Source organism: Miniopterus schreibersii (genome assembly GCF_964146895.1).
Source record: "Miniopterus schreibersii genome assembly, chromosome: 8".
Classification (NCBI taxonomy): Eukaryota; Metazoa; Chordata; class Mammalia; order Chiroptera; family Miniopteridae; genus Miniopterus; species Miniopterus schreibersii.
In genome coordinates this window covers 10,921,198-10,971,959 of record NC_138109.1, presented here as the reverse complement: position 1 = coordinate 10,971,959, position 50,762 = coordinate 10,921,198, and the positions used below count along the sequence as shown (strand labels likewise).

General features: G+C 47.4%; 2 protein-coding genes across 3 annotated transcripts; one reads left to right on the top strand and one right to left on the bottom strand.

Annotated features, from left to right (window-relative positions):
• The first annotated feature begins 4,587 nt into the window (after positions 1–4,587).
• Positions 4,588–28,967, top strand: OTUD3 (OTU deubiquitinase 3). 2 transcript variants are annotated; one of them, XM_081145637.1, is made up of 8 exons: positions 4,588–4,931; positions 11,264–11,412; positions 15,082–15,194; positions 18,616–18,738; positions 20,812–20,943; positions 21,422–21,518; positions 22,722–22,906; positions 24,130–28,967. In XM_081145637.1, the coding sequence occupies exons 1-8, from the start codon at positions 4,708–4,710 to the stop codon at positions 24,304–24,306; spliced, it is 1,200 nt and encodes a 399-aa protein (XP_081001763.1). In that variant the 5' UTR covers positions 4,588–4,707; the 3' UTR covers positions 24,307–28,967. The 2 variants fall into 2 exon arrangements, with proteins under 2 accessions (XP_081001763.1, XP_081001762.1); XM_081145636.1 differs by lacking the exon at positions 22,722–22,906 and having other exon boundaries at positions 4,607–4,931.
• A 3,986-nt stretch (positions 28,968–32,953) lies between these two features.
• On the bottom strand, positions 32,954–35,892 carry PLA2G2E (phospholipase A2 group IIE; the record flags this gene model as incomplete). Its single annotated transcript, XM_081144496.1, has 4 exons — positions 32,954–33,096; positions 34,819–34,925; positions 35,068–35,206; positions 35,853–35,892. 4 exons carry the CDS (start codon positions 35,890–35,892, stop codon positions 32,954–32,956), a joined length of 429 nt encoding a protein of 142 aa, XP_081000622.1.
• Between the last annotated feature and the right edge of the window lie 14,870 nt (positions 35,893–50,762).

Sequence of the window (50,762 nt, the reverse complement as noted above, 5' to 3'; positions counted from 1 at the left end):
TAGCTCGGCTGCTTTGACCACCTTCATCTAAAATAGGACCCATCTGTGAACCAGAGAGTTCTGCATTCATAATAGGAGTTTCCTGTAAGTTAGCTCTAGGTGTCAGTAGTTGGTCAAAGTCAAAGTGTCATGAGATTTCTCCTCTAAAGGCAGAGGAAGGCGAGTTGCAGGGTTGAGATTATTGCAGCGAGAGAGTGTGATGTGGGGAGAAGTAACAGGATTTCATAAAAGGTAAGACAGCTTGCGGAAAGGTTTTGAGCGTGATGAGAGTTTAATAAAGCTTCTATTGCCTCAGGAACATAAATGGTGAGGGAAGAGCCAGTGACGATTTCTTCTGTTGATGTGGCAAGAGCTGCTGTGGCTGCAATGGCTCTCATGCAGGGAGAAAGTCCTTTGGCTACTAGGTCTAATAAGGGCTGTAATAGCCACTTCTCAGGAGAAGCAATATGCTTCTTACAAATCCAAGTTAGCCAACAGAGCCAATCCCCAAAAGAACTCTATAGGGCTTCCATATGAAGGGAAGAATAGATTTTGTTAGTCCAATAAAATTATTTTATTAATTATAGACATAATACACAGCTACCTTGCCCTCATGAAAAAGAATTACATATAGAGATAAGGCCGCATTCACTCTTTCTTCCCTCCTCACTCATATCGATTTGGGCTTTATCTTTCCAGACCACTTTTTACGTATTTAAGTGCACATATATACCTGCAGAAAACATACAGTTCTTTTGTTTCGTCTCATGTTGTTGTTTTATGTAAAGGTTACCGGAATGGCTCACTCTGCCATGTGCTGTTCCTGTTGATCACATGTCTAGGGGAGCTTCCATGTGGGTTCACGTCGACCTACCTCATTTCCCCTCCACCTCACCTCTTGAAACTGCTGCATACTATTTAACAAATGGCTGTTTCATAAGTTAAAATGCCATTTTCCTATTGATGGATATTTACATTGTTTTTAATTATTTACTTTTATACACTATCATGCCCTAAACATCCTTGGACACACCTCTGAGTGCATGTGTGCAAGATTTTGAGGATAGAAAATGAGCTGTGGTATTTCGGGGTCCCCGGGCTTCTAGAATATTACCAGAGACTGCCCAAATTGTCCTCCAAAGTGGCCAGACTAGTTTACCTCCCAACAGCAGTGTCAGAGCCCTCATTGCCCACGCCCTTTATGGGGTGTTCTTGCAATTAAAGTTGCATTTCTCCACTAAAATTCTTCTCATCACAATTTTTTCCTGATTTATACTTGTAGTTGGTAGAGCACCCAGTTAATTCACAGGCACTCCTTCACTTTGGCCTTTAGATGTGATTTATAAGCAGCATCGACTTGCACTTGAAGGGAGACACAGTCTGACACATGCCTCTGCTGAGAAGAGAAACCAGCTCATTCAGAATTCCAGGCATGGGCTGGCAGGCCAAAGGCTTATGCAGGAAAAAGGTGTTTACAAGAAGGGCAAGTGTTTGTGTGTCTGTCAGGATTTTCACATGTTCTGCATTTCCACGCTTTGTGGTGACCAACCCTTCTCCCCTGGTTTCTGAAGTTTGCAGTGTCAGTGTTTACCCCTGGGCTCCCGAACCTTCCACAGTCAGAGAAATGATTCAAAGTACTTAGTGTTTTTTTTAAAAAATATGTTTTTATTGATTTTAGAGAGAGAGAGGAAGGGAGAGAGAGAGAAACATTGATGAGATAGAAACATCAATCAGCCACCTCCTTCATGCCCCCCTACTGGGGATTGAGCCCCAAACCCAGGCACGTGCCCTGACCTGGAATCGAACTGGGGACCTCTTGGTGCGTGGGACTACACTCAATCCACTGAGCCACACTGGCCAGCTGTTTTTTTACTAGGGGCCTGGGGTTTTGCATTTTATTTAATCTTTACAATTCTTCCTCCCATTCTTATGTTATTGCAGTCATTTTGCAGAATAGAAAACTGAGGTTCAGAGGTTAGGTAACTCATCTAAGGTGAAATCAGGATGAAAAACCAGGCCTACCAGGCTCTACATCTTTATGAACTGCTTTGACGTAGAGAAAGTGAGACAATCATGATATGGGACAATAGAGATGGTAGAAAGACTGTATCAGCAACAAATATGGGAGGCATAGGAAACAGATTCATACATTATGTAGAGCTCTTTGCGGTTTATAACAAATTACATGTGTAGTATAATACAGTGGTCAAGAGCATATACTCTGGAGCAGATGGTCTGGCTTCAAATTCTGGCTCTGTCACTTGCTAGCCATGTGACTTTGGGGAAGTTACTCAACCTCTCTGTGCCTCAGTTTTCTCATCTATAAAGTAGGAATTAAAAATAATCCATATTTGATTGGGTTGTTATGATTAATAAGAGTGTCTGTGAAGCAATTAGAATAGTGCCTGGTACACAGTAAACACCATAAAAGTTTGTTATTATTACCTTTACTATGGTATTTGATCTTCATTGTTGTTACTCCCATTTTATAAGTGAGGAAAAGGAAATGAGGGAGGTTAAGCAACTAACCCAAGATCATGGAGTCAGTCAGTGATAGACCTGGACCAGAAGCTAGGTCTCTGGCATCCTGGACAGGGTTTTCCACTCCTAGCACCGCCTCCCAACTTTACTAAATACAAGCAGAGGGGTCACTGCAGGCCTTGGAATGTCTGTGCAAGAAAAGGAAGAGCCAGGCACAATTCACGCTCTTCCTTCCTGAGAATCGAAGAAGGATGTGTCGAGAAAGAATTTCAGGAACTTCAGCGCAGTGTGTAAAACATTCCACAACTCAGTCCAATTTCCTTTCATGAATTTTTACTAACATGTGAATCTACCTTTCCAATCTTCTTCTCTTCCCCTTCATCCCAGTCCCAGCCATCACCATCACCATCACCATCACCATCACCATCACCATCACCACCACCACCACCACCACCACCACCACCATCACCACCACCACCACCACCACCACCACCATCGCCACCACCACCATCACCATCACCACCACCACCATCACCACCACCACCATCACCATCATCATCACCATCACCTGTCTGAACATCTAGAGAGGCCTTCTACCTGGCATCCCACTTTTAACCCATTCTCCCCACTATAGCCAAAGACATATTTCTAACCACAAATCTTATCATGCCAGTTCCCTGATTAAAACCCTTCAGTGGCTCCCCACAGCTCTAAGGACTTGGAATAAAGCCCTTCCATGCGTCCCATGAGACTGTTCAGAGCTGAGCCTTTCTTCTTCCTCCCGCCGCCTGGCTCAAGCCTGAGCTCCTGTTGGACTGCACGTCCTTCAGTTCCTCTGATCGGCGCTCGGGGGTTGGAGACGCAAACCCTTTTCCTCGGAACTTCCTTAGCCGGGCCAAGTCCTACTCATCCTTTAAGCTTCTGCTTAGAACGCAGCTCTCCTGGGAAGCCTTTTTGCACGTTTCACTCCGCTTTTCCTTACAGCCTCCTGAACCTCCTCCTTGATAGCATTTGTCATGGAGCATTATTGTAATTGCTGTGTCCTTGCCTATATGTCCCACTAGAATCTAGGCTTCCTGAGGGCAATTGCCGTGTCTCTTTGGTTCAGCGTAACACCTGGCACCTAGCACAGGGCCTGAAATGAGGGTTATTTACACATCAAAGATAAGTACAGACACTAATCGAAACTGGGAAAGTGGAGGCTATTGCCAAAGAGGAACTTAAAAATAGAGTGAGAAAATAAGATTATTAAGGGCCGACACATCAGGAACACCTCCAGGGATGGTGACAGAGATTGCTTAGATGGCCAAGAGGAGACAGTGGCATCATGATGGGAAGAGACCCTGAAGAAAGGAGCCGGGATGAGGGAGAAGAGGGGATTGCCGATGGAGTCAGCTGCCAGAGTAGGCGGCTATGGAAGCGGGGGACCAGCTACCCTGGGATGCCGGGGACTGTCCCGGTTTTAAAACTGAAACTCCTGTGTTCCAGGAAGACCCTTACTTAGTCCAGGCAAATCTAGCTTGGCTGCCCTGGGTGGAATCGAGATACCAGAGGTGCCAGCAGCTTTGGACAAGGGCTGCCTCTCCCTTGAGCCACGAGGGAAAGTAGGGAGGCCCAGAAGGTCAGGTCACCTCAACAAGTGGATGGCCTTTGGAACCAGGGGAAAGCTCTGCTTCTCAGCTGTGTGATCTCCTTGAACTTAACCTCTCAGATTCAGTTTCCTGTAATTTGGGATAATTAAAGCACAATGAGCCGTGTGGAAACTCCTATCCCAACTGGAGGCTCGCAGCTAGAGTTAGAATTTTTAGTTTCCATTCTTTCCTCACTTTTGCCGCCGCTCTCATCTCCCACTGGTCCATCATCTGTTTCTCTCTCTCTCTTTTTTTTAATATTAAAATAATTAATCATTTTGATTTTGATTTTGACTTCACGTTTGTTCTCTGAACTCGCCGGCTCCTCACTTAAAAAGACCACTCACCGCTAGGGGGCGGAGCGGAACAAACGAGGATGGGCGCCTCTCTAGCCCTCCCAGGCGAGGTCTCTATGGCGCCTGACCATCACGCCGCGCGGAGGGGGCGGGGTTCTCTCACGTGACCCGGGTGCCGGGTGTCGGCGCAGACGCGGTGGGCGCGTCGCCGTCGCCGGGCTCCCGTCGTCCGCTCCGCTCCCCTTTCGGTGCACTTGAGTCCGCCGCCCCGCGGTCCTGCGGCTCTCCGTCCTGCCGCTGCGGGCCGCGGGGCCGAGGCCATGTCCCGAAAGCAGGCGGCCAAGAGCCGGCCGGGCAGCGGCAGCCGGAAAGCCGAGGCCGAGCGCAAGCGGGACGAGCGGGCGGCGCGCCGGGCCCTGGCCAAGGAGCGGCGGAACCGGCCGGAGCCCGGCGGCGGCGGCGGCGGCGGCGAGGAGGAGTTCGTGAGCTTCGCCAACCAGCTGCAGGCCCTGGGGCTGAAGCTGCGGGAGGTGCCGGGGGACGGGTGAGGCGGGCCCGGGAGCGCGGGAGGCGGCGCCGGGGGACGCGCCGGGCTTGGCGACCGGCGCCCGCTCTCGTCCGTCCACTCACTCAGGCGGCCGCAGTGCGCGGGGGGTCCCGCGGCGGGCGAGGCGGCGAGGGCCCTCCCCGGGGACGCTCGAGTTACCTCAGCTTCCCCTAGTTGTGACAGAGGCGGTGAGGAAGCTGTAAAGTGGTCCGGAGAGAGAATTGCGGAGCAGAGCTCCCTTAGATCGGTGTCCAGGAAGGCCTCTGAAAGGTGACATTTAAGCTGAGACCTGCGGGGATGAGATGGAGCCAGTCGCTTGAAGAGCGACAGCGGGACAGCACGTAGAGCAGGCACAGTGACAACCGGACGACTAGAGGCGTAGGTGGCCTCACTTGCTGTAACACTTGGCCTCCTTTGAGTCCTTACTTTTGGGTCCCCCCACCCCCACCCCCTTTGGGAAATTAGGTCAGCGAGGGCCTGCGTGTTGGCTGAAGGCAACTTCTCTGGTTCTCACTTCCATGGGCCTCAGTTTCGCTTCTGCGAGCAAGCTTCCTTTGGGTTTGGATTAGGTAAAATGTGGTAAATAAATGGACGAGAGGGAGAGAATGGGAGAAAGGAGGGGGAAATGGTTTCGGGAAGGGGGATGTGGAAGCAGGAGCGTGGCTGGAAGACGGAAATGGTAGGGGAGAGGGGAGAACGGTTGGGACCCGCACTGCCTGTGGACTGGCCCCGATTTACCTTTGCCGTCGTTCCTGCCCGTGCTCAGTGCTTTAGGCTCAGTGGATGGAGCTTCATTACATTGTATTTCCCCCCCACCTGGCGCAGCGCCTGGCACAGAGGCGCTCAGTACATTTTTGTTGGATGAACGAGTGATAAAAGTATAGAGGGAGACCAGCTAGACCCTCGGCAGGGCCTCTCAAAGGGGCACGTCCTCAGTGGAGTCACTCCAGTTGCAGACTTGCTTTGCTGGGTCTTGTTTTTCACCTAGTCCCTTGATTCTGCCAAAGTAAAGTTTATTAACTACTCAGGGCCTTACTTATTTTTATCAGACTCACAAGCACGAGACACTGCGTTATAAACCAGAGTACCAATTGAATACGGTGGGATTGGGGTGGCGCTGTTCCTTGCACATGGTTGGGTTGCTTGTGTCTGCTAAGCTGGGCATGGTGTTCTCAGTGTTAGGGCGCACAGGCACCTGAAATATTCAACAGAAGAAGGTTGCTTATGAGCGGAAATCACACCACAGGGAGCTGTAAATTCTTGAGGGAACTTTCCTAATGCTGTGGGCAACTTTGGGGATGCTACCTCTCCACCCCCCGCAAAAGAGAGCATGCTTCTGGCTAAGAGGAGCTGGGAGTACATGGATGACTGACACTTAAGGAGTTCTTGGCCTAGTAAAAGAAACATAGCAGTGGGTCTCAAACATTTCCGTCTTAGGACCCCTTTTCACTCTTAAAAATTACTGGGCACTCCGAAGAGCTTTCGTTTATGTGGGTTATAGCTAGCAATATTTACTATATTAGAAAGTAACAGAGAAAAATTTAAAACAAGAATCTGCAAACACATTCCATTAGCTGTCAGAGTGATAACCTCATAATGAGATCCCCTCTGGGAAACTCCACAGAGTGACAAAGGTAAATAACATCTTGGTTATGAACTAAGGGATACTCTGAAAGGGTCTCAGAGATACTTTCCCTACCCTTGCAAACTGGACGACACGTTTAGAATAGGTTATATAAATAAAGTGAAGTTTGATTACTTTTAACAGTGATTGATTACAGAGGTGCTGTTGAGAAGGAAGTGACTCCCACTCCCTGAAGTGGTCAGGGGCACCTTCTCACTCATTCAGCAGATTCTCACTGAAACTTACCCAGCGCTAGGTGCCTCTTAGAGGAGGTCACGTACAGACTGGGTCATGAAGGACCAGTAGGAATATGCCAAGAGAACATTCCAGGCAGAGGAGTAATATATGTAAAGGCACCTTTATTTTGAAGAGATCTACAAGTTTAGGATGACAGGAATGTAGGATACAAGGGTGGAAGTCAGGGCGATGAGGCTGCGGAGACCAGAGGTCAGCTTGACTGGAGCACTCATGCTTCTCACTTCCAAGGTCTTTATTCTTTGGACAGTGTTAGGTAAAACGATAATTCCTCGTATGGGCTCCATGAACTAACAAATTCTTCCCGTGGGTACCATGAGATGGACTGTGGGGTCAGCCCTTCTTAGTATTGTGGTGTGTTTGGACATGTGATAATAGGCTTTATCGCTGCAGTGGATGATGTTTCCTGTGTAGTGAGGAGCTGGCAGGTATTGAGAACTCTTTGATGAAATATAATAAAGCTATGGTAATATAAAAAATGGTTGATAGGCTTCGCTCTTCCATCTTTCCATTCTGGTCTGATTACAATATTGAGTAGCCTGAGAGAGCATCTTGCTGTGTAGGCATGCTTGTTGGTGGTATGGTATTTGTAGAACTCTGGAACCTCCAGGAGTTTGGGGTTAAATTAGCTGGTATCCTCTGAGTCTAATGTTTCCATGAGTTGAGTCAGTTTAGCATAGATTAATTAGGGAGCTATTTATGGGGTTTTGCAATGCATCATGGGCCACTTTCATATTTGTTATGTTGTCTGGAAGGTGGACCCACATAAATTGGATTTAATTTCAAAACAAGAAAGATTTTAACCTTGATGTTGTCCTTAAAAACATCACTGGCTATAGTGTGAAAAGAATCTCTTATTGGATTAGGCAGTACAGACAACATTAGCATCTCTCTGAACTATAGTTGTATCCTACTAAGTATAGCCCTAACTTACATAACTAATTAGTAGTGTTCTAAAATTAAAACATCAAAGAATCACTAATTTTAGCCATTTATCTCTGTCCCAAAACAAGTTGTTTTGTTTTTTATTTTGTTTTCATAATGGATCTTGGTGATGGAAGGGTATTTACATGTCATCTTTCCTGTTTATTAGCTACCTGCATCACCGGTACAGCAGCCTCAGCTTTTGTTTCCAGCACATTGGTTTTCAACCCTAGTGGCACAATAGAATCACCTGGGGAACTTTGGAAAAAATACAGTGCCTGGGCTTTCCCCTAGGTCAGCTACAACAGAATCTCAGGCAGTGGAACCGGTTATTGATATTTTTTTAAAAAGTCTACAGGCGATTCTTAATGTGCAGCCATAATTGAAAACCACTGATTTATTAGAGTCTAGATTCTAGACTAATGTTTCTCGAACTTTAGCATGTAACAGAGGCACCTGGAGGGCTAGTTAAAACAGTTGGAGTGATTAGATTTCTGGGCCCCAACCCCAGTGTCTGATTCAGTAGGCCTGGGATGGCTCCAGAATTTTCGAACAGGTTCTCAGGTTATGCTGATGTTGCTAGTCAGGGACCACACTTTGAGAATCAGTGGTATAGAGCAGCTCTGTCCCACAGGAAAAAAAAAAGGAAGCCATGTATATAATTTAAAATTTCCCCCCTAGCCACATTAAAAAACTAAAAAGAAACAGGTGAAACTATTTTTAATATGTATTTTAAGCCATCCTGAGTCTATACATATACATCCTGTATCCATAGAGCTGAAATAAAATTTCCTTTTATTTGCTAAAATCTATATCTCTGTACAGTTTTAGTTTTATATTATTGTACAAATATAACCTTTCACTATGACTAGTAGTTGGAGGTAGCCTTTAGCCCTGAGCCTTCCTTAGCCTAAACATCAGTAGTTGTTTATATTCTTTTATGCATTTTAAAACCACATCATTTCATCTGAACATGTCCCTTAAAATGCAGTCACCAGGATGGTACCCAGTACCCTAGGTGTGGTCTGACCTCAAAGACTAGAACAAAATCTGTCCTCGCTCCTTTCTCTGCACATGGACTACTATTACTGCAGCCCATTTTTTTTATGTCTATATTAACAGTCGTGGCCCATACTGAATTATCAAGCCCTTAAAACCCTTACATACTACTTGTGTAATTGGTTGTTTTTGTGAACTCAAATGCAAGACCTTTCCATAGACCCCTGTAGCACGGTGGTTCTTAAGTGGGGATGATTTTGTCCCTCTGGGGAACGTTTGGCAGTATATGGAGACATTTTTGATTGTCACCACTGGTGGGGAGGGAGGTGGTGGTAGAATCTAGTTGATAGAGGTCAAGGATGCTCCTAAACTTCTGCAGTTAACAGGACAGCCCCCACAGCACAGAATTATCCCCAGATGTCAATAGTGTGGGGCTTGAGAAGTCCTGCTGTAGTGTAGTGGGTGAAGGGTGGACCTAGGACAGTGGGATCTCCTGGAGGTCCTTTGGGCAGTGATTGCTTTGTTCTCTCTCATCAGCGTCCAAGTGCTCTCCCTGGGCTCCCTAAGGGAATCAGGTTGGCTGTAGTGATTGTTCACATTTCCTGTGTTATTACCTTGCAACTGTCAGAAAAGGAAGTGATTTGTCTGTGTGGTTTTTTCATTTTGACTATTTTTAGTGAGCTCAGGAAAGTTTGGTAAATGTAGAAAAAGATATTAAAATAATGTGTAATTTAACATTTACTTCTAATTCTACCCAGGAGTAACTACAGCTGACATTTTGGTGCCTGGGTTTGAGTCCTGTGTCCACCGAGTCCTAGCAGTGTGCCCTTGGGTGAGCTACCCCAGGGGGAGAGCAGCAGAACCTGGCTCAGAGCTGTGAGGACTAAGCACCTGTAGTACATGTGAAGTGTTGGCAGCAGTGCCTGGCACATTGTAAGGGGTGTTTCAGTGGGGGGTCAATGTTTTTTCTTTGCATACATTTGTGTGTAGTGTGCACGAACGTGTTTGGCCTCATGCAATGTAGTTTTATGCCTACGTTTTTGGCTTATATGGAGAACATTTGCCTGTGTTACTAAAAGTACTTAGAAAGCCTGTTACTTTCTGTAGAACACCATGAATTTTGATATATTAAATGTAAAATAACTAAATACATAATTTGGGCTAAATAACACCTTTTGAGCTAGATTAAAAAAATAGACCTAAAGGTTTAAGAAAACTTTGAGAGAAAAGCTTAAATTGAGAAGGCTTTATTCATTAGCTTACCTCCCCCCCAATTGAAAAAAGACTGCCATTGTTAGATTTTAGCAAAAACTCCTCAGTCTACTAGAGAATTACTCTGTTCCAGTCCCTTCTAGAATCTTGTCTCAGACTGATGCAAAGCTGCTTGGTTTCTAGTTTATAGAATCTGTCATCTTCAAATATTTCCTCCCTCTTTGCAAAAAATAAAGTAAAAAATAGTATAAATCCTTATACATTTGAAGAGATTCCTGCCTCTCTATACTTTGTATTGAAAATTCATTTTTCTGAGTTGATAAATAAAAACAAAAAACCTCTTTCTCCTATGCATTTGTGTCTAAAGTCCTCCTGGAAGTGATAAGTTTATATTTTGGAGTTATATCATAGGTCTTCATTTGGAAGAGTAAACAGTTTGGCGTGAAACTGGGCAACTGTTGGCTTCAGAATAGCTTCTTTCCTCAGTTTTAAGGATACCAGATTGTGTTTGTCTTGTTTCAGGCTCTGTGTATCTGGGCTTTGTGTGTATGATATAGTTTGGAATTTTAGAAGCCTTCGAGGGGTTTGAAAGTATTGGTAACTCTTTAAGTTTATTACCAGCATTTTAATTTTAGAAACAAAATAAAAATCATGTTTGAAGTTTTCGTTTGGCAGGAATAGCAACAGCTTGTGGCTCCCTGGGTGAGAGGTGAGGAGCCCAGGAGGAGGGAAAGTGTTGCGTACCCATTGCCCAAGTACCTTTCATAACTTTCTCCACTGTGTTCTTAGGACTCAAGCAGGGTGCTCAGTTCAGTTTGTATTGGAAGCTTGACACATTACTGTCTTTTGGGTGCTCTCTGTTAGGTGAATGACTAGTTAGCTGGGCAGCTATAGTGAAACTTGTTTCAGAAGAGAGGCAGTAGATATGATTTATCACTATGGAAGAGCATCTGGGAGTCAGAGCCCTTGAGAAGTGGCCTATAGTGTCTGGACCCTGTCTTCAGGCAGTTAGCGTATCACCAGCTTCACTTGTTGAAGCAGCTGAGACCCAGGGATGTGTAATGACTTTTTTGAGTCAGCAGCTAGTAAGTGGGGAATAGAGTCCTTGTTTGTGCCTCTTACGAAGGTCACATAGTTGGACATCTGCCCCAGTGCTCTCCCCTCAGTATTTGGGAAGAATCCCAGAATGTCAGAGTTGAGGCTTTCTCTTCTCTGTGTGGAGGATTTCCATGAATGGCTCAGCATGAAGCATCATTGTTTTAGATGAACTAAATTCATTTTTAGAAGGTTTTGACCAACATTTTTGTTTTAATAGCAATTGCCTGTTCAGAGCTCTTGGCGATCAGTTGGAGGGACACTCACGAAATCATCTCCAGCACCGACAAGAGACAGTGGACTACATGATAAAGCAGCGGGAAGATTTTGAACCCTTTGTAGAAGATGACATTCCCTTTGAGAAACATGGTAGGTTCACTGTGGGACACTGGATTCCCCAGGAGTAATCCATTGGTAACTAAATCCATAGCACCCCCCTCTCCTCCCCTACCAGGGATTTGGTTACATAAACTATGGCATGTATTCAACAAATCTGCTCTGCAGTAGGCGGCATGCTAGGCAGTTGGGATTCAATAGGTTTAGATGTGTATGCCCTTAATAAAAATGACGATGTTCATTGACTTAAAAAGCTCTTCATGGCTTCTAATTCAATGGGGGCCATTGAATAAAGGAGGAAGCAGGCTATAAAATACTGTGTATAGATTGATCCTATTTTTAAGAGGTGTACACACACAGAAGCACACTAGAGAAATTCTAGAAAGATACTAACATTTTATGGTTGTTTGTTCTTGGCTCCATATATTTTTCAGAAACCACTTCCTTTAAACTTCTGTAAAGGGGAGATAATAGCACCTATTACAGGCTTTTTTGGTGAAGATTAAATTGAATTATATCATTAAAATAAGTTCTTAACTGTTAGCCATCTGGGGATGATGGATCTATGCATATTTTAAATTAACTTTTGTAGAGTTTTCTGATTTTAAATGATCATGTATTACTTTTATAATCAGAAAAAATCAAAGTCATTTTAATTTCTCACTGAAAACCCAAACACAACCTGTTTTCTTCAAGGCAAATTATTTAGTGATTTTAATTAGTTCCTTAATAGGCACAAATCTAGTAAGAAAATACAGATGAACTTTTAAACTTTAATTTGACAATTTACTGAGGATGTACTGTGCTAGGTGCTGATATATTTATGTTTTACAATAACATTTTCATCACAGAGCTCACAGTCTTATCTGTCTCTTATCAGGAAAGAGATAGTATTTCCTATGTTTTAGAGTGCTAACTCTGGGAACCATGTCAGGAAAGAACAGGGAGAGAGACTGAGAAGGGAGGTGAGTTAGGAGGTGCTCTGCACTGACCAGATGAAAGAGTGAGAGGGTCCCCACCAAGGCAGCTGCTGGGAATGATGGGGGGGGGTCCAGACCAGCTGGTAGTGTAATTGACAGGATTCATTGGAGGCGGGGAGGAGGGGAGAGGGGGAGACAGAGGTGATTCTGAAGATCCGGTTTGGGGAATGGCTGGGTAGCTGTACTGTTCACAGTAGAGAGGGCTGCAGGAGGAAGTCATTTGGGAGGGGAGCTATCAGTGGTTGTCTAGCAGGTAGGCACAATTTACCAGATGGTCAGCAATTTACCTACAGTTTACCAAATTAAATGCGGGTACACGGGGCAAGTTTTATAGTTTAGCCATATAAAATGAATTGTGTCATTGATTCAATTAAAATACTTTGGGTGAAGTGAGTTTTTAGTTTGTGACTTGAAATTCCACTTTGAACATCTTGAGTGAAGGTCAGGTGGTAGATTTCGGGGTATGATGGGGCAAGGATAGGCACTTTAGATGTATAGTGGGAAAGTGTTTTCTTCAAATGTCACTGTGCATTCCTGATCACTGGTTGGTGCTTCATAAAGAATTTGTGCTTCAAAGTGAGGAGTGGCTCTGACTGCCATTGCAGAAATGGAAAGAAACCTAGAAGTCTTAACATTCTGTTTGTGTGTCAGTTGAAGACTAGGCTTATTACATCATCATTCCTATCATAGTTAGATGCTTTTAATGTCTGTCTACCCTGTTACACTGAGATTCCTGAGGGCAGGACTGTGCCTCTTCCCTAACATGGCAGTGCCTGGCACATGGTTGGCACTCCTAAGATATTTGTTGAATGAATAAATGAATGGCTCACTTAACTTTTCAGGACCTAGTTACCCTTGCATCTGGCTGTATCTTTTAGGATTATCCTTTCCTCTAGACTGTGGCTTTGGAGAACCAGCAACATCTTTTCTCCAGCTGAACAGATACCCAGATCAGAATCCTGAATGTTCTTAATGCTCCTCTCCCTCCCTCCTCATACCCAGTCATTCATTAAGTCTTGTCAGGTCTACCTCAGTATTTTTTCTCTCGCTGCTGCCACCTGTAAAATTGGGCCTCTGTGCTCATTAGCCTAGATTTCTTCAATACTCTTTCGACCGTTCTCATTACTACTTGACCCATTCAGTTTGTGTTTTGCAGCCAGAATAGTGACCTACATGTACATCTAATGTGTCTTCCCCTATCTATAAGCCCTTGGCTGCTCCCCATTGACCTCAGGATAAAGTCCAAACTCTTGAGTTCTTTGCAGTTTGTGGTTTTCTTATTTCTCTATCCTCACTTCCCTCCCTGCTGCTTTAGCATTCTAAGTTCCTACAATAGTGTATCATCCACAGACTCGTCTGTCCACCTCTCTCATCTCTCCCTCTGGAACTTCATTTCTCTTCTAGCTCCTACCTGTCATTTGGGGATTAGCTTAGTTGTCTATCTCGAGAAGCTTATCTAATGAAACACCTCACTTCCCCCTCCCCACTACCACACTGGCTTATGCCCCCTATCTGGAGTTAGCCAAGCGGCAAGGTTTTAGGGCACAGCCTTCCTCAAGACTTCCCTCACTTCTGACACCAACTGCAAGTTTGGGGTTTCCTGAAACTGCTCTCAGGTTTAATGGTTTGCTATAAGGACCCACAGAACTCACTGAAGGCTTTATACCCACAGGTATAGTTTACATGGCAAGGTTATAGATCAAAATTAGCCAAAGGGCAGAGTGGAGAGGTTCCAAATGCGAAGCCTCTCTTGTCCTCAGGATGCACCTTCCTCCTGGCGTCTGTGTGATACAGAGTATTGTCAGCCCTGAAGCTCACCTGAACTTGGTGGCCAGTTTTTAATGGTGTTTCATTGTGTGGGCATTATTGATTGGTGCCTAGCTCCCCAGCTCTCAGTTCTAGCTGACGTCACATGGCCAGAGAGTCACCTCATTAGCTTAAACTATCAGGTGTGGCTGAGGAGCCCACCGTGAATAATAGAGACATTCCTATCACTTGGGACATTTGAAGGGTTTAGCGGTTGTCTCCCAGGAGCCAGGGACAAAGGCCAGACCTTTCTTTGGGCAAGGCCAAATTCTTTACCATACATCCCTTTTCTGTAGTGCTTATGCATCAGTAGTGCCTATTTTTTGTTTGCCCCCAATTGGTTGTAAACTTCTCAAGGGAAAACTGACAGGCTATATAATGGAATAGCGAAAAGCCAGGATCTTGGAGTTGGGCTGCTTGGGATATAATCTCAGCTCTGTGTACTGGCTCTGTGACCTTGGGCACAGTAATTAATTACTCTGAGCCTCGGTTTCCTCATCTTTAAGATGGTGTGCATGATAATATCTCTCAGGATGGTTTTGAGGATTAAGTGATAATCCATGAGGAGTAAAGCAGTGCTTGACACATAGGATGCATTCATTAATGCAAATTATTATAATCACTGTTACATTTCCTCTGTCTTTTATAGAGTAAGGCTTATGGGAAACATTCAGTAAGTGTCAATTGAAGGAATAAGTAAACGAATCTTCTCTTTATGAATGATTGGTGCCCTTTTGAGTAGCAGTCTGCATATTGTTGAAGCATCTAAATTCCTAGACTCTGACAATGCTAATGGAGTTTGTTAGATGAATACCCTTGTTTCTCTCTATTTGAAGCTAAAGTACTAAAGCATGTTTGCATTTGGATCTTTCCATTAAAAAGATTTCATTTTTCTCTCTCTCCTGTTTCCATGCAGTGGCCAGTTTGGCAAAGCCTGGTACATTTGCTGGCAATGATGCAATTGTAGCCTTTGCAAGAAATCATCAATTGAATGTGGTGATTCATCAACTTAATGCCCCTTTGTGGCAGGTAGGTCACCTATTCAGGAGTTTAGCTGAAGCTTTTCTTTATAATTTAGCTTTGGGGATGTCCTAAGATGATGGGGCATGACCGGTGCTATTGAACTTTATAGGGCAACTTGGACTGTGAGCCTAACCAAAGACTGGAAGTGTGTGGTGGCTTGGGATTACCCTGTGCCAAATTCACATGGAATCTGGAGTATAATTCAGAAACTTAAATGCCAGAAACATTATTCAGCAGTCAGCTAATTGGGTAATTTGGGGGAAGAGAGCCTAATGTGGAAATACTGTTGATAATTCTGTAAAATATGTAACTGAGAATTTGAAGGATTAGTGCATACAAATTTAATTTCCAAGTATGCCTAGTCCCACATGTATGGTTGTGTCTTTTAGGTGGAGAGAAACAGACCGAATTTACTGTAATAACCATTGCTTAAAAAGATGTTCTAAACAACAAAATTTAATGGCCTGGGGTGTCAAGTTCCATTTATCCGGTCTGCTCAGCTGTATGTATGGTTCCAGTGGTTTTTCTACAGCAGATAATACTGTACAATAGATGTTCAGTTTGTGCTGTAGGATGGCAGAGCACATTGTTGAATCATTTAGCTTTTCCTTTCTTCCCCTGTTGTGAAGTAGCTGTCCATTCAACCTTCTTTACCTTTGGTTTCCTAGATTAATCCATCAAACCAAACCAGAGGTTGGGGGAGAGTGCATACAGGCCCTTGCTCTTCCCCCTCACATTCAGAGTGCTTCCTGTGCTTTGGAGCTCTCCTGCAGACTGGGCTTGTGATTTCTGTCAGTCCCCTCCCCCTCCATCACTCCTCCGCTTCTAACTTTTTTTTTAATTAGAAAGGTAAAACATTAAACATAGAAAAATTTGAAAATTCAGAAAAACCAATAAAAGCAAATAAAAATCACCCAGAGTCACATTCTCCAGAGATTATTACTGTTAACATTTTAGTGTGTATCCCTGTCACTCACACATACTTGTTAGCTATGAAAATATTCATACATAACTGGAAAGACATGTATCACAATGTTTTTATGCACCCTTCGAACACATCTACACACATATAGACATATCCATATATATGTACCCACACTTATGTGTCCCTATATATTATTATAAAGGCAACTGGGACCTTTTTTCTCACTTTTTTCATAGACCACCAGTATATATTTTCCTTTGTAAGTTGTTTATTCATAACCTTTGCTCATTTAAAATAAACTTGAGTTTATAGAGAGATATTTGCGTATAGCATAATTAACCCTTCTCAGGAGTGGATTCTTTTTGACAACTATAGTCATGTAACCACCACCACTATCAACATATAGAATATTTCCATTACCCCCTGAAGTTTCCTCACGCTCCTTTGCAGTCACTAGTCCCCTCCCCATCTCTCCAACCCCAGTAACCACTAATCTGATTGATCTCTTACAGTTTTACCTTTCCAGAATGTCCTCTAAATGATATTATATAGCCCTTGTGAATGCCATAATGTCCTTTGAACAAAATTATAGCACAATAAATTAGATACTCCGTGGATTGGTGAGGGATTTTACAGGGAGGGAAACAATGTGTGTGTCCTTTGGGGCAGTGTTGTCAGATGTACTGACACCAGAGAGAGCTATCATCTTTTTAGTGAGGTGCTCTCTTTCTAAGGATGGTCTTTGAGCCAAGAATATTCTTACTTTTTTCATTGTCCCCATTTTCTGTCCTTAAATTATTACTATTCAGCAGAAGTCATCAAAATCATTGGAATGTACAGCATAATGGCCCTGTTACTCAGGGCCAACTCAGTAACCAGAGCTCGCTTTTTCCTCCGTCGATAGCTTTATTTGTTTCTTAGTTATCTAAGTAGTTGTGGAAGATGCTTCTGCATAGTTAGAATTTTTTCAAATACATTTCTTAGCGTTCTCTTTCATGAATTGCTAAGCATTCAAAGTATATGTTTTTAAAATAAATCTGTTTGCTCTGTAATGAAACTATCCACTGGCTCCCCCATCTCCCCCTGCCCCAATGAAGCATCTTATGAGATTTAGGAATTGCAACTTTGGTTGCTCCTGTCATGGTAAGACTTCTTGCATTGATAACAAGTAGGCTCATACAGCAATGGAGATACTGAAACCTGCATTTTTTTCCTGGTTACGAATGGAATGCATGCTTCTGTGAGCAGTAGACACATTTAACGTAGAAAGTGTAAGTCCTCTGTAGTCTCCCTCCTCATGAAAATTACTGTCAGCTATTTTGGTGGCTATTCTAGTTATTTTTTTCCTATTCATAATGTGTATATAGTATTATTTAAACATGTAAGTGCTTTAGGAAGTGTGTCATTCAGAGATTCTAATAAACTAGTTTCCTACCCTAGTACTCTCCCTGGGAGAGAAATGATGCCGTCTTTATTCTGTGTATGTCAAACCAGACCGGCTGTACTTTGAGAGCGAGATAGTTACCAGGAGAAAACTTCCATGCTTCCGACTTCTGGTCCCTTGTGCTTCCTGTTTGTTCCATGGTTTTGCTGTGCTTTTAGATCACAAATAATGTTAAAATTAATAGTAGTGTCTTAGTACCCATGACTTTCAGTAAAAATAAGAAGGAGGTGGTAAAATTTTAGAGTTTTAACAAAGAGATGATTACCAAGCTTTCTAAGCAACAGATTCAGAATTACTCTAGAGTTTCTGTCAGGTGGAGTTTTTGGTGGGTATACCCAGGCTGGACCTTAGGGCTTCTGTATGACAAGCCTCTGGGGAGTTCATTCTTGCTGGGGTGTGATCCAGGAGTGCCAGTCACATGGGATATCATGTGAGTAGTGCCTCCAGGGTTGTACAGTGCAGTAGTACTGCTTGGCTTTAAATAATTTTGTTTTGAAATTGATGTAAGTGGGAGATTGACTTTTTCACGTTTCTTAGAATGTGGTTGATGGAAAATGCTCATTTATTGTGAAGTAATGAAGCCTGTAGAGGCCCTTCATGCTTATGGCTTTCTTTCTAGGTCCTGGGAAGGACTCTAGCATTTTAATATTTGTAATCTTGTATTTTTCTCAAGGAGGGCCCCCAAATTGTGTGCTCCTTAAGCCCAACAAATCTGTGTCTGCTCATAGGCCTCTCCTCTCAGAAGGGGCCTGTGCACCTGGAGAGGTGCTGATGCCTGGAACTTAGCCTGTTTCACTTCACTGTGAATCTGCGCTGGCTTTTGAATATGTGTTTTCATATAGATTTATTTCCATATAGTTCCATTCTAAGCAAGTCGAAGCCTACTTGCATGGACAGGAGAAAGATAAGTCAGAAGTTGCTCTGAACATAACCAGTCATATTCCTGATTCATTCCACATAGAGCCTGTTGACTGGGCTTCCTGGACGACCTAGGTAAGCATTTCTCTCCAGGGGTTGACAGTGTCCATAGCCTCGCTGGCATCTCCCTTTGCTTCCAGATTCGAGGTACGGATAAAAGCAGCGTGCGGGAGTTACACATTGCCTATCGATACGGTGAGCACTATGACAGTGTCCGGAGGATCAATGACAACTCGGAAGCCCCCGCCCATCTCCAGACTGATGTGAGTGAGGCCTCTGTTATCTTCTGTATTCTCAGCTCTGGAGGAACCAGGTTGAGGTCTGGGTGCCTGGAGCTAAAAACCAGTGATGTTTTTGTGGAAATTTGCCTTTAAGAATCTGTGGGCTTGATTTTTTTTTTTTTTACTTTTTTAGCTCAGATGAGAGTGACAGATAAAATTGCTTGTCATTATTTTGCTTTTCCTAATGACTGATAGCTGTGATTACGTGGATAGAATTTATATAATAATTTTAAGTTACTTTTAGTTTCAAAATTAGTCCATGCTTCTGGACCTGGAGAGTATTATGCTAAGCGAAATAAGCCAGTTGGAGAAAGACAAATATCATATGATCTCACTTCTGTGTGGAATCTAATGAACAAAATAACCAACAAAATAGATCCACAGACATGGATGCATGGAACAGCATGGACAGATTTCAGAAGGGATGGGAAGCGATTAACACTGCTGTGAATATTTGTGTATAAGATTGTTTGAGTATCTGTTGGACCATATAATAATTCTGTGTTTAACTCTTTGAGGAACTGCCACTCTGTTTTCCACAGTAGCTGTACCAGTTTACATTCCCACCAGCAATGCATTGAGATTTCCACTTTCTCCACATCTCTACCCGTACTTGTCATTTTTCTTTCTTTTTAAAATTATGGCTATCCCGCTAGGTGTGAGGTGGTACCTTATGGTTTTGATTTGCATTTCCCTAATGACTAGTGATATTGAGCATCTTTTCTTGCACTTCTTGGCCATTTGTATCTTTAGAGAAATGCCTAGTCAAGTCCTTTGCCCATGTCTTAATGGGTTATTTGTGCTTTCGTTGTTGTTGAGTTGTAAGAGTTCTTTATATATTCTGGATGTTAGATTCTTATAAAATATATGATTTGCCAGAATTCTTTTTGTTTGTAGTATTTAAAAATTTTTTTTTAGGTATAGATTATCATCTGCCAATAGTGGTAACTCTTCTTCTTTCTTAGTGTTATATGTCTAATTTTGTTGGCCAGTTGCATTTTGACTGTTGCCTCCTAAACATTGTTAAGTAATAATGGTGGTAGGGCAAGTCCTTCTTGCTCCTTCCTTTAGCGGGAATGAAGCGGCGCTCTGTGGCTGACCCTGGTTACTCAACCACGCCCACACTATGAAACTGTTAGCCTGTTTCCAGCTCCTCACTATCAGTAGCAGTGTGATGAGCACATTTATGTAAGTCCTTTCTATACTTGACATTATTTTCTTGGATAAACTTCAAAGACTTCTGATATACATTGCCAAATTTTTAGAATATAATTTTATAATGGATTGCTTTTTATTAACACTCTGTATGGCACATTACTGGATTCCACTTACACTTTTCCATGCAGAAAGTAGAAAGGTCCTTGCCCATTTCCTGTCTCCCTGCATTAATAGCAAGCAGAAGGGGAAGGGATTGAGCACCTGCAGATGGACGATTTTAGCTTTTCTGGTTTAGGCATAGGTTGCATGGATACTAGGTGAACTGCTCTTTATGGTTTTAAAGTTTGTATTGACAGATTCACTTGAGTATGGTGGTATACATGTGAGGTTAGATGAATCATGTCACTTGTGACTATCCAGCTAGGACAGGGACTTCAGCACATCAGAGCTCGTTGATGACATAGGACCTAGGGAACCAAGTGAGAGGTGAATGCATGCTTCAAGACAAGCTGTTGTGCCGCAGAGCTTGTCAGGTGCTAGTGTAGAGAATTGCCTCTGTTAGGCTCACACCTCTGGAAATCAGCTGAGACAGATGTGTGCTGTCTGGCTTGGCTGCCATGGCCAAAATGAAGGTATCTGGAGACCATGGGAGCGCTAATGCCGTTCTTACCGAACACTTCATCCCATACCTTGGGCTGTTCTGTTTAGTACTCCAATTGTGGATTGGAATCTCAGTACCTGGATGAAATTTAGCCCAGTCATAGCTCTTAAGGTTGTTTCTGGAATCTTATCCCTATATATTTGAATGTTTTTGAGATTAGAGCGTCTTCCCACGTTGAAGATTCTGAACATAGTTTGCAAGTGTTCCTTGATGATTACTCTGAATATTCCCTTTAGTTTCAGATGCTTCATCAAGATGAATCAAATAAGAGAGAGAAGATCAAGACAAAGGGAGTTGATTTTGAAGACGACCTGCGAGATGAGGTGGAAGATGCTGTCCAGAAAGTGTGCAATGCGACTGGCTGTTCAGTTAGTATCTCCACCTCACAGTAGCCTGGTTCATAAACAAGCGTTGCTGTGCCTAGTTCCCCTGCTAGTTTTGTAGCACACTCTAGCATGCCAGCACCTGATGGGCCATACAGGCCCATGATACTTGTAGTTTGACGAGGTTGTGTGACATGACTTAATGAGAGCTGTTCACTCATTTCTCTCTCGTTTGCTAGACTTTACCCAATACTGCTCAAAATCCTAAGGAAGTATGTGGATTTATTTTTTTCTGATTAGTGTTTGTACAAGTAAGAGCATTTTATAAAGGGAATTCATTTATATTAAGTGGTTATTCACATGACCAGCCTTATTGAAAGTTGACATTTTCTAAATGTAAATGGTCTTGAAACCTTGTCTCAGTTCTCATTATTACATCATTTTTGTTTATCAGATTGTCAAAGTAGAGAGAGGCAGAAAAGTATTCCCAGAGTCTTGAAGTGTTTCTTTGTTTCTTGGATAGGATTTTAATTTGATAGTCCAGAACCTGGAAGCTGAAAATTATAATATTGAATCTGCAGTAATTGCCATGCTTCAGATGAACCAGGGGAAAAGAAATAGTAAGTCCACGATTGATATTTATAAGCTCTCAAAATGATCGTATTGGTGAATTTTTATTGTATTGATTTTCCAAATATTGATATTTAATGAAGTCACAGGTAGTAATTATAACGTCCATTCGTTCAACAGTTGTTTATTAAGCACTTTCTGTGCAGGCTGTTTTTACTAGGTTCTAGTCCTGCATCAGGGAGAGTGTAGTCTGGGGTGGGGATGGAGATCAGGTGGTAGAGACTGATAAGTAAACCGACACAGTAATACGTAATGGAGTTGCAGGTACAAGGTGCCAGGGGAATGTGTGAAAAGGCCACCAAGCCCAGTTTTGGAGGGATGGAGAGTATCAGGGAAGACTATATCCTTTCAGAAATAAAATTCCTTCATAAAATTCAAATGATAACAAAAATTGAATGGAGGAAAAAAAATACCTTATTTTTCTGATGGAAATATTTAGATTACTAGCATCTGTCAACTGGTGGTAATTCAGAATTACTTTTACTTGAACTGAGTTTAATTTTGTAACACAGAGGAAGGAAAAAAGATGTGATGTCTTAACTGTTTTCTCAAGTCATTTATTTAAAATTATTTCAATATTTATTGCCAGATATTATATGCCAGATACTGTTTCTGGCATTATAGTTTCCTATGTGGTGGGATGTTTTATTTCCACTTTATATATTTGCTCTACCTCCTTAGAAAGCAATGACTAACTTGGTTTCTGCAACTTTAAGACAGCACTGCCCATATCTGTGCTGTCTAGTATGTTGTGGGCCTGACACGTAGCTAAGGGAGCCTAAGGAGCTAAATTTTAAACTTTGTTTAACTTTAACTTAAATAGTCACATGTAGCTAGTGGCTCCTGTACTGTATAGCACAGCTTTAGAGCCTGTTTCTTTTCTGGTTTTTGGCTGCAAGTGAAAGATTTCCCCCTCAGTACTTGATTAAAAAGTGGTTTGTCTAATGAATCCAAACACTCTGCTGGTGGAAAGCTGATGACAAGGCTGGTCAGCAGGTTACTGTTAAGTCTGTCTTCCAAATTTTACCAGTATTTTTCCCCGTGTTCCCTACTGTGTTGACTTGATGTTAGGAAACTTGCTCTCCAAATGACAGTAAATTAGGGACCCAGGTAATTTTAGAGTCATTTAACAAGAGTCGAATTGTGTAACTCTCTTAGGTTCTCAGTTTTAATAAAATATCTTTCTTTGGAAGATGCAGAGGAAAACCTCGAGTCCAGGGGCCAAGTGCTGAAGCAAAGTGGTCCTTTATGGGAGGAGGGTGGCAGTGGCTCCCGAATCTTTGGAAATCAGGGCTTAAGTGAAGGCAGGACTGAAAACACTAAGGTGCAGGCCAGCCCTGGTGAAGAAAACAAGGCAAATAAGAACCAGCTCCCCAAGGTATGGAAGGTGGGCTGCAAGGGCAGACGAAGGGGTGGGGGCTGTAACTCTGTGGCAGTGGTTGGAGTTGGAAGGAGCTCATTTTATTTTATTTAATTAATTAATTTTTTAAAGTATGTCTTTATTGATTTCAGAGAGAGGAAGGAAGAGGGGGAGAGAGAGAAACATCAATGATGAGAGAGTCATTGATCGGCTGCCTCCTGCAAGCCCCTTACTGGGGATCAAGCCCGGGACAGGGCATGTGTCCTGACTAGGAATCGAACCTCCATCTCCTGGATCATAGGTTGATGCCCCACCGCTGAGCCACGCCAGCTGGGCTTGGATCTCATTTTAATGTGTAATTTTCTTTTAACTTATAAAGTAGTTATTGTAGAATATATAGGGTATATATAAAGGTATAGCAGGAAGCAGAATGAAGGCCTCACTGTCCTGTTTGGCATATACAGTGGTGATTGGAAGGAAGTACACACTGAAATGGTACTCTGTGTGTACGTACACCCTCCTTTTCCACCTAACATGACTGTGTGTATGGCTGCTTTCCACGGGAACTCACGTTATCAAATCCCATTTTTTATAAATACCATCATCTGCATAATTTATTTGTAGACATCTGTATTTTGCATTACTTTCTTGGCTAGAGTCCCGGAAGAGGACTTGACAGGTTAAAGGGCATGGATATTTGAAATTTTTTAAGGCTTTTTGGTAAACTGTCAAGTGCTTCCCAGAAAGGTTGTACATCTCCCTCACCACCCCCTAGGCCCACAGGTAATATATGAAACCATTTTAAAGACTTACACCAAGAAGTTCTGAGCTCAAAATGCAACATGAGATAAAAAGCCACAGGCAGAGGCAAAAGTGCACTAAGCTTCTGCAGAGTTTGTTAGGGTTACCTGGGCCTTAAACTCTGCAGAGAAAGGTGTCCTGTGGCCCATTGAGGGTTATCTCTTGTTGGACTAGGGTTCACATTTTTTTAGGTCATTTCGAAGTGGTTTATGAGGAGAATGGAACTGATTTTGTTTGCTAGCTCAGCAAGGGGATATAAATTTAAATGGAAATTTGAGCAGTAATGGAAACCGAATCATGTTTGGCTGGTAGGGGGGTTTTCTGTGTTCCGTTCTTGTTGGGAGGCGGCCTGTGCTCTTTGCCTCTGTCTGCCCGCACCTCCTTCCGCAGTGGCCCCGAGTCAGCGAGCTGGCCGCTCCCCCAGCAGTCCTCTCTTTCAGGTCACCAACAAGCAGCGGAGGGAGCAGCAGCGCCTGGAGAAGAAGAAGCGGCAGGAGGAGAGGCACCGGCTAAAAGCCCTGGAGAGCAGGAGCAGCCACCGGGACAGCAACAGAGGCGACGCGGAGGCCGGCGAGCATGTCACCTTGGTGAAGACCTTTGCTGCTCTCAACATCTGACTCTCCTGCTGGGTTGTGAGAAGCGAGTGGAGAGGGGCGGGCTGTGCACCACGTGTCTCTGTGAGGCGGTCCCCAGAACAGCCCTCAGAACCCCAGGAGCTCACACTCTGAGTTAGAGCCCTTCAAGCAGCCTCTTTTTTGTTCAAAGTTTTGTTAGTGACGTGTCTTATTTTCTGAAAGCTCAGTGAAGCCATTCATGTTCTGTGATTAAAAGGGTGAGATTTTGGGTGAGTGGTACATCAGGAAAAACCTTTCAGGTGTGGTTTGATTTGTTCTGGAAATCAGTTCAGTGACCCTGGGATCTTTCCTTAACCTTGGGGGTGAGGTTTGTTGTATTTGTTCATGAACTAGTTTAGATTAATTGTTAGACACTCAGAATGAGAAGTTTCATTTGTTTCTCTCTCACTTTCAAGCAGATATATTAATATACAGGCTAGTTCGTAAATGATCTCCAACTCAGGAACATGTTTAATTTTCTTTCTAATCAGAAAATACTTCAGGAAGTGTGCTCCCAAAGTGACCTGATGTGGGGGTGTGGCCTGCAGTCGGGGTGGGAAGTAAACTACACTTCTCTCCTTCCTGATTCTGACGTCATTTCTGATGGGATGCAGGAGCTGTTAGTTCGTTTATCCTCAAGCCATATGATGCATGCGCCTGACTGTTAATTAGGCCTGGGCTTTGCTGCAGAATTGATGCTGTTGAGTTTTTGGCACTTGTCTTTTGACGATGGGAAGATGGCCTGTCACTGCTTATGATATGGTTCTGGGATTCTGACAGTATGGCAAGTCATAAAGGGAGAAATCGAGGGATTCCTGAGTGTTTGCCTGGGAAGAGTCTAAAGAGTTTTTGATTTTGTTTGGAGAATGTTTGGAAGATCTAAGGTTTTTCATCTTCATGTTGTAAGTCACTGTTTTCTTCCTTACTTTTCTAGACTTAGATGCCTTCAGAGAAATAAAAGGTAACTTGGCCTGTTGCTAAATTTTCTTAGTATTGTGAAAAAGAAATCCCACAAAATGCTGCATTTATTTCTCTTTATTTGAATCCCGCTTGGGATTCTGATGTTGGAAACTCTCCAGTGCCCACCACCATAGACTGTCAGGGATGTGCTGGACCAACAGGGCAGAGAGTGCACTTTGGCTGAGGACTCTGGACGACTCTGCGGTTCTGAGATGGACAGATTTGAGCGGTGGAGTTAGTAGGTGTGAGCTTTAAAACTGTGTGTTGGAAATGGCCAGTCTTGGATGGTCTTTGCCTTTGGGGACCTTAATATGTAGACAAGTAAGATATGCTAAATCAAAAGGTAAATTGTTACTCTCCCCCGTCAGATTTCTACGTTCTGAGGTGAGGGAAACTATAAAAAAGCGTTGACCTGTGTAGACATATAACTGTCTGGGCTGGCCCTGGATTCATCGAATTGTCTGTCAGTGAGTGATTTGCTTTCTTTGGTTTAATGATGTGTTTTAATTTTTTGCTTTTTTTCCTTTGGTGACTTTCTTTGGGTGGAGCATCATTCGTCTCTAGGAATTGCTCCCAGGACATTCTGGTTTGGGTGTCTTCCTGGTACAACACATTGTACTATTTAGCAGACTGAGAAGCTGCACAGCTGGTTTCCCTTGCACTTTGCAGAGTCCTGAGTGAGAGGCACCAGAGCTCAGTCTAGACGAGTGGAGGGTCCCCATGGCCTGTCTCCATGGGGGTGAGGTCTGGGCGGAGTCCTAACCAACTCCAGTTGAGCTTTCCTGAATGTGTCTTGTTTGTTTTGTACTATGAGCGTGCAGGAGACCAGATCTCTCAGAAGGATCAAGGTTGTGTGCCAGAAATTCAGCAGATTTATGAGTCAGAAATAGCGTAGGGGAGACCCCTTGTCTGGAGTGGTAGAATTGCGTTATCTACTTGGTTAGTGAAGGTAGCCTTGGGCCCTACTGGGTTTTAGAAGTTTTAGAAGCTGCTAAAAAGTTAAAGAATATTGGGCATATTTATTTATCAATTACCTAATTCTGATAATAGGTTTCAGCATTTTTGGGGGTAAAATAACAATGGTTTTAAAAACTAATCAAATGGCTTTAGTAATTTCCTTTTATTACTGTTTCATAGTTTTCCAGTTATAATTGGTCTGTGTTTAGTTTGTTAATTATTAGGAAAGGGGTATATGTATCCAGCTTGAATGATATCTTCTAGCTAAGAGTTTGGGTTTAGACCTCACTGCTTCAGTCTCGCCAAGTATGAGGTGGACGGAATCCATGTACTTAGTTGCCTTCATAGTCACTTGAAAATTACTTTATTGGCAGCCAAACGGAGGCTGTGTTCAGTCCTGAATGGCTATTGTCAGTAATTGGTACCTAGTACAGTTACTCATGTGCACTCTGTATTAGGAAGTGACTTTTTTTACCTGTGTCACATCTTGGCTGTTAGAGAGTTATGTTACACATGGGATTGTCTCAGTGGCTTTTAGTGAGGCCTGAAAAAAGGGATGGGGCAGTGAACCATAGCTGCTTACTAGTCTTATAAACTGTATATAAAGGTTTTATGAATTAAAAAAAAAGATTTTTTAAAGGTCGAAATAAGGAATAAAATTGTAGTGGCAACAGCCTTGTCCCAGAGAGGTAGATGCATTAAAACCACATAGAGCCACAACTTCTCAGTAGCATAGTTGCCACCAGGAGATGCTAGAGAGACGTGTATGTATTTAATTTTCAGTATTTGAACATTGCTTTTAGTTGGCTGAGAAATTATGGCAGAAAAAGACTCTCAAACGTTAGTTGAGGTTGTCTGTAGTTTCTTTTATAAGCTCTGGACACTCTTCCAAACCCGTGTTGAATCCGAGGGCTTGTGAAGCAGGCTCTCCCGGGGGGGCAGTAGGTGCTGGGCTTCTAGGGAGCCTTTGCTGGGTAATTTAAGCTGCCCTGCTGTCCTGGGGAGCTCCTACAATGTGAAATGTCACGGTGCAGGGTGGGAGGGTGTGGCGGGGAGGGGAGAGCTGCTCACCTATTGTGTAGGTAGAGAGCAGATGGACTTTGGCATTGAACTGTACTCCTAGTGAGTCCCTGTCATCAATGTGCAGTTTCTCTCATTCTGAGAACCTCTAGCCTCTGCCTGGGTTTTACTGGGTTAACAGAGGATGCAGTCAGTTTGCCTCTGAAATGTCCAGCTGGAATATTCAGTCAGTTAAAGGAAACTTGGATTCCCAGTCAGAGCTAAGCCACCCTGACCAGAAGGATCTTCCTGGGCGCTGAGAACGGAGCCCCGTGGTTTCAGTGGCACGGCTGCGGCCCTCTGGCTCCTATTCTGGGCAGATGCGTAGCTCTGCACCTTTGTACCTCAAGGCTCTATAGAGACCGTTACACTCGGAGTCCGGAGCCCTTTTCTGTCTCTCTATTCTCATGATCCACGGTTCATCAGCTCAGCTCCCAGAGCAGGCATGGGCACTCTGGGCCTTCTGGCCATTGTTCTGACGTGATTCAATCATGGCACTTTTACAAGGCATGTGTTTCGACTCTAAAGCAAATCGTGTTTTTCCACTGATGTTGAATTAGAGATCTACACGTCATGTTTAATTGTAGCAGATCTCCTGCCTTCTCATATTAGAGGGGAGATGGATAATTGGTTTGAAGTGGAGACAGTGAGCACCAGTCACAACGTGCTTACGCAGCATGGGGCCCAAAGGTGCACCACGGCCTGGCCCCAGGAGAGAGCTGGGTCCATGGGCTGCCTGACCCTGCTCCATCCCAAGGTACATTCCCTGGAAACACCTCAGGCTCTTAACCATTTCCTCTAAGGGGTTTCTAGAATCTCTATCCTTGCAAAGTCCTTGAGAAGAACGTATTTCTATAAAAGCAGAACTGCGTGGTGACTTGATTTTAAGAGGCATCCCCAGGATGCAGAACTTGTTTGCTCACTGTGCTGGTGATCATGGAAGGTGACGATCAGTGGGCAAAACCTCGGTGGTCTGCCCTGATCCTTTGCATGTCACCATCCAGCAGGCTGCTGTTGCCAGCTGTCCATGGCAGCCTGCAGTCCGATCCCTGGCGGGTCCCTGGACCAACACTTGAGGAATGATGGTGTGGGGCGCCTCTCATCTTCCCCTCTCCTTGTTCATGTTCCCGGTGGGAGGGGCCCTCGCCTCCCCAGCTACCATTCCAGCATCTTGCACCAGCATTGAGCTCAGCAAGAAGGATAGAGCCAGGACTCAGCCTCCCTGTCCCTGTGGCTGATGCGGACGTGTGGTGGGCGTCAGTCCCCTTCGGAAGGAGGCGTGTGTGTCTGTGGAGAACACAGCTCTCCATGGGCTTGGGAACCTTCTCTTTTTTCTAATTGCACTACACTTGTTCTAGCTTCAGTCTGGAGATAAATGTAAGACCTCCGTGGGGTCATGATCCATAGCCGTAGCAAGCCTCGCCTTACCTATGGAGCGCGACGGGAGAGGTGTGACCGCTGTCCGATGTCCACAGTCCATTTCCTCTAGGTTGTTTCTTTCCACACGTGTTAGTCCCAGCCCTTTCATTTTTTATTTACCAAAGTACTGTACTTGGCTATTTGCAGTGTTTTCAAAACCAAATGTTTCTTTTTTTGTTTTTAATCTTCAATACTTGGTGCAATAGAAGCTGCAAAGATGTGCCACTTTATCTATGAAAAATTTATTGTATACCAATAAATTCTAGTTTAAAGACAAAGTTGCAAGTTGTTTCTGTCTCTCTGACCACTGTTTGAGGGCATGAGTCTGAGAGTATCCCACAAAGTGTCCTTTTAGAGACCTTTGTGGGGAAGGTGTGTTCCGGTGCATAGGCGCTGGGACCTCACTGAGTTGGAGCTTTACCGCAGGCGAATGCACACCCGCGGAGCCGCCCTAGGACTGGACACCAGGGTTTCTGCTTCATACCTAAGAGCCTCTCTGATGACTTGGAGACTGAGATATGAGCAGCTGTCTGTGGCCACCACCTGGGGGTTTCTCCAGAGCTCTGAGGGTTGGGTTGACCCCATTCTAGGAGAAAGCCAGGCACACAGCAGTGACTCACCTAGAAGGGATCCTCAGCCCTGGCTGGTTTGGCTCAGTGGTTAGCGTTTCGGCCCTGGGACTGAAGGGTCCTGGGTTCGATTCCAGCCAAGGCCATGTGCCTTGGTTGCAGGCTCGATCCCTGGCCCCAGTCAGCGTGCGTGTGGGAGGCAACCAATCGATGTGTCTCTCTCACGTTGATGTTTTTCTCTCTCCTCTCTCTCTGTGAAAATCAATGGGAAAAAGTATTACCAGGTGAGGATTTAAAACAACGAAAGAGATCCTCAGAAGGGGAAGAGGGAGGGCCAGCCACAGAAAACCAGAGGGAGGGGAATCCCTCAACGTGTTCAGTAGGGGCCCAGCGCGCACCAGGGCTGCGGTGAACCTGAGGTCAAGATCGATTTCTCCAGGCCTCACCTTGGCTTTGCCACGCAGGACTTCCACTCTTGTTCTGATGGTACTCAGCACGTAGTCTCCCACTGGGCTCTGGGATGCTTGGGTGACAAGTACAGAGGAGTTTCTTCCTCAGTCCCTGTCCTCGTGTGACTTTCACCTCACCCCATGATCGAGAGACCTGGATGCACGAAGACTATCTGGTCCCAGAGCCCATGAGGCCCAGGCTCTGGACCCTGTAAACCCAAGAGATTCTGTCCGAAAGATCCCGCCTAAGACGACTTCTGCGGCCTCCTTAATTCTCTCTTCAGGATTCAGCTGGGCCCAGGGGCACAGGCTGGGTGACGCAGGAGGGGCCCCACGCCTGGGTCTAGGTGACTGTGAGGTTGTCTGAGGGTGGGTGGCTAAGGACAGAGGGGTGTTCTCAGGCCGGATTGGGAATAATTCGAGAACAAGGTTTATTAGATTTTCTTCGAGGCCCTAGCATTGCAGACTCTGGGTGAGTGACAGAAGCCAAAGGTTGAAATGCCATAAGGGGGGATGCCTCTTGGTAACTGCTCGTGGTTGCCCAGGAGAAGCCAGGCTGGGAGTCCACGTATAGAGCTACCCGTTCACCAGGCGCACCATGGAGCCCTTCCCCAGGCGCACATTGATGGTGATGAGAGACGTTCACCATCATAAATGCTCTGCTCCAGTGTGGCTTTGGCTAGACTGCTGGACAAGGGCGCTCTTGGGCCATGGTGATCCTGAGACTTAGAACTTATTTGGTTGTAAAGGGTCAAGATTTAGAGCTCTTGTGGTTGTAAAGGACCACGGTCCTGCCGCTTCACCCATCCTGGCCTGGCAGGAGGAGATGCTTTCCATCTTGGAGAAACTCGTCTGGACCTCCCTGTGGGAGAGGGACTTGGGTATCTCAAGAGTCTCAGCTTTTATTCAGACACCCAGACACCCAAGAATCCATCCACGTTTACTGAACCCATGCTGTGCGTGGGTCCTTAGTTCTGGTCATTGAGTCAGAGATGGATCCAGAGTGGAAGTGGGGAGAATACAGGCTGTTGAAGAAGGTGCTGATGGGAGGGCAGTGAGGTCAGAAGGGAGCTCCAGGAAGGCTCAGTGGAGGAAGTGACATTGGGTCTTTCCTTCCTCCCTCCCTCTTTTCCTTCCTTTCAATGAATTAAAAAAAAAATACTCAGAGTAGTGCCTGGCAAATGCCAAATGCTTAATAGATGTTAGCTAATATTGTTGACATTCATTCATTCATTCGTAGAACACAAATGCTTCTGTGCTAGGCACTATTTTATGTACTTTCACACATGCTAACTTATTTAAGCCTTGCCACAACCTGCCAGAGAAATGTCCTTGTTCTGTTCTGCAAGTGCAGGGGCTGAGGCTACGTTCATGTCAGCGCCTTTTAGATTTCGGTGTGTACACCAGTCACCCAGGGGTCTTGTTAATCTATAGATTCTGCCTCAGCGGGTCTGGGGTCAGGGCTGCGATTCTGCTGCTGCTGCTGCTGTCACTGTCATGGCCACACTGAGCAGCAGGGCTTGAGAACAGATGCACTGCTGCTGAGTGGTAGAGCAGAGGTCTGTCCCTGGACCCTCTGACCTCAAGTTCAGGGTTCTCTTTCATTGTTTAAGGCCTTCCCACGAGTCTGCTGCAGGAAATCAAGTGTGTGTACCCCCCCCCCACACACACACACATAGAATTTACACAGACTCACTGATTCATTCACCAAACATTTATTGATCCCTGGGAAAGCAAAGGATACGACCTGGTCTGTGGCCAGAAGGTCACAACAGGTGTCCTGGGGTGTTGTTCTCAAGTTCCATTTTCACTTTGTCAGGTGGTTACACAGCTGCTAGACCACCAGGTCTTCGTCCCATTGACAACTTAAATCCATCCTGCCTCTCCTCTCCCAGGCAGATCCTTCTTCCCGAGTTTCTCATTTATGCAGCAGCGCCATCACTCTAAGATGGTTGTAAAACCTTACTTGGTTATGTTTTAGAGTATTTCTTATTGCAAATGCGAGGGGACTGATTTCACTAGCCCAGAAGCACACTTTGCCCCCACGCCCATGAAAGGCAATCCAGGTTCAAAGCCATCCAGGTTTCCCCCTGGGAGCCTGAATAAAATGGCCACCAGAGGGCGCCTCAGGACCACTTTTCCGACAAACGCGGCTCCTAGTTTTGCCTTAAGACCTGACCATGCTGGCTGTTCTTGAGTGAGCAAAGCTTGCACGCCTGCCTCCCTCCTTTTGCTATGCTAGCGCAGAACTTCTTCACCTTCTAACGTTTGTGATGACCGTCCCTCTGGTTTCTCCACTTTATTGCGTGTCCACTGTGAGCTTTGCTCTGGGCAATGCATTTTCGCAGCCTCGATCTCACTGAACAGGCTCACTGCAATCCTGGGAGGTTTTATCAGCATGTTATGGACGGTGGAGCTCTTATGTCTGTATCTAGGAGTAGATCTGCCACAGCACACCGCTGGCGGCGCTCCCGTGATGCATTAACTTCATGATGCCCGGCTCAGCCCTGCGATGTTAAAATCTTTTCGACTCCCCTCCCTCCATCAGGAGCTCTCCTGTCTGTCCAAGATGATAGCCTGAGGGCCACAGTGTCAGTGGCTGATACTCATGGAGAACTGAAGGGGTACTGGCCTGGGAGTGAGGACCCCTCAGCTAGAACTTCCCCTCTCCTGCCTTGGATGCCTGTCTGTCATAAAAGGAATTTGGATGATTCCAGAGCTTCTCTTTACTCTCGGCCCATCTGCTGATGGGAGGGATTTAAGCCTGAGGACATAGTGGGGACAATATTTTTAGGCTGGTATTTTTCATGCTTCTCACATCCTGTCACATGGCCACCCATGTCAAATTCATTCTAGCTGTTTCCCGGTGCTTAGCTCATTGCCCCCACATGGGAGGCACTCAACATGTGAGCATGGAACTGTAGGTTGGTCAAACCCTACAGTGATAGAGTCTGAGAATCAGAGAATATTAGAATCATAGGAAACATTATTCACTTGTTCAGAAGGAGGAGCTGAGATTTCAGGAGTGGGTTACAGTCTTCCAGGTGCCGAAGGGGTATGTAGCCTGGGAGGCCAGCGATGATCCAGGCCACAGTCAGCATTCTCAGGGAGGGGTGGGTTTGCAGGAAAGGAATGTTCCAGAAGGAAGGTCTTTGGTGCCAATGTTCCCCAGGCCTGGGGCTACAGCAGCCAGAGGTGGGGGCCTCAGAAGGCTGCAGGGAGGGGCTGGTCGCAGCTTTAGCAGGGCGGAGTGGGGCCTCTGCACAGCTTATTGGGGTAGTGGGCGTATTTGCGGTCATAGGTGTCCAGGTTTTGACGAAAGCAGAGTGCAGCCGTCTTGTCACACTCGCAGGTCTGTCGCTGGCAGGCAGTTCTGCCCCCTGATGGGACAAGGCGAGTCAGAGACCAGAGGCTGCGGCCTCCTGAGCTCACTCACACGGGGCTGCTCCATTCTCACCCCATTGTCATGGATGTGTCAGGGATGGGTGAGAAACAGGGCAGGACAGCTGGGGCCAGGATGCTGGCAGGCTGCAGGCTTGTCCCTCCTCCCCCAGCCCTCTCCTCTGCTCCTTAGCTCCTCTCCCCCACCCGGGGGGGGGGGGGGTGTGTCAGCTGATTCACTAGCACTCATCTGCCCCAGCCTGGGGGGCTTTCTAGGCAGCTCCTGTCCCATGTGAAGCATTGCTTACGGTGGATTGCAGCCATCAAGCAGAGAGGAAAATTACAAAATGACAGTCCAATCCCAGATGGCCTTTGCACCCAGAGCAGCCGGGGCCAGACTGGAGGCTGTTGGGACTGAAGCTGGGCCCCTGTGCTCGTCTACATGAGTGGACAGAGCCTATTGTCCTGGCATTTACCATCCCCCCTCCCCATGTGTGCCCACACCCAGCCAGGGGAGCAGAACTGGCCTCAGGCACCAGGGGCCCAAAGCCTCTTCTCTCAGTGCCTCCATCTGCCCCAGTGGCTCTGGCTCCTTTCCGTCCCCAGGAATACATCTCACAGCTCAGAAAAGTCCAGGGCTCCTTTCCCCCCTCAAAGTTTACTCTCCATTTCCCATCAGGGTTCTGCCCATGCTGCTTTCCAGCAAAACTCAGAGTTGGAAGGGGCTTAACTGTCGCATCAGTTCTTTTGGGTTCTTGCTGGGAGCTGGACTAAAGCTGGGCCAGCGAGTGTGAGTATCTCCATTCTATAGGTGAGGAGGCAGAGGCTTTCGGAGGGGTTCCATCACTTCCCCAAAGTCACACCGCGGGTAGAAGGTGAACCCCTGAGCCTGTGTCCATACCCACCTGACAGCTCCCAGCACTGTCCTGACAGGTGGCCATCCCTGCCTTGCATGAACCCCCAGTGATGGGGAGCTCACTCCCTGACAAAGCTGCCTTGCTCAGTAGCTGGCTGCAGGGGCCAGAGTGGTTCTGGTCCTGGCCCCGCCCTCTACCAGCACACACTTTAGGGATCTGAGCTGAGCCCTCTTTGACTTCCCGGGTCATTCCCTGGGCCCCACACTGGGCCCTCTCTCCCTCCAGGCAGCCCTTGGCTTTGGAGCAGGTAAATGGCTTGGTTATCTGGTCTGGGCTCCCCAGGGGACTGGGCTGCGGGAAGCCCTCCTCACTCTCACTTGGTTCAGGCTGCTACCCAGGGCGGGGCCAGAGGAAAGCTGGTTGGTCCAAGTGGGCATTGACCTGGCAAAGCTGAGCAAATGGTCCCCGCCTGGCAGCCCCACTGGGGGAGTCAGCCTTTGGGAATGGGGTCTGCTGTCCCCAATCAAAGCTCCAGCTCTCTGACTGCGCTGATGCCCCACGGCTCTGTCCTGGGGATTTTACCTGTAGCTGCTGCCCAGGCCTGGGGAGGGTGTGGGTACAGCTCCTTGGTGAGGGGGAGGGGGGCACTGGCTCAGCTCTGCCCCTTTGGTCCCCTCCCCAGAGGCCAGAGCTGGGGATTGGATGCCAGGTGAGCATCTAGGTGATGGACATGACTCTCCCAGTCCTGTTATGATGGAAGACCCCACCCCTCCAGGCCACGGTCTGGCTCAGGGGTCGCCATCAGGAGGGGGTTTCTGTCTGACGCTGTCCCAGTGTCATGAGCACCTAGGGCTGTACACTTACCACAGAGGACGTTGCTCCGGCTGGTGGAGAAAAGATACCTCTCCAGCTTGGGTTCACAGCCCAGCTTCTGCAGACGCCCATAGCAGCAGTCGTGGGCATGGCAACACCTGGAAGGGCCACCAGGGTCTGCTCGGGGGCTCAGAGGAGCGGTCAGCCCCCACTTCCCAGGTGGCCTCAGCTCCCCCTCCTCCCAGGATGCCCCCCGGCTCCTCCGTCCCCCAGGCAGGGCCCTGTGGGCCGCCTACTCACCAGTCCGTCTGGTCCACCGGCCAGTGGGAGCCGCCAATGCCACAGTAGCAGCCATAGTCATTGTACTGCAGTGCTGACTTCCCTGTCACCTTCTCAATCATCACCCCAAACTGGACCAGGTTCCCGCCGGCCACGGCCACTGCAGGAGGCAGCCGGGGCCATCAGATCCCGAGAATCCCCTGGGGTCCCCTCCAGTCCTAGTCCAGACATCACTCTGGCTGTCCAGTTAACAGCACAGCCCCAACACCTCACTCCCAATACCCATCACGCGAATCAGTAATAATATCTCTGATACCCACTGCACCTGGATCCCCTTGTCCCCCCCCCCTCCCACTGCACCTGACCCCCCCTTGCTCTCCTTCCCCATCTCCCAGGATCACTCCCAACGTTCCCCAGATGTCTCCCAGCAGGTCCTAGTCATCTCCTCAGGTGGCAGCCCCGTGCCCCCAGAAGCACCCTGTTCCCACCAAGTCTCATCGGATGCCACTGCTAGGCTTCCTCACCACCCCACTTCCCCGGATTCCTCCAGACCCTTCCCAAAATGGAAGCTAGGGTGGAGGGTGGAGTGTGGGTGGCAGGAGCCCCTTGTGTGCTGTCTGGGGTCCCTGCCAGCTCCTTTCTCATGCCCCTCCAGGCCACCAACACTGCATCCTGCCCTCTCCAGTGGTCAGTGCTGGCTCAGGCAGAACTGGCCACAGGATGACCCACCACTCTCTGGAGGCCCCAGGGAGTCTGGGGCTCCCAGCTGGGTCAGAGGAAGGGTAAAGGTCACAAAGGTCACTTACCCAGGAGGCAAAGGATTGTTAGAAGAAGGGGAGGCTTCATCCTGGGGAGGGGAGGTGAGCAGGGGCCGAGGAGCTGGGCTGCAGGAGAGGGAAGTGAGCAGGGGCACTTCTGATCTACGGGCACCTCCTCAATAGTTAAATACCTGGGTCCTGTCCACTCCCCATCATTAACCCCTGAGTGCCCAGTGATGCAACGACTTCCAGGTCTGACACCGTGGCCAGGTGCTCGGGGGAGGGGCTACCGGTGGCCTTTGTTTTCAGTGCCCTTCCCTCCACCTCAGTACCCCTTTCCCCAAATCATCTGCCAGCTCCTACTGCTGGAGCGCTGAGCACGGCTGCCCCAGGTTTTTCATTTGTGGTATTTTTTCTCACCCCCATTTTACTGAGGCAGCAACTGAGGCCCAGAGAGACTGAGAAATTTAAGTTCACGTGGCCTGGAAGTGCCAAGTCTGTCCGCTTCCCTGCCCTGGCTACTCCAGCCTGCCCTCTGCTCCCCCCCCTTCCCTCCCCCCCACCCGGGGCAGCTTGACCACTGGCAGGACACCAGGGGCCTGGGAGGCCCTTTGTCCAAGAACCTACAGGCTGAAGGCTGGGAGCTCAGGCAGCTGAGCTTAGGGGTTTTTCTTTATTGTTCTTTACTGGGAAGGCTCCTGCTCGTTTGACAAGCAGTGAAAATGCTCCCAGATGTCAGTTCTGTCTCCCTAAATTCTCCAACAGTGGGGTAGTGGGGCTGCTGGGGAAATGGGCTCTGAGTCAGCTGGAACACCCGCATTCCAGCTTCCTGATGTCACCTTAGGGGCTGGGTTGGGGAGATAGTAGCCCCCGGGCCCAGCTTGCCCCCAGGGACAGCTGCTGTCCCCATGATCAGAGGAATGGAGGAGAGGCTGTCTCTGTCATGGTCAGAAACTTCAAAGTCCCAGTGGCCATGGACTCAAGGTGACTCATTTGCTGACAGCTGCCCTCTCCCTGGAGTCCACTGAGGCAGATGGAGACAAGCAGCCCGGGCCTGGCCGCGTCTTCCTCTGCCCCTGCCCTCCCTCTTCCTGGTCCGGGACTGGGATAACTTGACCAACCACTTCCACCAACATCCGTCCGGGCCTGGAGCTGCTTCACCTGTGGATCTTGGAGTCCTGATTCCTCGGCTCATTACGTGGCCCTGGGCAGTTCCTTCCCCTGGCTCAGAACCTGCGTTTTCTTGTGATGAGGAGAGAAGTCATCCCACCCTTGCCTCCTTCACGCAAAGTTCAAATGCGGCTAAAGCGAGGAGCCTGCACGGAGTACTTACTCTGCGCTGGGACTGTGCCAAGCCCCCCTCAAGTGGGATCTCAAGGAGCCCTCAAACGGCCCCACGAGGTGAGTGCTACCATCAGCCCCTCTTTACAGAGAGGCAAACTGAGGCACATGCCTAAGTCCATGGTGAGCCAGAAATCTGGCCCGGGCAGGCCAAAGGGCTTAACTAACTGCCGACAGTAGGTACAGTGTCCAGTGCCCATGATACCTCTAGGTGCCTCAAGTTTAAAAAAAAAAAAAATGTTTTTATTGATTTCAGAGAGAGGAAGGGAGAGGGAGAGAGAGAGAAACATCAATGATGTGAGAGTCATTGATCGCTGCCTCCCGCACGCCCCCGCTGGGGATCCAGCCTGCAACCGGGCATGTGCCCTGACCGGGGATCGAACCGTCACCTCCTGGTGCATGGGTCGACGCTCAACCACAGCCACATGGGCTGTGCTCAGTATGTTCTAATTTCCTTAAAATCAGAGGAAGAATGGCTATAATCCAGTCTGGGTTATATTTGTCTCCATACCAATGAGATCCTAACACTTGCTTTTTCCTTTTTATTTTTATTTTTTTATGTAGGAGAAGGCCCATGAAAGCACAAGTGCCCAGGGCCCAGGACAGGAGTCATGCTGCAGCCCTGAGCTTACCCACAGGCCTCGGAGCGTCCCTTTCAGGAGCTGACTTGGGACCTGGCCTTGGCCTCCTTTCCAGAGGAGAGGCCGGTTTCACACTGCAGACGGGAAGGAGTCCCAACCCAGGTTCCCTCTCGCCACCCCGTCAGGGATAGAGTCCCTGGGGAGGTGTCGTCTTGCCTCAGAGAGAGACAGGAAAGCTGGTGGCAGGGATCCCTGGCAGTGATTTGGAATTAAAGGTTTCTGACACCATTAGGCAGTGGCCCTGCCTCCTGCCCCTCCCATTTCTTGCTAATAACTCCTGGCAATCTTCATGCTGGGCTCTCACCCACTTAGAGCGGACTTGGGGGAAGAGGGGCAGAGGGGTGAGTCCATCTGGCCAGGAGCCCCCAGGGAAGGGGCTCCTCTGTGCTCACCATTGCCTTTTGATTTTAATGAGGGCACCTCTTGGCAGCCCCTGGCTCCTGGCCTGGGTCACAAGAGCCCAAACGGTGACTCACCGAGGAGCTATCTCCTAAAGAGCTGAGAATTAGCTTTGACTCCTGGGCAGGTTTGGCCCGAAGCCCTTCCTGTAGCATCAGGGTGTTTCCCGGTGAGGGCAGAGTTTCTGAGACAATCCCTTTGTGAGCCATTTTGGATCCTGGCCTGGCCAGGATGGGGCCCCTGCCAGCTCCTGCCAGTGTGTACCTGTGACAGAAAACCGAGGACTGTCAGGCCAGAGTCAGGCAGGAAAATCCAGGCAGAGAAATACAGGTGGGCTTCCAGGAGGATGTGTCTCCAGCTGATGTTTGAAGTGCGGGCGTTGGGAGGACTTGATCTTAGAAGAGAGTTTCAGGCATTTGGGAAATGTGGTTCGTTTTACAGTTTTCTCACCAGTGGCACAATGTGGTTGAATAATCTGCATGAGCCAGAAGAAGACTTGAGTGTTAGCTCTGCTGCCTAGCAGCTGTGTGACCTTGGCCACTCCGGTTACCTCTCTGAGGCCAGCTTCATCATCCATACTATATGGATAATTAGATCTACCTTTCAGAGTTTTGGACTGGATGGAAAGGAAATGAAGTGTGTAAATGCCTTTGCAAGATGCCATGCCCATAGGAGGAGCCCAGGAATATTGGGTCCCTCCTTCCCTCCTTACCTGGCCACAGAGGCGGCAGCTGCTGTCCCAGGAGCTCAAAGTCCCCACGCAGCTGGGCCAGGGCCCCCAGCATTTCAGTGGGATTACTGTCCCTGCTTGGCAGGTCTTAAATTCCACGAGATCCCTTTAGCAGGGATCTCGGTTGGGGTGGAGGTGAGTGGAGGGAACAGAGCCCTCTTTCTGCTCTTGGTGTAAAGTTATCCCTTGTAGTTTAGAAGCCATCGTCGTCGTCGTCATCATCATCATCATCATCGTCATCCTAACAATAAAAATGGCAAAAATTACCCCTTACTAAGCTCCTAGTGTGCCAGGCCCCGGGCTGGGGCTCTTCATCTGCCCGATCTCATTGCTTCTGTTGTTTCCCCGAAGAATCCTACAGACCCCCAGCCAAGTGCAATAACCTGAAGGATTCTTGGCCTGTTTGGTCACTATCCTATATTGAGGACTTACTATGTGCTGGGGATACACAGGAGAGCAAAACCGGTATGATTCCTGCCCTCGTGGGGCTGGCGGGCCAGTAGGGAGACAGACATTAGTAATTACCTACTGAATGAGACAAGTAGAGGCAAGTAGGTTGACAGGATGTTCCAAGGGGTCATGAGAACATGTAACCGGGGCACCTGACCTGGGCGGGGACTCAGTGAGGGCTTCTCTGTGGGAGAAATGATTTAGCAGGGGTCTCAAGAAGTTAACTGGGCGAAGGTAGAAGTGGAGAGAGTTTAAATAAAGGAACAGCCTGTGCAAAGACCCTGTGGTCCAAAGGAACATAGCACTCAGGAGGGGCTGAAAGGATGCTGGGTAGCTGGGCTGGTGATGGACCGGCCTTGAAGGATGTGATTCATCAGGAGCCTGCTCCGGGGACCTTGACCTTCCACTGACCCCACAGAAAGCCTTTTGCTTGAGCCTGATGGGCAGGCGGCCTGGAGCTTGCAGCGTGCTGGAGAGGGCCTGGGAGTCCCCCATGAGAAGGAGGCAGCTCTCTGAAGGACCCCGTGATATTTTCATCCCAGCGGGCAGCCCCTGTGGGCACCCGGAGGCCAGGGAGGCTGGTCCCTTCCGCAGGACCATGCTTTGTACACCTGTCATCACAGTCGGGTTCTCCATTTGTGATGGAGAGTAAAGAACAAGCATCCTCGATGTGGGCCTGTTGTCGTCTTTCATTCGGTGGCCAATGTCCTTGTAAAATGATACGGCCGCTCCTTGTTGGTTTTTGTCTAGGGCACAGTGGAACCCGAGTGAGCGTTCACACCCCTGCTGGGCAAGATGCTTCTGGCTGCGGAGGTGACAATGAACTGGAGGGACACCGGCCAGGAGGAGAATGCCAGGGAGCAGGGGAGAGCGCACGCCAGGAGGGCCCGGGCCCCACGCATCAGGGGACAGGGCAGGGCTGTGCTGGGATGCACTTGGTGGGTGGCAGAGCCCGAGGAGGGGTGCGAGTGCCTCGGGCCCCACCCCTTCACTGAGCCTTCGTGGGTGCAGTGGGCACGGGGGGGGAGAGGACACAGGGACCCTCATCCCACAGGTGACTCAGTGCTGACCCGGGGGGCAGCGAGACCAGCACGAGCCCAGGCAGGTGCCCCGTGCGGAAGGAGGCCTGTGTGCTTTGCTGGGGTGCGCGTGTCTGTAAGTGCCTGTGTGGGGGCGACAAGGGTAGGGCCTGCCCACTGTGAGGGGCCCCTCTACTCCCAGGGCCACAGTGTCCTGGCTGAGACGAGGCTATGGGCTGGGGGCTGCCTGGCCTTACCACCAGCTAACTGGGTACTTAGGCAAAGGACCTCACTTTCCACGGTCTCTGTTTTCTCATCTGTACAATGGGACAGATAAGAACAGCATCTGTCTTGTCACATTGCTGGGAAAGTTAAGAAAACAATACTTGGGACCTGCACTTTGACAGTCATGACTGTTATTGGTGCTGTTAGTAGCAGTATTACTTGTTAGCACAGATTTGGGGGCCTTTCTACAAAGCCCCTCCTGGCCTGGAGCCCCCCTCTTTTCTGGAGGCCTTAAGAAACTGCTCTGGTTGGTAGTGGTTAGGCTCACCCCTAACATTTTAACCTTTGTAGGGTCTGGGGTTCCTCATGCCATGTGTCTAAATGTTTAAAAGTCATCAATCAAGCCGACAGCCATGTTCAACCCTTCTATCTAAACATACTTTCCTAACAACAAATTAAAGACTATATGGAAAGCCAGTTTTCATGTGACTGAAAGTCAGAATTATGTCCAAATCGACCGAGTTCAATTATTATCGTGTGTATCTGAATGGGAATGTTCGATACACCCATGTGATACACGTATAACATACAGACATTTGTATTTCATAAATTATTACACATTTATTCCATAAAATTTCTTTCCCATGCTTTCATTTCAGCAAAAATCTCCAGTTACGTTGTAATCAAATTCTTATGTAATTTATGCTGCTCTGACAGTAATGACCTAAAACATTTTTAAAAATGTAATTGTATGCCCCGGCCGGGTGGCTCAGTGGGTGGAGTGTCATCCCGTGCACCAAAAAATCCTGGGTTCAATTCCTGGTCAGGGAACATACCCAGGTTGCAGGTTTGATCCCTGGTTGGGGTGCGTGTGGGAGGCAAACGATGGATGTTTCTCTCTCTCTCCCTCGCCCTTTCTCTCCCTCTCTAATCAATAAAAACATATCCTCGGGCGAGGATTCAAAGAAAAAAATGTAATTGTATTTGAAGTGTATAAAATCCAATTATGTTTCATAAAAACCATAAGTAGAGTAAATCTAGAGGAAAAAAATTAAATTATTTTAATGTTTTCAAAGTGATTTTTCTTGTAAAATACTCTAAATTCTCTATTAAGATTAAAAGGTAAAATATAAATTATAGCTAATGATTATAAAACATTTTAAATAAAATTACTTGAATAGAGTTGACTTTTGAAAAAGTTTTTTCATTGAAATTTAGTTACATCTTGCCTAATGTTTTAATAAAAATAAAGCTATTTGCAATTCTAGTATCCAGCATCATTTGGTGCCAATGTAAAGAGCTGCCCTCGTGACCCAGGTTGCATGGAGACCTGCATCCATGTACGTCGCTGAGTAAAATGCATTTTGTTTGCTATCACCAGATGCTCCTTGTCGCCCCGGGAAACTGGCGAACTTCCCGCTAACTCGCGGGCGTCTCCAGACCCCTGACCTGGAGGCACAGGCGCAGAGGGTGGCTGTCCGGGACCCAGGCGACGTGACACTTCGCCCTGCGGGCCTCGCGTTCGTGGGCTGGGGGCGGAGAGGGGGCATCTGGCAGGGAGTCCGCCCGGTGCTCCCGCAGCGCCACCGGCCCTTGAAGCAGCGCCGGGCTCCGGCGCCAGGTGGCGGCAGCACCGCCCCCGCCCCCCCCGCCCCCGCCCCCGCCCCCCCGCCCCGCCCCCCCCCGCGGCGCTTTGATGCAGCTGCCTCCTGTCTGCAGGGCGCAGGGCAGGACGCTCCAGGCTGGGCTCCCCTGCGGCCTGGACGGGTTGGTTAAGGGCGGGTGTCTAAGGCCGGGACTGCATTGCCCGGGTCGGAGGCACCCACGGGCCCTGCAGTACATTCAGTGTGTGTGTGTGCGCGCGCGCTGTGTATGGATGGGCTGTGTGTCTGTGTGTATATGTGTGTATGTATGTGTATCTGTGTGTGTGGATGTGTGTGCCTCTGTGTGTGTGTGTGTGTGTGTGTGAGGGTGTGTGTGTGTCTGTGTGTATCTGTGTGTGTAGGGATGGGCTGTGTGTCTGTGTGTATATGTGTGTATGTATGTGTATCTGTGTGTGTGGATGTGTGTGCCTCTGTGTGTGTCTGTGTGTGTGAGGGTGTGTGTGTGTCTGTGTGTATCTGTGTGTGTAGGGATGGGCTGTGTGTCTGTGTGTATATGTGTGTATGTATGTGTATCTGTGTGTGTGGATGTGTGTGCCTCTGTGTGTGTCTGTGTGTGTGTGTGAGGGTGTGTGTGTGTCTGTGTGTATCTGTGTGTGTAGGGATGGGCTGTGTGTCTGTGTGTATATGTGTGTATGTATGTGTATCTGTGTGTGTGGATGTGTGTGCCTCTGTGTGTGTCTGTGTGTGTGTGTGAGGGTGTGTGTGTGTCTGTGTGTATCTATGTGTGTAGGGATGGGGTGTGTGTCTGTGTGTATATGTGTGTATGTATGTATATCTGTGTGTCTGGATGTGTGTGAGGATGTGTGTGTCTGTGTGCCTATGGATGTGTGTGTCTGTGTGTGTGGATGTGTGTGTGTGTTTGTGTGTGCCGGTGTGTGTATCTGTGTACATATGGATGTGTTTATCTGTGTGTATGGATGTGTGTCTGTGTGTGTGGATGTGTGTGTTTGTGTGTGGGAGGGTGTGTATGTGTGTATCTGTGTGTGTGTTTGTGTGTGTGTATCTGTGTGCATATGGATGTGTGTATCCGTGTGTGTGTATCTGTGTGCATATGGATGTGTGTATCTGTGTGTGTGTGTATCTGTGTGCATATGGATGTGTGTATCCGTGTGTGTGTGTATCTGTGTGCATATGGATGTGTGTATCCGTGTGTGTGTGTATCTGTGTGCATATGGATGTGTGTGTCTGTGTGTGTGTGTATCTGTGTGCATATAGATGTGTGTATCCGTGTGTGTGTGTATCTGTGTGCATATGGATGTGTGTATCCGTGTGTGTGTGTATCTGTGTGCATATGGATGTGTGTATCCGTGTGTGTGTATCTGTGTGCATATGGATGTGTGTGTCTGTGTGTGTGTATCTGTGTGCATATGGATGTGTGTATCCGTGTGTGTATGGATGTGTGTGTCTGTGTGTCTGCGTGGCGCGTGGGGTCCTGCAGCACAGGGTCTCCCTGGGTCGTGGGCTCAGGCCTGTGCCGCGGGAGCGATCGCCGCCCCCTAGGCCGGTCCGGGGTTTGGCATTCGCTCCCACCACAGCCCGCGCAGAGAGCGTGGCTCTGCGGCAGGGGTGATGAAACAGGCTCGGTGCCTCCCCAAGGAAGTAACCAGCCCGGCCCGGCCCGCCCGGTTCCCAGGAGCGCGCGGAGCCCGTCGGAGCTGTTGCTTCCTGCTGCCCCCCAGCGGTGAGTTTAGGCTCAGGCCTGACGCGCTTTCTCGCTCCCGCCCGAGGCCCGGGGCCGGGAAGTTGGTGTCTAGCTCCCTGAAAGCGCTGCAGCTGCCCTCGGCGCCCTCGGCGCCCTCGGCTGCCTCCTCTGACCACTTGTGCTTTGATCTTCCAGAGCCTGCCGCTCCGCCCTCCTGGAGGTACCCTGGTGCCTTGGGGCCTCTTTGTTTTGTGATCTGGATTTCCTAAAACGCTGCAAACTTCCTCTCTGCTGGGAGCCACCAGCTGACGTCACCAGTGCCCCAGGGCTCAGGGACGCTGCTGCTTCAGAGCTCAGGGAGCCTGAGGCACAGCCTGGAGGGAAGAATCCCAAAGAGGAAGTGAGAATCAGGCTTCGGGCTCTGCCACTCACTAACCCGCCGCCGCTCCTGCGCCTCCATTTCCTCCAACGAACTATGAGGTGATTGTATGAGAATCTGCAAGAGGACTTGCGGTTCTAAATGACACTTGGGCCATGGCCTTGGCCCTGGTGGGATTCTACCCCCCCCCCCCCACACACACACACTGCTGCTGCACTTGGGTGAAGGGCAGGAAGATGTTCTAGAGGCCATCACACTGAACAGGAATCATCAGCATGAAGAGCTCTTTTATCTTGGGCATTCAAGTCCACACTAAGTGCCCCAATTATTCCCAGACATCTTGTTGAAATAGGGAAACGTCCTCTGATTTTTTGCTGGGAGTGCAGCGGTGGCCATAGGGTAGGGGGTAGAGAGACCGGATGCCCAGGCACTAGGCATTCTACGCGCGTGTGTGTGTTTACATGGTGTGAGTGTGTATGTGCATGGTGAGGTGGGAAGGGTTTGTGTCAACCCTTCCTTTCCATTTTGTTGGTGATAACCACTTTTTACTTTGATAAACAAAACCATCCCTCCCTTGATCCCATGTGATCTTGCAGAGCTACCTGTCACTGTGCCCTGCACTTTCCACTACAAGGTCTGACTTATGACCCACACTGTCCAAGCACAGTCCTCAAATTCTCCTGGCCACAGGGCTATTTCCAGGAGTAGGCACATAAACCGGACCAATCAGAATCTTTCATTAGACTTGACTATGGGTCTCCCCTTTCCCTGCAGCCTTGATCTATAAAGCTGCCTATAGAATGGAGCCAATAGGCTGAGGGCGAGGGGGAGAGAGAAAGACAGAGAGACAGAGACAGAGAGACAGAGGGAGAGGGGGGAATCGCTTGATTCAGCATCATTTGACTTCCATTCTGAACCTTCAGATCACATGAGCCAACAAATTCTCTTTGGCGTTTACGCTACTTTGACTTGGCTTCTGCCATGAGAAACTGAAAAGCCTCCAGACTAATCCAGGAGGTTTCCATGGGTGGCAGAAACATGGTCCTACTTATACTCAGGAGACTTTGAATGGGGTTGTCTTGGGGGGTTATGTGGAGGTGAAGCTGAATACCAGGTGCTGTGGTTGCAAACCTCAACAGATCTGTAGGCTCCAGCCTTTCAAATGGGCCAAGTGACCACTAGCAAGTGCAGCCTCGATGTACCAAGACTTTCTATCCATGTTCTGGGCTGAACAATCCTCAGGACTACTGTACAACTTCAAGGGAGAAGAAGAGATTCCCCCTAAAACTTGACTTAAACTGCTCACCGACCTGGGTTAAGTGAGCCAAGTTGATTTTACCTAGTAAATTAAAGCTGTGTGACCTTACTTGTACTTGAGTGTCATGGAAGAAATCATGCTGATGACCCCCCCACCCCCACCCTTATCACCACCTTTATTAGCACATTTCCCCATCCTCGGCTAGTCCGTGTTAAATCACACCATCTGTGAGATATCAACAGGCCCACCCCTTTCTCGTTTTTCCTCAGCAAAGGTTAAAACAGCTTGGAGTGTTTTCCTCCACAGGGTCACCTTGCTATACTTTGATGTTAGACAGAGAACATTTCCAGATCAAGATCTGAAATAATTTGTCAATCAAGTCCTCAGCTGCTGAGATAAGGGGAACCAAGCTGAAAGCAAATAAGGTAAGTGACTTCAAACATTAACCAAAGGCTAGCCGTGAGCTACACGAGGAAAAATCAATCAGCAAATTAGACAACATGGCATAAGACCTGCAAGATACATTTTCAGAGCCCCATTAAGAGAGGGGGGTCTGATCAGGTGGGCTAACCCACAGAACTAAGCTCTATGCCACACCCAGGAGTAGAAGGATTACTTAATTCATAATAAGATGGGCCAAGAGTCATAGTATAAATCGTCATTATCATTCATTAATAAATGTTTATTGAGCATCTCTTATGTGCAAGGTTTTGTCTGGGTGCAAAACAAGATCAGATATGTAGCCTCCAGGTTTGTGGTCCCAAAGAGGAGATGAGCTAGTGAAACCAGACAACAAGTGGGTCCAGGCTGCCTGTCGCCACTTGAGCCAATTAAGCAGAGACGGGGTTGAATTATATAGGAGCGTTTATTCCAATAATGCCAGCAGTATGGGAGAGTGGCAGGGTCATCCACATAAAATCTGCTTTACCCCTCCCCCCACTATAAGCCAGCTGCTTATATTGGGTAGAAGGACAAAGATTACATGGGGAAGTGGGCAAAAAGGATTAATAATGGGTATAATGGAATGGTTACAGATTATAGGAAATGTCAGCTGGGGATTGCAAAGGGCGGGCGGCTCTGGGACTCCATTGTTACGGACTGAGGTTGTTAATCTTTCCAGATGATAGGCAATTCTTAGGAAAGGAGAATGGACCACATTCCAAGGGTAACTCCCCTGTCCTGGGGCGTGCACCCCGGGCATGTGCTCTGACCGGGAATTGAACTGTGATCTCCTGGGTCCTAGGCCAATGCTCACCTGCTGAGCCCCACCGGCAGGGCTATTTTATTTTCTTTATATTACTTACGATTATGTTTATTCTCCTTGTGGCTTGTTTTTTGGCTACATGTGTTTCCTCCCAGTGGCTTATCAATGCGAAGAGGCAGGGACCTTGCCTATCTGGCTTTTGCTGCATCCTTAGTTCCCTGTTCTGTGCCTGGAACATTAAAATTGCTCAATAAATGTTCTGTGGAATGAATGAATGGAATGTGGAAAAAACAATATCGTCTGCCTCATGGGATCACTAAGAGGATTGAATGAGAAAATGCATTTAAAATACGTGGCCTGGGACTTGCCACAAAGTAAGTGCCAGTGAGTGGGAGGTGTTGAAGCACACTGTGCTCTTGTTGTCCCTGTCCTGGCTTCCAAGAAACTTTCTCTATCCTGTTGTCATTCAGATAGAAATGACTCCCAAGGCCATGACCCAGTTGAAAAGTGGGAAAGTCCCTGGGTCAGCCAGCTGGCTCCTCCGTTGCCTCCGCCCTGCAGAAGGTGGTTCGTGTGATTTATTTCCCTCAGGGAATGGAACTCATCCAGTAGCCTTGCCCTTGACAGGTCTCCCGGGCAAGGTTTGAACTAAATGTGAGGAGCTCAGGTGGTCTGGATTTGATTTTCAAGGTCTTCAGAAACCAGTAAAAGCCTCATCACTTCACTGGCCAAATAAAAACACTGGAAATCTAACGGAAGATGCGCTTTGAGGCAGGTGATTAGCAAAAATGCCTTTCCCGTGCCCCCCTCTAAAAATTTAGTCTTCCCTGAAAGAGCCTTTTCTTTGAGAGAAATCCTTTCTCCAAGAGTCCATTCTCAGAGTTTCTTGAGCTAAGATGAGTAGCAGTACCATCCTTAGACCTGGGTCTCCAGGGCCCTGCCCTGGGCTGGGACCCCACAGACCGAGGGATGTGCCTTTCCAGATTCATGTGGGCCCCATTCCAGACCATGATCTGGGTGCCCGTGACTGCACTTTTCTTGTGCAAATGGCTCTGAGTCACCTCCAGGACCTGTATAGGCCACCTGCCCGGGTTCATCCTCTTGAGTGAAGGTGACATATGCCACATGAGCAAGAAACAAGCCAAAGATCTGACATGGGTGTGAGAGGGAGGAGACGATGAATTCAGTTAAAAACTTGGAAGCAGCTGAAACAGCAAGGACTGTTTCATTAGCCTTCTTGATCAAAATCTTTTAGGGAGTCTGGGCTGGATCTTGAAGAGAGCTCTGTGACCCATTGGCCTTGTACCTCCCTCTGGTGTAGCAGGGTGGGCATCTTATTAGCTGTCACAAGCTAACAAGGCCGCAGGTTGTAGTGTGGAAGCTGAGCCTAATGGGAGGGCACGGGGGATGTGGGTGGCTCAAGGGGTACACGGTGTTAGGTACCATTTATGTGTCTCCCTGGGTTCTTGCAGCCTCACCTGTGTCCTGGACCCTTAGCATTTGCTGCAACCAAGCCAGGCCCCAAGCTAACAGTGAACCGGGTGTGGTTTCCATTGAGTTGCTCCCAGTCCACCGGTCACTCATTTTGTTAATTACTTAATATCTCATTACATTCGATACGGAAGACTTTTAGTCTCAGGTGGTCACCTTTCCACCACCTGCTACCAGGCGGGATGTGCCAGTTTAACTCCATCCTAAAACTGAGAACAAAAGCAAAATAGAAATGAGATTTGGAATGTGTCCTCTGTGACTGTAGCCCAGAGATAGCAATAACTGAGGAATGGGCATTTCGTTCTGGCCAGATGGTGTAGGCTAGGACCCAGGGGCTCAGCCGGCTGCCGTGGCAGGTGACATTCCCCCGGCTGACATCCCAGCCAAGCTACCTAACGTCAGGGGCAGGAGAAAATCCGGACTTCGATCAAAACCGCTCTGGGTTTGAATTCTCACTCTGTCGATTACACACGGCTCATGCATCATTGTGTGTGTGTGTGTGTGTGTGTGCACGTGCTCACACACACATTTAGAGGGAGAAGTTCCAGAAGTTGCCGAGTCAAAGGATAAATGCGTGTGTAACTGACCGATTGCTTAGCCGATTGCACCGCAGGCTCTCCCCACAACACACAGTGATCATTCACTTGTGCAAGACTGACTTGTGTTTTACTTCACTCGTCTTTTCCCTGTACCCGTCATCCCCGCTACCAATTTACCCTTCGTCTGTTTATTTAGATATACGGTTCCTTGAAAAATATTTCGTGTCTATGTGCATGTGCTTTTAAATTATACACAAGATACCGGCCCTCTACGTGTAATTTCCCTTTTTCTTCTGTTAAGAGGGCAAACCGGCATAGGCTTGCTGGCTCCCTTTGCCAAAACCAGTCTGGCAAAACTACAGACCTGAGGGAGAAGCTTCGATCCGAGGAACCAACAAAAGAAGCTATGCAGGGCCCTGCAAGCGAGCGGGAAGCTGGTCTCGCTGCTGGGAGTGGTTGTCGGAGAGAAGGGGCGCTGTGCCCGGAGCGGGAGCGAGGGCCGGACGCACTGGGAGCGAGGCTTTTATGTTCTCTCTGCCCCCCCCCCCCCCCAAGCCAGAGCTGAGATGCTCAGGTTCTGGAGGTCATGTGAGGGCTGCCCAGAAACCCCTCGGGGAGAGGGGTTGTTAAAGACAGTGCAGGCTGCTCAGCTACCCTCAGGCATTCATTGTTTCCTCTCCCCCTTGCTTCTTCCCCCAAATCCCAGGGATGGCTGATTTCAACCTCGGGGTGCGGCTTCCTGCCGGTGCAGCTGCTTCCCAGATGTTTCAGGAGGAAATCCCCTGCCCTGAGCGACGGCAAACGGCAATCAGCAAATCTAGGGTTCATCCCCTCCCCTCCCTGCAGATTCACCTTCGGGCGCACAACACACCCACTAGAGGAAAGGAAATAGAGTTGACAACATATGCCATCTGAAGCAGAATTGTCAGGGTGGATGGACACGAAATTTAAATATGCATGTTACACATACACGTTTGTAGGTAAGGAAAGATATGAGCCTTATAAGCCAAGAAAAAAAATCATTTAAAAAACCCCTAAATGTACGTGTTAGTTACGAAGAATATAATCATTGAAATGTGGTAGGCAGCTGAAAAATGACACAGGAGTTAGCAGCTTACATTGAGAAATCTGAGTATAAAGAGAAAACAGAAAAGAAAATCTAAGAGACCTGGAGGATAGATGTGCCAACATCCGGGCAATGTAAGTCCCAGGAAGGGAGAGGAAAAATGCAGGGGACTATTCAAAGAACTAACGAATATAAAATTCCTATATTTGAAGAGAGGTGAAAGGATCTAAGAACGCACACAGGACAGATAAAGAAAAGCTGACAGCTAGATGCGTTGTAGGGAAAGTTAAGAACATCCAAGACGCAGGGAATTCTAAAGCCTTCTGAGGGATAAGCGGGGAACCAACCACCCATCAGGAGTCAGATTAATATCAGAGTTCTCATCAGCAGTACTGGACCCGAGAAGAAGATAGGGGAATATTTCCAAGGCATAGAAGAAAAAAAAATCGAACCTAGACTACTATGTCCTTTCAAGCTGTTATTCAAAGTGAGGTTGTAAAAAAAAAAAAAAAAATGTTCTCAGAAATAGAAGGCCTCCAAAATTTTGCACACAAAGACTGGCATCAAAAACATTCTTGGGAGACTACTAAATTAGGAGGTGCTAAGTCTTGACTGGAGGAAGAGACGTAACCGTTCCCCTGGATGGAGGCAGAAGGAAAGAACACCCTTGGCAAGCTTTAATTATGGCTTTTTCCCCAAAGGGCACTTCAGAGCCTGTCTCTGGACTGAGAAGCAACCATGGAGGGGTAATGGGGCCCCATCCTCACTCCGGCGCGTCCTGAAAGGTAGCAGGAAAGGAAACGAGACTTTACCTACATAGAAATAAATGGTACTTACTATATATAAGTCAAAGGACAAAACTGTATTGCTAATTATGAAATTGCTAAGGGCATTTGCCAGCGGACATGAT

Coding starts and splice junctions, on each gene's coding strand:
- OTUD3 (XM_081145637.1), top strand. CDS start 4,708: ATGTCCCGAAAGCAGGCGGCCAAGAGCCGGCCGGGCAGCGGCAGCCGG. Junction 11,413..15,081: donor CATTCCCTTTGAGAAACATG/GTAGGTTCACTG, acceptor GTTTCCATGCAG/TGGCCAGTTTGGCAAAGCCT. Junction 22,907..24,129: donor ATAAGAACCAGCTCCCCAAG/GTATGGAAGGTG, acceptor CCTCTCTTTCAG/GTCACCAACAAGCAGCGGAG.